Raw genomic sequence first — 70608 nt, 5'->3', positions numbered from 1 at the left:
GACTGGCTGGTGCATTACGGTTTTAACCAGGGTGACCCCAAGCTGATCGGTCGTTACCCCAAGTCTTTATTCACTGGCGGCTTGGCAGATCGAGCAACCCACATTAACATTGGCGGTGTAGTACAGGCCAGCAATACCGGTCTTGTTCCCATGGGTAGTGGCTACCTCCCAACAAATGATAGCATGGCCATGGCTGCGTCCTTCAGCAACATCGAGATCATTGATAGGAACGGGAAAGCATTGCTCTTGAACCATGACTTTCCAGGCTATTCAAGCAAACCGGATGTGTACTCTGTTAGTCCTGTGATCAATGGACAGTTCTTCTACGGTGGGCCCTATCGGACGACCACATGATTTAGAGTTTGCATAATAATGTTTTGAGATTGTGTTTTTTTTTTTGAACAGGAGAGGCCCCGAAGGACCTAGAGCTTTGTTGACATTTCAGCGGTGGCAGTACAAATTACATAAAGGGTCCTGAGAAAAAGAAAAATTACATATCGACCCAAGCACTTTGCACTAAGGACCTTAGAAAAGAAAAAAGAAACGCAATCCAGGCCAGCTCCAGATCCACCGCCGTCGAGGTCGCCGGAGTCAACCTCCATGCCACCGGGGACAAAACCACTTGGGGTCAGGAGGCGGGAGCTAACTCCGACGATGCTTTTGAGCCTCCATTTAGATGATTGGAGGTTGAGAAAGACCTGAGGACGAAGAACGGTCGTCGATGCCTCAGGAAGGAGGGGCCGCCCTACGGCCAACAAGAACGGCGACAGTGGCGCCGTGGTGAACCTCCCAGGGTGGAGGGGCCGCCTTTCGGCCGTGAAGAACGGCGACAATGGCACCGTGGTAGTCCTCCGGTGGAGGGGCTGCCTTCCAGCCATAAGATTCGGCGACAGCAGCGCCGAGTAGAGCCTCCAAGTAGAAGCCAACAAGCTTCCCTGCTGCGGATGAGGTAACCGGCGACGAGCAGGTGGGCAACCCTCTTCTCCCTCATCACCATGATGAGCAGAGAGGAGGAGACCACCGCAGCATCGGCAGAGACCAGATCCGCGAAAGACGGCTTTATTTACGGAGATCCTCATCTCCCTCCACCGCCACACCTCTGGCTCCAACCGCCGGAGCTCCATGAGGTCGAGGAAGAAGACGACGCGGCACCAGATCCAGCCGATGGGATCCATCACCACACTCCCGGCATACTCGCCAAACGCCACTAGGGACCAAAATCTAAACCTGCTACTACTACTATCTACTCCGGCGCCATCTCCTCTCCAACTCCGGCCGGCTAGCCCGGCGGAGAGGGAGGAGGAGCGGCCCGGTGAGGTTGAGGATAAGGCCAAGAACTGTAGCTAGGTGAGAGGAGGGGAGGGGGGAAATGAGCAGCGTTTTGAGATTGTGTTTGTTCAATATGAAGTTAGATAAAGCTAAGCAATCATTTCATTATCAATAACCATTACAACATTTGGTTTGTTATATGCCGTTGTTAAACTATGTTGGATGTTGTTTGTGCGTTGGCATGGTCCGTTAAGTTCTTATCTTGGCCTACGCATGTAAATACATGAATGATGGCCATAATGTATTTAAAAATATTAAAACTACACGTTGCCTGAAATGGATTTATATGCATGTAAATCAATAAGCCAACTTAGTATACTTAATTAACTAAGATGTACTCCATGACATCGTTAATTACATTCTTGTACAATATTGGGATGGTGTATTCATCTTCTTTCTCAAAAAAAAATTGACTTTATAAGAAAAAGGGATGTTGTATTAAACTTTGATTGCATTGTACTACTGATTTAGTATGTGAAAAAATTCTTGCTCATCTAACCATCCTGCACTAGAGTTTGGGAGTTCAGCTTTGCTAAAGAAAACTAACTTTTCAAATTATTAAAAATACTTCCTCCGGTCTAAAATAATTGTTAAAAATAAATGTATCTACACACGAAAACACGTTTGACAATTATTTTGAACATGAACAAGGAAATGAATCTAAGAGTACAGTCCCATTAGAACCATGACATAAGCTCTTGACTCACGTAGTATAGGCTATTGTCTATGTTTTTCTCTCCCCGAACAGAAACCACAGGCAGGTGGACCAGGCTTCAGCAGAGCATGTACAGTTGATAATCATCTTGTAGCAAAGATTGGGACGGCGGGGCACCGGAGACAGACGGAAGCACGAATCGCTGCACAAAGATCCAACCGTTGATCTAGGTACTATATGATATAGACAGCAAGTGAAACTCTTGACGTCGGCAGTATAGGCCGTTACATCAAGAGCACGCTCTGAAGCCGTGTCTACACGTTACAACAGCTGAACAGCACACCCACGCAGACTTTTCTTTTGCGTGATGCTTTTGCTGCGGAGACGATTTGAAACCCATTGGAGTTTATTTCCAACCCACACAGTAGAACTGCCCACCTCATTCTCCTCCCCCCTTCCCTATGTCACGCCCTCTTCCCCAAACCAATCGCGCCCCTCCAGAAAATCCCCCTCCGATTAGCCACCGCCGGCCGATGTCCTAGTGCCGAAGGGGTACTGTCCGACGAGTCGGTGTTGGGAGGAGGGAGAAGCCGGGTCGGAGGCACGAGCGAGGCCGATCGCGGTTGTTTTCTCGATCTGGATATTCTTCATGTCTTTTTTCCGATCTGGATTTTGCATCACCTTTTGACGGAATCAGTTTGCTGTTGAGTTTTGTTTATTACATGGTGTCTTCCGATCTACTAGATCCCATGATTTTCATCCAGATCCCATTTTATCAAGCGTTCATCTTGATGCACAACAGCTATGCGCTTGCGTACTGGAATTTCATGGACGACTACCTCTGTATCTTCTACTCTTTCTGATTTTTTTGACTTGGATGTGCAGACTAATCGTGTTCGTGATGTAGATCTAGATTGTATATTTTTCGTTGCACGGTTGTACTTGATACTCAAGATCCATGCTCTCCTCCTTGTGAAGTTTCTTCCCATCTTTTTTTCTCTATGATATTCTGTTGCACGGATGTTCTTGAGCAGGAAAAAAACACAGCCCATGCCTGCTCGGGGCAGCAGGCCACGTCGGCCGCATGGAGCGCAGAGTAAGCACTTACACGGCTGGCGGGGGCATGTGCAGCCTATTTAGCATTTGAGTTTGTTTCACCTCGTTATTTTTCCTTATCTAAAATTTCTTCAGATGGAACATGTCTTTGTTGATTTTTTCCTTCATGTCGTGCTCAGTGGAAAAATCCGAATGGAGTTTGTTTGTTTCACGTATTGTTTTGGAAAAAAAACTAGAATGGGAGTCTGATGTTGCTCCAGCTCCAACAATTTTGGATCCAAGCGTGATGTAATCCTTTTCTCTTACTCGAGTTAGGTTTGCTCTTTTGGTTACAAATATTTTTGGAGTCGGGGCTTGCGTCGATCTTCGGCTGCCATCCACCTTCGTAGAGTTTATCATTTTAGTTTACTGTCCTTTTCACATCTCGTTTTGTATGCTACTCTGTTGGTTCGGGATCTATGATTGTTATCTTTTTTTTGCAAATCATCTCTGATTTTTTTTTGTGTTGCTTGTGTTTTTCTCTTGGTTTTGCACAGTGAAATACCTAGTACCTACACGCGGCAGAACACAAATTTTTGCCGAGGGGAGCTACCAGGCATGGGGGAGATCGAAAAGGCGCTCGGGTCCAACACCACCGGTCGCGGCGTTGAGCGGCAGCAGGCGGGCGTTGGTGTGGCTCAGGTCTAGCACCAAAGGAGATGCGGGAAGCAGGACCAGTTTAGACTTTAAAAAATCTAGTTTGTTCATGACCTTGTACTAGCCAGTTAAATTCATTTGTCAATGATACTGAAGTGCTACACAATACTAATTCTTCTCCTATTTTTTCGGAACCATAAATTCGTAGTTTCGTGGTTTATCAATTTTTATTTTTTGGACAATTCTGTTGAGATACTTGCGGGCAGCAAAATCAGCTGACAATATTTTACTGTAGGAGACACTTCCTGGTACCGAAGCTGATGGTACCAGCAATGTAAAAATTTGCACAACCAAAACAATCACCGTCACGTGGATGCCACAGATGGCAGAAACACTAGCCAGAAAATGGTCTCATGAACCGAGCGAAAATATGTGTCTGGCATCACCTTGTCAATTTTTTTTGTGGCAACAAAAATGTAACTAAGATACTGAGAATCTACCGAACATCCAAACGATACAAGCAACAGAATGCCATGCACGTGAATAGTCTCAACAAAAACCGGGCAGAATTCAAGTCACGCCATCATTCAGGGTTTCTATGCATGATGTTTTTGTTCAGCTACGTTCAGCTCCACGAGTTTGCCTTGCCACTGTGTTCCAGTGCATACGCCCGGACGGAAACTAACATCGTTAGCTCAGCACAACCAACAAGGGAGCCAATCTACTAGTTTCAGCACACATGCTCCCTATATCCAATGGTGGCTGGCCTATGCACAGCTAGCCATGTGGGTATAAAATCCGCGTCGATATATAGTTGGATAGAATAATATTCTAAGCACCGAGTTGAACTTTTCTGAATACAGGATTGAACTTTCTGGATAACAGGGGTTGGAGCTACTGATTCTACATTGAATTTCTCAACCGTTTGTCGGATTTGTGAAAATGATATACCGTTGGATAGATAATAAAAAACCACAACTTTTTCATGTTTACACTTTTCTTAGATTCTTCACGATTGAAATTTAATTTTCAAAATACGAAACGTTTCTATGTGGCCATAAAACGAACTTTTAATCCGATTTTCGAACCACTTATCCAAATGGTGCAAATGATAGACCGTTGGATAGATATTGAAATTTCGCATCTTTTTCATGTTTTAAGTTTTTTCAAATTCTGCATGGATTAAATTTTAAAAAACAGAGTACTGAACTGCCCGGTAACATGCGGTTGCACTGCTCGTGATATGAGCTTGAACTGCCCGACGATGTTTTGGAGTGACGGAGCACCAAACGATTGTCCAGTAATTTCCAAATAAAAAATTTTAAAATCAAGTTTTTGGTGTTATTTGCGATATGATGACTTGATTTTGATGGGTAAAATCCCTTCATTTGTAGTGAAATGCAATAGGTAATTAAATTAGACTCATACTCTACGATATAAACCTTTTGGTGCCAACGATTGAGGTGGTCGGTGATCAAATGATGAGATTTGCACAATAAATTTCCGCCCCGCAAAAAACAGAGTATTGAATAGCCCGGTGACATGCGCTTGCACTTCTCGTGCTATAAGGTTGAACTGCCCGATGCTGTTTTGGAGCGACGGAGCACCAAATGATTTCCCCGCAATTCTCACTTGATAAATTCAAACAATGAGAATGATATATCATTGGAAATGTGCCAACAATGCGCATCTTAATTATATCTAACATTCGTCTCAAATCCGTACGGTTTAAAACTAATTTTAGAAGTTTTACAATCATGTTTTCGGTTTTCTTTGCAATATAATGACTTGAATTTGATGGGTTAAATCCCTTGATTTGCTGTGAAATGCAATAGGTAATTAAATTAGACTCATACTCTATGATATAAAGCTTTTGGTGCCAAAGATTGAGGTGTTCGGTGATCAAAACGATGAGATTTGTACAATAGATTTCCGCTCCGCAAAAAACAGAGTATTGAACTGCCCGGTGACATGCGCTTGCACTTCTCGTGCTATGAGGTTGAACTGCCCGACGCTGTTTTGGAGTGACGGAGCACCAAATGATTTCCCCGCAATTCTCACTTGATAAATTCAAACAATGAGAATGATATATCATTGGAAAGGTGTCAACAAGGCGCATCTTATTTGTATCTAACATTTGTCCCAAATCCGTACGGTTTAAAACTAATTTTAGAAGTTTTAAAATCATGTTTTTGGTGTTCTTTGCGATATGATGACTTGAATTTGATGGGTTAAATCCCTTGATTTGTTGTGAAATGCAATAGGTAATTAAATTAGACTCATACTCTACGATATAAAGCTGTTGGTGCCAACGATTGAGGTGGTCGGTGATCAAAACGATGAGATTTGCACAATAGATTTCCGCCCCGCAAAAAACAGAGTATTGAACTGCCCGGTGACATGCGCTTGCACTTCTCGTGCTATGAGGTTGAACTGCCCGACGCTGTTTTGAAGTGACGGGGCACCAAATGATTTCCCCGCAATTCTCACTTGATAAATTCAAACAATGAGAATGATATATAATTGGAAAGGTGTCAACAAGGCGCATCTTATTTGTATCTAACATTTGTCCCAAATCCGTACGGTTTAAAACTAATTTTAGAAGTTTTAAAATCATATTTTCGGTGTTCTTTGCGATATGATCAGTTGATTTTGATGGGTTAAATCCTTTGATTTGCTGTGAAATGCAATAGGTAATTAAATTAGACTCATTGTCGTTGTCTATTCGACGGTGCCTCGGAGGAGGGATCCTCACGAGGAGGAGAAGTAGTAGGGGCCATTGGGCGGAGAGTCCTCGGGACGGTGGTACGCGATTTACCCAGCTTCGGAACACCTGCTCGATGACAGGGCCTACTGCTGCTTGTCTGGAATTATCTGGGCGCTTTCGCGTTGTTACAATGAGTTGTGGTTGTGCCCCTTAGGGCCTCCAGGATCCGGCTTATAAAGACGTCCGGATCTAGGGTTTACACGGAGAGTCCTAGCCGGAATACAAGTTGCCTAACTACGGAATATCACATTGCCGTGCACGTCAAGGATCCGCCTTCCACCAATGTCATATTGGATCCGGATACTTCATGGGCCATCACGGATCCGGCCTCCTTCGTAGGTCGGTTAAGATCCGGCTCCTTGCTCCTGGGCTGGACTTCATCCTCTCTGATCTACAGCAACTGGGCCGCCCGATGGGCCACATGCCACATCACCATCCGTGGGCCACCCGGGCTTGCCGGATCTAGGCCACGCCGTTGATATACCCATAAAGTATACCCACAACAGTAGCCCCCGAAATTCTCCGAGATTCATCATTCCTCCGGCTTCATTCAACCCGGATCCGAAGAGAATATTGAAGAACTTCCAAAACTTTCTTGTTTCCGACTCCAATCAACCGGAAAACATTTGCCTTTCTGCGGTGGTATCTTGACAGATTTTTCACCTTTGTAGCGCTCCAACTTCCCTTTTTTCCGGCGCTAAATTTTCGGAGATGCGAATCTTCAGCCGGAAAACTCGGAGTTATTAAGTTCAGGTTACCACTGCCTCGATTTCACCGCATTACCCTAAGACACGTGGCGAACATCCAACGGTGTGACCGTTCCGTTTCCACCGTTAGATCCGACACACGAATCTCCGCGTAGGGCCTATAAATACCCCTCGCGTCCGGTAATTTTCCATTCCTTTCACCGCGCCACTGCTTCATCTTCTTCCTCCCGACTGCGCCGCCACTTGGATCCCATCTCCGGCGAGCTCCCCCGCGGGAAGCTTCTTCCGGCGCCACTCCAGCGTCCCATTCAACCCAAGCAGCACGCGGTTGATCAAGAAATCTCCTCCGCCGCCGATTTGTGGTCACCCAGGGCCACGCGCGTCAAGTCCGGCGACCTCAACTTCACCGTAACGACGAAGAACCACCGCGCCATTAACGGTAAGCCTCACCAGACTCGTAGAAGAAGAAGAATCAGCGTAGATTAGTTTAGTTCCGGCTACTCATATCATTTAAATACATGTATGCAGCCGGAAACATGTCCTGTAATTCACCTAAGTGTACTGGTAGCTCTCCGAATAGTCCAGAGCCAAGCTTACCGAAACCAATATGTCCGGAACCTTTAGCTTTCCTACCACCACATATTTCCGACACCAGACTGGCTCAACCTTTCTCCGCATCTTCCAGCAACGCGCTAGGCCGGATCCCAACCGCCCAAGAGATCTAAGAAGAACTCAAGGGCCAAGCAAGGATGGCAGCTAAAGTGCAAGAGATGGAGCAGAAGAAGGGTTCCAAAGCCCGGAATCGTGAAGGCGAGAAAGGACAATGGTGGCCATGTGAGGTCAAGGACTCGGATCTCAGGGAGCTCCAAGAGGAGGGCATGATCTCTCCTCACTGGAGTTTTATGAAGGACTCCGTCACCCCCAAGCCGGATCCAGACGAGCGTGTTCTCGCGAAGGCTTGGGTAGAGCGCGGTCTGTTGCTCCCCTGTTCGGAATTATTCCTTTCGGTCCTTACCACCTATGGCCTTCAGCCACATAACATCTGTCCCAACTCCTACCTCCTCCTTTCCAATTTCGTGACCCTTTGCGAAGGGCACCTCGGAATTCGCCCGGACATCCGTCTATGGCAATTCTTTTTCCGAGTGAAGAAGGAAACGAAGGATAAGGCGATGGTAAACTGCGGAAGCATGACTTTCATGCTCCGCCCCGGGAGGATGTATCCGCCTCATTCCTCTCACGAGTCCGTCCGGTACTGGAACGCCGGATGGTTCTACGTAAAAAACATCGAAGTTCTGAACGTTCACCAAGGGCTCCCCAAGTTCGTCAACGAGCCTCCGGAGGAACTAGACAGCTGGAGTTTTATTCCTGCGCTTGCGCAATATCCGGAACTGAATAAGGCAGCGCGGAGAATCTCCAAGTTAGTCCACGATGGGCTAACCGGAACGGATTTAACTCTCAGCTGGTTCTCTCGCCGAATCCAGCCCCTGAAGTACAACACATGACTAATTTGCGAGTACACCGGGTTGGATGATCAACTTCGAGTCACCCGCGACACGTTGCCAGCAGATTCTCTGAAAAGGAGGATCAAGACCCTTGTGAAGGTTACCCGGGGCCAGCCGGTCCCGGAGATTGTAATGGATATCAAGACGAACAACCAATGTACTCTGGTACGTACTTGCATCTCAATATTTTTAACTTCTCAAAACTGAAAATGCTTCTGACTTATCATTTTTACCTCTCCAGCTCGATACTTTGGCGGAGGAGGATTTCAGGAATGTACTCCGAGTACCTGCGAGCGCCGAAGGGGCGGAGGAGGATCCGGAGGACGACGGCGAAGAGGAGGAGCAAGCTCTCAAGAAAGCTGCTCCCCGACCCGCCAAGCGTCCCCGCGCCAAGGTTTCCGGCTCCGAAGCCGGTGCCAGCGGCGAGGCCTCTGCCAAGAAGGCCAAGACAAAGCCACCTCCGCTCGACTCAAAGAAGGCGGAGCGTGAGCGTCTCAAACTGCTTGCAAATGCAGGAAAAGGATCACGCCCCCTGATACCCGGAGCTTCGTAAGTATCCAAGATCATCTCTCAATTTTTGTGTAAATTTGTTACTTATGTTTTTTCCTTATGCTTGTTACAGGAGCTAGAAAATCCCAGCTTCACGGGCTAACACCCAGAAGCCTATTACCAAATATTTGACGACATCTCCGGTCGTGCCTCCGATCACCCCAACACCACCAAGCACCTCTACCCAAGTTCCACATCCATCTCCGCCTGAAGCCCAGCCTTCCACTGACCCAATCGCCCAAGCTCCGGAAATCATTCCTGTGAGCAGCGAAAAGGTTGGCGGAAGTTGTTCTGCTACGAAAAAGGCAGCTCCGGAAGGTCCTCAGGACAAGATCCCGGAAGGGGCCGAAGTAAACTCCCAAGATAAGGCTGAAGCTCCGGCTAATAATGCCGTAACCTTTCCGGCCAACTTCGGGGACCCATCAAATCTGTACTCCACTCCGAAGGCTTATTCGCAGAAGTTCTTCCACAAGCTAACTGAGGCGGAGAAGTGGGAACTGGAGCAGGATCTGCTGAACTCCATGACGAGCAATGCTTGGGGTAGGGCTGATGTTGAATCTTCCGAGATTCAACTTCACAAAAAGGAGATCGGCGATTTCTTCGACCAGCTGCTCGTCAAGCGCAAGGTAAACCAATATTCCCAGTAGCCCCCAAGTATCTAGGCGGAAACTAGCGACAGTTAGCACCTTGATACTTTGAGAAAACTAAACTGAAAACTTTGCCGTGGTAGCCCCCAAGCGTCATGGCGGAATCATTTCCGGCAATGATGCTTCAGAAGAATCTACACACAAAACTAAGTGCATTCGGAAACTTATCCATGCTCCAACTTTTACAGGAACAGCAGGCGCTGCATTATGAGCTGAACAAGAACATCTCCCTACAGCGTCGCGTCACCTTGAGCCAGGCGGATGAGATCCAAGCATGCAGAGACACAATTGCGGATCTGGAGAAGCAACTGGCGGAAGCCCAAGGTAGGTCTCCGACCAAGCTTGCCATTGTTCCAATTTTCCGACTTTGAATTGATTTTAACTTATCTGTTGTCAGGTGCATCTTCCTCCCTTGCCACTGCTTCCTCCGAGCTCGAGAACCTGCGCTCCTCTTACAAAGATCTAGAGACAAAGTTCTTGGAGGCGGATCAGAAGCGAGAAACTGCGGAGAAGCAGCAGAAGGAGAAAAATTCTGAATTCCTTAGAAAGGAAGGTGAGTTTGCGCTAAAGCGAAAGAATGACAGTGAAACAATACAGAAGCTGCAGAAAGAGGTCAATGGGCTCCGGAAATATATGGATACTGCGGAGAAAGCTTGGGACGTTCTCAACGCAGATGTCTTTGGTAAGTATCCGGAACTTTTCTGAGTCAAACTAATCCGCTAAACTCAAACTGATATGTGGCTCCGAACATTTTTGTGCAGAGCCCCTTGGTTATGATGAAGATCGGCGCAACCAGTTCCCTCGGGACGATCTTCTCCGACTTGCCGGAGACGATTGTAGAGATCTAATCTCTGCAAGCCGGAAAATCTGCCACAATCTGAATATCAAGGATAGCAGAACCTGCAATGTCCGGGAACTGATCAAAAGGATGGACCTTCTCCCGGAGCTGGTTGTTGACCTTCAGGCCTCATCTGCCAGGGGCGCCGCCCAAATGTCTCTGGCCATGTGCTTGGCGCGCTCTCCGGGTTTAGATATCGATCTTGCCACCACCGGAATTCCTCCGAATACAGATGTAGACGCACTACTAGATGCGTGCAGTGGTTACGATACCCGGATCGCGCGCCGCATCTGCCACGACGAATTCTTCGAGAAGGTGGTGCTTCCTGCTGATGAAGTCCTCGAGGCAGAATATGCCAAGGAACGAGCAGCGGAGACGCGACCCACCGGATCCGGCGACGAAGGCCAAATGACATGGACCAGCTCGAAGGATAAATCCAAGGATGGCGCCACTTCTCCGACTGAGGAAGCCGAGGATGAAGATGATGATGATGCTTCTTCTCCGACCAAGGAAACGGAAGATGAAGCAGCGCGAACTGAAGAAGGAACCAGCTCTTCTCCGGCTAAGGAGAAGTAGAAAACTTGATCCTGCGGAAAAACAAAGCATCATTTTGGCCCCATCGAGGGTTTGTAATATATAACTTAAATTCTTAAGTAGCTAGGAACGAAACGATTTGCATGGGCGGAAAACTTATCCTGCTATCCGTTTAACATATATATGCATGTTTCGTTTGTTGGAAAAGCAAGTGCTAGTTTCTAAGTTTTCCGGCTAGCTCACTTGACCTTCCACGAGCCGGAAGACCTTTAGCCGGAAATGCTCGCCTGCGGCAACGAAGCCTAAAGGCGATCCGTCAATAACAGCGGAAACAAGCCCCCAGCCGAGGTGCCGGAAGTCGCTACCAGGAATCCGCGAATTCGCAACAAAAAACTTGTCCACCAGAAAACTTAAGCTCACGTCCTAAAGGACGATTTTGAAAAAATCACAACTTTCATACACGCTTAGGCGGAAATATCCAGCTCTGCGGTTTTAGTCGAAAAACTTAACATGATCTAAAAATGAAACAACTAAAGGAGGTAAAAGACTCAAAGAGTGAACCATATGCTTTATTTCATTGATCATGTATAACTGTTACAAAGTATGTAAAAATTGCTAAGTGTGGAAAGGACGTAGCTGTGTTATATTCCAGGGGCGGTCTGTTTCATCGTAAATGTCACCCGGATCCTCCCGTTTACGTTTCCGGTGCCAATTGGCGGGTCTATCTTTCAACTCACGGAAATCAACGAGGTAATAAGATCCGTTATGCAGCACTTTGCTGATGACGAAGGGTCCTTCCCATGGAGATTGCAACTTAAGCTCTTTCACATGTCGAAGGCGGAGGACCAGGTCTCCTGTTGTAAACGAGCGATACCGAACTCGACGGCTGTGATAGCGTCGGAGTTTCTGCTGGTAAATGGTGGAACGCTGGTCAGCTAAGTTCCGAGCTTCTTCAATCAGGTCCACAGAAAGCTGTCTAGCCTTGTCAGCTGTATCTTCGTTGTAGGCGGAAATTCGCGGGGAGTCGTGGATGATGTCGGAGGGAAGCACAGCTTCAGATCCGTATACTAGAAAGAAAGGGGTAAACCCTGTTGATCTGTTAGGGGTAGTTCGCAAACTCCACAGAACAGAATCCAACTCCTCAGCCCAAGCTCCGGCTGCGCGTCGCAGCGGTTCCTCAAGGCGAGGTTTGACTCCGGCTAGTATGAGACCATTGGCTCGCTCGACCTGCCCATTAGACTGTGGATGTGCTACAGATGCTAGGTCCAGCCGGATCCCAAGGTCGTAACAATAATCCTTGAGCTCTCCTTGTGCGAAGTTCGTACCATTATCTGTGATTATGCTATGTGGGATGCCGTATCTCACTACGAGGCTGCAGACAAATTTTAGTGCTGTAGCACCATCGGCTTTTCTCACTGGCTTTGCCTCGATCCACTTACTGAACTTGTCAATAGTGACCAAGAGGTACTCAAAACCGCCAGGAGATGATTTTTTCAGCTTTCCAACCATATCAAGCCCCCAGACCGCGAACGGCCAAGTGATAGGGATGGTCTTGAGCTCCTGAGCCGGAGCATTTGGTTGGGTAGCGTAATATTGACAACCTCGGTAGGTTTTCACTAGTTTCTCAGCATCTTCTTTGGCTGTGAGCCAGTAAAATCCTTGCCAAAAAGTTTTTGCAACGAGGGATTTGGGAGCGGCATGATGCCCGCAATCACCAGCATGGATCTCTCTGAGGATTTCAATGCCATCTTGATGTGAGACGCATTTCAAAAATACCCCAGTTGCACTTCGCTTGTAGAGCTGTCCATCAACTATTGTGTAGGATTTTGCTCGTCTGATGATCTGTCGCGCGAGGACTTCGTCCTCCGGCAGCTTCTGATCAATGAGGTAATCCAGGAAAGGCTGCGTCCAGGCCGAAATGATAACCATTATTTCCTTAGCCGGAGACATTGCCACTTCTGGGTTTTCCGGGTTAGCGCCCTTCACCGAGGGTATCCGTAGGTGCTCAAGGAAAATTCCGGGAGGGATGGGTTTCCTGCCGGATCCGAGCTTGGATAGCATATCTGCCGCTGTGTTATCGTCTCTCCTGACGTACTTGACTTCATATCCGAGGAAACACTTAGCGATCTCATCAACTTCGTCTCTGTAAGCCGCCATGACGGAGTTTCTGGCGTTCCAGGTTCCGGCTACTTGTTGTGCCACCAGGTCGGAATCTCCGCAGCATATGATGTGCTTGACCCCAATTTCCTTAGCGATGCGCAGACCGTGTAGTAGAGCCTCGTATTCCGCCATATTGTTTGTAGCTTCGAAGTGAATCTGCAGAACGTACTGCAACTCTTCTCCGGTGGGGGACTTCAGTGTGACTCCGGCTCCTGAGCCTTGATGCTGCTTGGATCCGTCGAAGTGCATGACCCAGGTTTCGGGTTTCGGTTCAAGTTCAGCATCCGGAGCTTCTGTCCAATCCGCGACGAAATCCGCCAAAATCTGGGACTTGATCGCAGTCCTGGCTTTGTAATTAATGTCAAAGGCTGATAGTTCTATGCCCCATTTTGTTGTGCGTCCTGTTGCGTCAGCGTTGTTAAGAATGGTTGACAATGGAGCTTTGCTCACAACTGTCATTGGATGCTCTTGGAAGTAGTGCCTCAACTTCCGGCTACCTAGGAACACACCATAGGCTAGCTTCTGAAAGTGAGGGTAGCGTTGTTTGGATTCCGTCAGTACCTCGCTAATGTAATAGACTGGCCTCTGGACTCCATATTCATGACCTTCTTCCTGTCGCTCCACCACGATAACGAGACTGATGACCTTATTGGTAGCTGCCAGGTAGAGGAGCATAGGCTCTGACTCAGCCGGAGCTGCCAAAATAGGTGGGGAAGTAAGTAAATCCTTCAACCCCTGAAGTGCTGCATCTGCGGCGTCGTCCTAGACAAATTTGTCCGTTTTCTTCAGTAGTTTATAGAGAGGTAGTGCCTTCTCGCCAAGACGGCTAACAAACCTACTGATTGCTGCAACAGAACCAGTTAGTCGTTGCACATCTTTGAGACAAGTTGGCCTTTTGATGCACAGGATTGCCTTTTTTCCGGGTTTACTTCGATGCCTCTATGAGAGACTATGAAGCCAAGGTGTTTTCCGGCTGGCACGCCAAAGACGCACTTTAGCGGATTCAACATCATCTTGTACCGTCGGAGATTTTCAAAGGTTTCTGTGAGGTCGCTGATCAGGTCGGATCCTTTCCGGGTCATGATCGCTATGTCGTCGACGTAAGCGTGCACATTCCGTTGTCTATTCGACGGTACCTCGGAGGAGGGATCCTCACGAGGGGGAGAAGTAGTAGGGGCCATTGGGCGGAGAGTCCTCGGGACGGTGGTACGCGATTTACCCAGCTTCGGAACACCTGCTCGATGACAGGGCCTACTGCTGCTTGTCTGGAATTATCTGGGCGCTTTCGCATTGTTACAATGAGTTGTGGTTGTGCCCCTTAGGGCCTCCAGGATCCGGCTTATAAAGACGTCCGGATCTAGGGTTTACACGGAGAGTCCTAGCCGGAATGCAAGTTGCCTAACTACGGAATATCACATTGCCGTGCACGTCAAGGATCCGCCTTCCACCAATGTCGTATTGGATCCGGATACTTCATGGGCCATCACGGATCCGGCCTCCTTCGTAGGTCGGTTAAGATCCGGCTCCTTGCTCCTGGGCTGGATTACATCCTCTCTGATCTACAGCAACTGGGCCGCCCGATGGGCCACATGCCACATCACCATCCGTGGGCCACCCGGGCTTGCCGGATCTAGGCCACGCCGTTGATATACCCATAAAGTATACCCACAACACTCATACTCTATGATATAAAGCTTTTGGTGCCAAAGATTGAGGTATTCGGTAATCAAAACAATAGGATTTGCATAATAGATTTCCGCCCCGCAAAAAACAAAGCATTGAACTGCCCGGTGACATGAACTTGCACTACTCGTGCAATAAGATTGAACTGCCCGACGCGATTTTGAGCACCGACCTGAACTTTCCTGGAACAGGGTTGAACCACCCGGATAACAGGGTTGAACTTTCTGTTAGTGCTTACTCGAACTTCCCGTTTCTTCAGAGCTATTTATTATACTTCAAGTTTCTCAACCGTTTGTCACAATTGTGAAAATGATATACCGTTGGATAGGTAATGAAAAACCTCAACTTTTTCATGCTCACAATTTACGCAGGTTTTGCACGATTTTAAATTTAATTTTGAAAATACAGAACGTCCCTATATGGCTAGAAAACAAACTTTTACTCGAATTTTCGAACCCTTTATCCACATGGTGCAAATGATATACCTTTAGATAGATAATGAAATTTCGCAACTTTTTCATGTTTTGAGCAGTGTTTAATTTTTTTTGAAAATACCGAAATCCGGACGTACTAAAAAACGAGCGGACGGTAATTTCAATGATATTTTTCAACCATTTCTTGGAATGATCCTAATGATATGTCGTTGGAAAGCTATGGATTATACGCAAATTTTTCATGTTCTAAGTTTTTGCAAATTCTGCATGCATTTTAAAAAATTATGATAATACCAAATTTGGAATTATTCAAAACCAAGCGGATAGTGTTAGAACGATTTTTTTAAAAACCGTTAGTCGGAATGATGAAAATGATACGGCATTGAAAAGATAATAAAATTTTGAAACCTTTCATGTTTCAACTTTTTCAAATTATGCACGGGTTGATTTTCAAGAAACGGAGCATTGAACTGCCCGGTGACATGCGCTTGCACTTTTTGTGCAATGAGCTTGAACTTTCCGACGCGTTTTTTGCAAAATTATTGACCTGCGCGCTTTTCAAGGTTGAATTGGCTGCCCGTTGAGGTTGAACTGTCTGCCCTATGAAGGTCGAACTTCCTGCTCTTCAAATCTATCAAGGATACCGACATGATAATTTTTAAAATATTGAATTACTCTCCGCCCATTTTTGAGTGACAGGCACCAAATGATTATCCTGCAATTCCCAAATGATATATTCAAACAATGGGAATGATATACCATTGGAAAGGTGTCAACAAGGGCATCTTTTTAATCTAACATTTGTCCCAAATCCGTACAGTTTAAAAATAATTTTAGAAGTTTTGAAACCACGTTTTCGGTGTTCTTTGCGAGATGGTGACTTAAATTTGATGGGTTAAATCCCTTGATTTGTTGTGAAATGCAGTAGGTAATTAAATTAGACTCATACTCTATCATATAGAGCTCTAGGTGCCCACAATTGAGTTGGTCGGTGATAAAAACGACGAGATTTGCATAATAGATTTCCGCCCAACAAAAAATAGATCATTGAACTTCCTGGTGACATGAGCTTGCACTCCTCGTGCAATGAGCTAGAACTACCCGACGCAGTTTTACGGAATGTTGAAATGCCTACCTAAAAGGTTAACCTGCGCGCCTGTCGAGGTTGAACTGCCTACCTGATAAGGTTGACATGTGTGCCTGTCAAGGTTGAACTGCCTACCCATTAATGCTGAACTTCCTGCCCTGTTATTGTTGAACTGCCCGCCCTATCAATCTATCAAGGATACCAACGAGATAAATTTAAAATCGTCCGCCCATTTTCGAGTGACGGGCACCAAATGATTTTTCCGCAATTCCCAAATGAGATATTCAAACAATAGGAATGATATACCATTGGAAAGGTGTCAACAAGGCGCATTTTTTTGTATCTAACATTTGTCCCAAGTCCGTACGGTTTAAAACTAATTTTAGAAGTTTTAAAATCACGTTTTCGAGTGTTCTTTGCGAGATGATGACTTTAATTTGATGGGTTCAATCCCTTGATTTGTTGTGAAATGCAGTAGGTAATTAAATTAGACTCAAATTCTACCATATAAAGTTTTTGGTGCCAAAGATTGAGTTGGTCGGTGATCAAAACGATGAGATTTGCACAATAGATTTCCGCCCAGCAAAAAACAGAGCATTGAACTGTCCGGTGACATGAGCATGCACTGCTTGTGCAATGAGCTTGAACTGCCCGACGTGGTTTTACGAAATATTGAAATGCCTACCTGCAAGGTTGACCTGCGCGACTGTCAAGGTTGAACTGCCTACCTGTTAAGGTTGAACTTCCTACCATGTTATTGTTTATTGTTGAATTAATGTCCGCCTATTTTAGAGTGACGAGCGCCAAATGGTTTTCCCGTAGTTCCCAAATGAGATATTCAAACAATGAAAATGATATACCATTGGAAAATGAGTCTTGAACTTCAAAACATTAAATACGTGTAATTACATGGTGAGTTTTTCTATCTCGTTCTTAGACGCTCAAGCAACATGTGTTCACTGCCCGTCACTATATGTTTTTTTTCCAATGGGTTGTGTATTACGTGATGTCATTTTTGTGTATATTCCGAGACAATGCATGTGCACTTAAACAGGGAAAGTTGCATTGCTTGGAAAAGGAGATTGAACTGCCCGATTCCCTAAAAAAAAGATTGAACTCCTCAACAAGAAATGATTTTTCTTAGATTATAATTTTCACCTTTTATCACACTTTATGAAGTTATGTGTCCTTCCCGTAACTGTACATATGCACTTCTTATTCCACACTCCGTCCGTTGAGGAATAAACACAAACATCATGGGGCGTCACACTTCTTAGCTAGCTGGTTTACTCTGAGTTTTAAAAAAATCATCTGGGCGTATAGTTACAGGGAAAAAGATAGCAAAAAATTTCTTCACATAAAGGCATGACAAAGCTCACCCTGTTCTGCTGCTCCCCTTGATCTACGCTTGAAGCTTTGGACCAACGCCACTGGGAGCCTGCCCCTTGCAGATCGAAGAAAGCAAAAACATTTTTAATCTGTGAGCTAGAAAGCTGAGAAATTGCCGCGTGCAGAATCATGCACTGTCCGTGGAAACATGATTGCACTTCCTGATAGAGAAGAGAGAGATGGGAGAGACCGGGAGGAGCTCGGGTCCACAAACCATCACCATGTCATAACAATTAGTACTGCACCAGACCTTGTCCAAAACATGGTTTGTTGCCGCCGTTGAATACCTATCCTTCACAATCTAATCCATCAGTACTTGCTTACTGTAATGACCTAAAAACACATAGCGCAATGCATGGAATTTACTTCTCGGAAACGAAAACTGAACTTTGAAAATGCAGAGATGCATGTACCATATAGGACACAACAATCATGTATTCTGTAGCGGCAGGCCTGTACCTCACGGGCAAAATGCAGAAGACGAGCTTCTTCCTTGATATTTCCCGCATAGATCGGCTGTACCTTTACCACGGATGCAATTTTGCCATAGCTGAGCCTTAACGGATGTTCTTCAGATACTTACAGTGTACTGACGGTTTAATAAAACGCATAAACTTCCACACAGAAAAAACTAGAGACAGTGGTGCTACATTTTCGCCATATTTAGCGGTTGATGCTTCTGAAGAATGAGTGCAAATCTTCAGAATTGGAGATCAGAAGAGGGACTCGAAAAGGAACAAAGCCATGTCAGTTTCAAAAATCAAAATTCCCATGTAAGCGCGCAAACAGAGAGAGCGGCCATCAGGGGATTTTGAACTACTGAAGAAATAGGTTCTCACATGAGCAGACTGAAGTTTTAATTTTCTTTTCTATCTGCCTCACATCAACAACAGATACGTATTTTGCATTTATCAGCTAGAAATCAGCAAGAAATAGAGATCAAAGTAGAGCACTACAGTTTAGTTCATCTCAACACCTTGTTCACATCAGCAGAAGCAGTAGAGTAGCATCAACTAGCGGGCTGACATGGCGCTGCAGGCATGCTAGTTTTTGAGGGGCGGCACGGCAGCCATCAGCGGGCAGCAGCGCTCGCGGCCGGATGAGTCGGATGCGTCAGTTGAGTACACGAGAACAGGCAGCGGGCAGCAGCGCTCGCGGCCGGATGAGTCGGATGCGTCAGTTGAGTACACGAGAACAGGCAGTTGGATACACCGGAGCAGGCAGTTCAAGACACTATCCAAAACATGTTGCAGGGAGGCGGTCTTCTTGCTCGAGGGGTGCTGGACCTGCCGGGGATGGAGCTGGAAGGGGCGTGGAGGGTCGTAGGCAGTACAGGTCGGCGGTGGCGATGCAGAGTAGGTCGACGCACAGGGGACGATGCCGCAAGGAAAAAAAGGCGTGGGCGGCCCGAAATCCGGTGGCATTGTCTGGTGGGAGTGGCCGGCGACGCGATAGTAGGGGCCGGACATGCGCGGGTCGCAGGGACGAGGGGAAGAGGGGTGGCGGCGCGCCGGTCGAGGGCCAGCGGCGTGCGGGTCAGAGGCAGCCGCGCGCGGGGCAGAGGGTATCGGCGCGCGAGAACCCGGCCTTGGAGGGCACCAGTGGATCCCGCCGGCGGCAGGGGGTCACGGAGGCGCACCGCCGACGATTTGGAGCACGGCGCCGACGTCTGCTGGCAGAGCGGCGCGCGGGAGAAGGATCTGGCGGCGCGCTGGGGAAGGAGCCAGCGGCGAACGGGGGAAGGAGCCGGGGGCGCACGGGATAAGGGGCGGCGGCGCGCTGGGGAAGGAGCCGGCGGCGCACGGGACGGGGGCGCACGGTTGGGATAGAGATCAGGTGACATGCAGCCTTTGCATGTTACACGGTGACATGCGGCCTAAATCCAAATTTAAACATTGCGAAAAAATTTGAAAAAAATCATGCATGTTCACAGCACACATTAAGATAACCCCTAAAAATTTCAGATCAAAATTCGAAACATACATCAAGAAATAAAAAAGAGAAACTCAGATGTGAATAGTCTACAGAGAAACTCAGATTTGAATTCGGGAACTATTCATGACAGATTTCTCTTTTTTGTTTCTCGATGTGTGTTTCGAATTTTGATCTGAAATTTTTAGGGGTTATCTTAATGTGTGCTGTGAACATGCATGATTTTTTTCAAATTTTTTCGCAATGTTTAAATTTGGATTTAGGCCGCATGTCACCGTGTAACATGCAAAGCTGCATGTCACCTGATCTCTATCCGCACGGTTGGGTGGGCACATCGTGGGTTGTGCGGGCGGTAGGGGATAACTGGGTAGTTTTTTTTTCACGAGTTGTGTTCGGGCCGTTTGACCGGATCGAGCTTATAAGGGTTGGCGTGGTGCTCAAAATAATATTATATTATATATATATATATATATATATATATATCAAGGAGTGTGTAAGTGGAGATACTACTAACCTGTCAAAACACAGGGAATACCAATTGTGCAGTCTATGCGCTAAATATAAGGACTTCACTAAACCCCCAAACTGGCAGTAGAGAAAAATTTTGACAACATGGAGAAGTTTAAAACTGGAGCGTCGAGGCAACATGTAGAGCATCCATCCTCATGGCACGTTGGTTCCTGTAGCTATGGACCATGCTATGAATGAAGAGAGCGTGTTGAAAGAGCGACACTCCCTCCACGTACTCGTGGGAGAAAACGACCAGGTGCCGCAAAAGCAAGAAACGGGAGGGAATAATGCCATGTCTGTCACATAGTCACTGCAGTTGCAAAGTCAAAATGTATTTGAGAAACCGCAGTTGCCATCGGAGAGGAAGTGTGGTTTCGCGCGTCGCAAGAATGTGCAAATTTAGCACCGACCACGCGCCACGAACGGGCAAGGTAAATTTCGAGCCAGCTTCTTGGTCAAGAATGTGTACCGGCCGGGATGGCTTGAAGCAGAAAAGCCATGAGTGTTGCTTATCTTGTGACTTGCACTGCTCCTGCAGTGGGAGATATATGCTCCCGCTCTGCTCATCTCAGTTAAGGTAAAACCGTGTACTTCTACCGCATCTTGAAAGGGACAGCTTGTGCGCGCGTGGCGGCCAAGCCACTCAGATACGTGCTAGTAACTTTTATAGACCAGCAGGTATGTACGACGGAGCCGTACGTGTATATATGTACGGACACAGTATCTCACTTGGGGGTACATCTTCCAATGCAAAGATACTGTACGTCGCCGGAGTTGCGAGTCCGTTAGCTTTTCCGCCGCATTCGCTCCGTGGACCTGCCGGAAACCTCCTTAATTTCTTCGCATTGCCATCCCCGAATTCTCACTCGGAATCGCTTCCATCTTGGTTTGCCCATCTCTTTACCCATTTGTTCTTTATTATTGCGGAGGCTTTTTACGCTGGGGATAGACACATACCAACTGATCAAACGGTCCTGACTCATCACTACTTGTTGACCATAGCACTAGTATTTTTTCACCAGGTGTGTTCTCATCCCAACTACTCATCATCTTCAAGTCTGCAACGGGTTTTCCCGCAAAATTAGCGAGGATTACTGTTTGACCTTCAACAGTTTTACCTAACTGAGCCTCCACATTTTTAGTTCTATCTTGCACCTCATGTATATTAGTTTTTAGAACAACTACTTGTTTAGATAGTTAGCCTATTGTACGTAGTTCATGATTCTCTGTCATTTTAATAAAAATATTGTTTTGCTCAATTTAAGAGTGCGGAGCCTAACCCTGTTGCACACTCTTGAAGATCTTGTGAAAATGATCACTGTGAAGAATCCCGGCATAGAAGGTGGTAGCAAAGCAGCGTACCAAATCTTTATTAATCAAGTTGCTGAAAAGGTACGTGGGCTTCAGATGGAATACAAGAAATTGTCTGAAAAACTACCTGCTAAGTTGGATGATATTTTTGAGCCAATTATTAAGATAAAAATAGGGGCTAATGAGATTGTTGTACTTTGTGATCCTAGTGCGAGTGTCTCCGTTATTCTCAAAACTTCATCATTTGATAGGCTTAATCTTGGTTATTTAATGGTTACTGAACTAAAGTTACACTTAGCTGATTCCACCTTCAAACAAGCCGTGGGCATTAAAGATAATACAGGTGTTCAAATTAAAGATTGCCCTGCACTTGTTGATCTTGTCATAGGTTATATGCCTCGGGATCCTATTGCACTTATCATTCTTGTAGGCCATTCTTAAGAATTGTCAAAGCCTTGATTAATCTTCATGAAGGGAACGTGAGATTTGAGTTACCCTCGCATACACCTTTTATTGTTCACTTTCCTAAGAAGAATAACAAGGCTAACGGAGTAATGACCTTGAAAGCGAACTAGTTTGGGGTTGGAATCCCCATAACAAAGAAGAGTTGATCTTCATTTAGGTCGAGCTAAACGACCAAAAACAAAGCGATTCTTGGCAAGCAACCCATGATAAATATGAGTTCTTATATGTAAGTTTTAGTTTGTACTTATGTTAATAAAAGTGTTCAAAGTTCGAACAATGGAGAGGAGAAGAACATGGTAATATACTCGCAAATCATATTGATAAAATTCTTTGAAGATCATGTTGTCCTTTTTTTCTCTACCAACTAACTTGACAGGTCCTAAAGAAATTCTTAAGAAAACAAGTCATTTCAAGGCCGCAAAAGTTTTAACGATCACTGGTACGGGTGTGCCGACCGTACCACGTGACCGTACCACACTCCGCGAAGAGAACCAGAAATTTTCATTCATGACCAGAAGGTGTGGACGGCCGATCTCCTTCAAAAGCGAGGGTGGCCAAATTGTGGTGCAAGCCAACTTTGCAAAAGGGAGCCCGAAACCGCGGCCCATCTCCTCTTCAAATGTCGTTACTCTTTTAGGATTTGAGCTTAGTCTTGGCTTGGCTTGGCATCACCACCGTGGACCCTTCGGCATGGGGGAATTTGGCTTCGGTCAAGGAGTGGTGGCTAAACTTCATCTTCCAAAATGGAACTAGAGGGAAGTCATTTTCCTCCCGTATTTCGAAATGTTTCCTCCATGCAAACCGTTATTGTAACTAACATTAAGGGAGAGACGGCTCTTTGAAACGTGGCGGGTGCCAAACACTTGGGTTCAATCATGCCGCGAGAGTGATCCTTTTTTTTTGCCAAGCTTGGCTCGGTCTTGTAACAAAACTTCAAACCTCTTCTTGATGAATGAATAGGGCAAAGCTTAAAACAAAAATCCGCCGCCGAGCCAGACAAGAAAAATTGCAACAACTTCCTCATGGAAGAATCTGAGTTTTTGCCGGTGCGCAGTGGCGGAGGACGAAAAAATATTGAGGTAGGGCGAAATCAATAGCATAAAAATGCCGCAAAAATGATATATTTTTACTACATTTCTATGGTTTATTTGTGATAGGATCGAAACCTCATTCATATATAAATTGCATGCAACATTAATACCCATTAATTACTTGTTAGCTTGAACTTTGCATATAGTGATGATAAACCTCTGATGTGTATATGTGTAGGCGACAACACGGAGGTCTCAAGCTTCTTCGACGAGAGGTTGGCGCCGTGCTGCCAGAGTATGGATCCGAATGGGTACTGTGGTCAGCTGGGCCAGTCTGACACGGTCTTCCTCTGAACATCTTCTTTAGTTTTCTTTATGGCTACATTTGTGATTTTTTGTCAAAAAAGACCACCCTCCCCAATTCATTGACAAAAAGGATCACCTGTGAGTAGAATTGACAAAAAGGACCATCTCTTGTGTGGCGGCAGAGCCCCCAGGCGACACGTGTCGCCTGCCGCCACAGCCGGAGGCGGCAGGGTCTGCCGCCGTTGCCCGTGGTGTCCACATTATCCTGATCTATGAATAGTAGCCCGTTTTGAATTTTTTTTAAATATCTCAAAAAATTCGAAAAAAATACCTACATGTAGCTAACTCTATGTACTACAATCGTGCAAAAATTCACTGTAAAATACGTTGTATTTTGGGCTCAGCAAAAAAGACAAATTCAACAAATTTTATAGCTAATGTGCACTGTTCATCGATCAGGACACTATATCTACATGTAGCTAACGTGCCGAGAGTCTTTCCCTCCACTCATCCGAACGCAAGAGGGAGGCCGGATGGAATGTCGGAGGATGGAACGCTTAGCAACCTCCGGACGCGCGGCCGTCCGATCTGCATCGCTAGGCACCGAACGTGCACTGTTCATCGATCAGGACATTCTTACGCGCGGATGAGTGAAGGGAAAGACTCTCGGCAGAGAAAGTCTGAACGAGAAGAAGCCTCGCTTTCGTACGTGGGTCCCGCATGGATGCAGATCGGATGCGAGGTTGCTAGAAAAGAGTCAATTTTTTTGATACTAATATCTGGAATATATTAAGTAAGGAAAAACAGATAGAAGACAGCTGTCCCCAAACTTCAGAAAGAACCCTAGCCAAACTAAAATTACAGATGAGTCCTTGGGATCTTCTGGAACATCCAAGATCGGCCACCGCCTAAGCCAACACTTCGACCTCGCCGGAGAGCAAGAAGAAGCGTCGCCGACCGCAGCTGTGTTGCCGGAGAGATACTGTAGAGGAATGAACCTCGTTGAAGTCGCCGCAGTTTCCACCCGTCGCGGACGCCGGGATCTGAAGGAGATTGACCGCAAATCGGCGGGGGACACGCCCCGCATCTCGCCGACAGTCAGGCCAGACGTACTGGCCGGAGCCAGCAGCGAGGCCTGCAGCAGCTTGTACCGAAGAAGAGGAAGCAGCTGAAGATACGCCTCAGCAGCACGAGGCGCCTGGACTCCTGTACACGGACGACAAGGATCTGGAAGACCAGAACCATCGCCCCCGTCCTCCACAAACTTGCCAGCGCCGACGGAGCAACCGACGCGAGCACGAGGAAGCAGCCGGGAGGACCAAAACTCGCGAGATGGTGAAGTCCACCTCGCCAGGACCACACCCGCGAGACCAACGTCGTAAGCTCGCCAGCAGAGCCCCGAAGAGCGCCGCCGAGGTGAGGATCGAGCACCGGCACCATTACTCCAGAGCTTCGCTGCCGCCACCACCTCGCCAGCGCCGCCCGGGAACCCTAACCTACTATGTACACGCACGGACAGATCCGGAGCTCCCCTCCACCTCGCAGTGCCCACATGGCCACCGGAGGCGAAGGGGAGCGGCGAATCCACCGGCGAGACCGAGAACTTTGGAGTCTCTCCCTCGATTTACTGTAGCGAGGTGAGAGCTCTGGTGGGGAAAGTGGCCTCAGAAAAGGGGAAAGTCCATTCTAACGGATCTGATATCTACCGGATACGTATCCACCGTTCGCTTCTTCGTGATTCGTGCTACATTCCCTTTCTATATCTAGTGTATATCATTTCCATATAATATATCTACAAAATTTAAAAGAAATTTTGATAAATTTTCGTATTTTCTTTATATAAGACGTGAATATGTGATTCGTGATACTTTGAACAAAAAAAATAACTACAACAATTCAAATATGCGCGAAATATATGTATAATGTGGTTGAAATAACAAATTTGTTATTTATATCTAATAAATATTATAGATATATCATATCGTAGTAAAATTGACAAGAAATTGGAGACAAATTAGCACGAATCGCGAGGCAACTACCGATCGGATGATGACCGGTAGTTACCGGTGCCGTTAGAAAATCCTCTCCCCTCAGAAAAGAGTCAATTTTCTAGCGCGCGGACACCCTGTATATATAATTCAATTTGTGCCACGAGCACAAAGCGGAAAAGCACAACCCCAGCACCTCCCGCTAGCTCTGCTCGCACCTCGCAGTCGCAGTCGCTCAACTCCACCCCCGTCAAGCCCGGCCGGCGGCATGGCGAAGAAGGGCGGTGCGGGTGCGGCCGTCGTCGTGACGGCGACGGCGCTCTTCCTCCTGCAGCTGGTGGCCGTCGCCGTGGCCGCCGCCGCCAGCGTCCCACCTTTTCCCTCCGACCAAGGTCTGATCCTACCTCCCTCCTCCGTTAATTTCGCTACTGGTTGTCGCTGATTCCTAGTAGTACGTTCTCTGTGCAGCACCCCCGGCCGCACTCAACCTCAACTGCCCGCCATCTCCCTGCGCCTCCTGCCCCGCGTGCCCGGCGGAGACGCCCTGTGTCAACGGCCAGCGCCAGCAGCCGCCTCCGTTCCCGGCGGTCTCCGTGCCCGGCTTGCCAGCGTCAGGAACGTCGACAGCTGGCTGCCCGGCGTGCCCGGCTTGCCAGCCGCCGCCCCCGTGCCCCCGGGCGACAGATGACAGCAGCAGCAGCGGCGGCGGCAACAGCATCGTCATCATCGCCACCGTCGTATCCGCCGTCGCCGCCCTCCTGAGCGCCATCGCGGCGCTCATCACGGCCTTCCGGTGCCGTCGTCGCCACGACGACGACTCCACCGACGTCGAGTCATCGTCCCCGGCAACGGTGTCCCGCTCCTGCTCCTCGTCGTCGTCGTCGGCGTCGGCCTCATCGTCGGCCGCGTAGGCTGCTCGTCGTCGTCCGCCCGGTAGCATGGGCGGGCCCAGGATTTTTTAATGGGTATTCAAAATAAAAAAGAATTATCAAAAAATATAGAAATTAAGTGAACGGAAGAGAGTTTGAACTCAAGAATTGGTACTAAGCATTCGCTGCCTCTATCCAACTATACCAACACATCCGTGTATCAACAATAGACTTGGTTTTTATACATAGTAAAGCTGAGTTGATGGCTATATCATATAATATGAAAAGTTTTTCAAAACAATTGGGTATTCACCTGAATACCCATGAATACACATGGGCCCGCCCATGCCGTGTAGGCTGCTCATGCTCATGTGTACATAATCGCTACTCCCTCCGTCCCAGTTCACAGGGCTTACGCGTATCCTAGGTTGTAAATTTGACGATGATAATGCAACATATGATAATGCAACATATGTATTACAAAATATATATCATTAGAAAGTTTAGACATTCTACTTTCTAATGATATAATTTTTATATTATACAAATGATATTATGTTGGTCAAATTAACAACCTAGGGATACGCGCAAGCCCTATGATCTGGGATGGAGGGAGTAGTTGTCCTTGAGTTTCAGTTCATCTTGTTTCAGCCAGCCTAATAATGGATGCACAGTTTCAGTTGGCTTATTATTATTATTATTATTATATTATATTATTATTAAGGAGAAGAGTGTGTGCCTCTCTTCTTTCCCCCAACTTACTTTTCTGGAGTAGCTTCCTTTGGCCGCGCCGCCGCCGCCAAGACCTCGCCCCGGCCGCCGCCGTCGGAGGAAGCCGTCTCACGGCCGACGGCGACGGCGGGAGGTCTCCTCCCCCAACCAATCCAATCCAAACCCCACCCACACCTTGCTCACACAACTCCCCCACAGATCCCCATTCGAGTTCGTGACTCCATGGCCTCCGCCGTCCTCGCGCAGGTGGGCGCGTGTGCCTTGGCCGCCCTCCCGTCAACGAGTCGACGGCGCCGCCTCGCTGGCTTCGGCGCCGACGCGCGCCACTGACCTCCTGCACCGCCTCGTCCCCAGGGGAGACCGGCCGGCCTGCTTCCTGGCCCTCGCTAATTTACAGGAAAGTAAGGTCATGGTAATTTAACAACTGCTTTGGTGCTAATGCAGTACTATGCATCAATTCTTCTTCTTCTATAACTGGAAGAGGAGGATAATGGATAAACAGCTCTCTCATACAGTGAAATAATACAAGGTTTCTTGATGATGTAAGCACCTACATTGTCTGTTGAAGCTTGATATGATTATTTTTATTTCTCGAGGCATTGCATTGTTGTGTGTTTGATCCACTTGCTTCTTGTGCAGAATATAAGGAACATTTATTTCAGGCTGACATGTTTATGTTCTCTCCAAATGCAGAGATGAATAAGAAGCTGAGAAACATGTGCGGAATATAAGGAACATTTATTTCAGAATAAGAAGCTACTACTGCACATTTCCAAATGCAAAGATAAATTATGCATAGTTCAGAGTGACATGTTTATGTTCATATACAAAGAAACATCTTTTTTCACATCAGATTGGTTTGTATCATGATGTTATGTTTACTGTACAACTGTTTTTATGTACAGCCTTATTTCATTGTTAGAAAGAGAAAAGAGGTTTTCGCATCGCTACTGTCATGACAGTCCTGTTAAGCTGCAGCTAGATACTGTATTTTTTTTGTTCACGTTACATTTTTCTGTAAATATGATCACTAACTTTGTATCATCAACATGGAATGGAATAGCTGGTGCCGGTGGGTGCAGTGATGGCCAAGGCAGTTCCAGCAAGGATGGAGGAAATGTTGAGAAAGACGCGGCATCAGGTACACATATTTGGACATTTTTTGGCTAACTCCTTCCTGTTTATAATTTTACAAGGTATATCATTTTTCAGATTCTTTTTTCATATATGTATAGTAATTGCATTAGCTTTTTCTCCGTTGGAAAAAATAGCCGATTCCTTGCTGAATATACGTGATATTCATGTCCAATCCTTGATCTCTTGTCCATGACGAAGAGTGTGCGTACAAAGTCATAATCACGACTAAACTGGTCTTGAACAGTGAAGTAATATGCTCATGTGTAACTTCTGTTTCTCACGGTCATATGCTCCTTCTATTAAGAGTGAAATCAATCTCATGCAGCGGAACTTACCCTGAGGATTAGAATTGTTGGTAAGATTAAATTATTCACCTCGGTGTGATTAAACCATGCACATGCTTTTCTCTGTCTTCTCTTGTGCCTCCAGGCATCGGGGGGTGGTATTTGAGCTTCCACATCTATATATAGCTAGGTAGGCTATGAATATTTCATGTCTTAGTCTGAGAGTGATATACTGCTCCTTTTGCTCCAGACGATGAATGGCTGGTTGTTGACCGACTGTTGGCACGGTGCCGAGATGGCCAGTGTCGAGTACTTCAACCTCGTGGACCTCTGGGAGAAGTACCACAAGTCGAGCGTGTACGGTGGGAGCTGCGTTGCAGATCCATGGAGGACCAAAGTAATCCAATACTACATACTTGTCGGGCATACAACCATGCACCAATAAAGTCCTGACTCCACCTAGGTCCATTGCAAAATTTTTGACATCATGTTGATTTCTGGATGTAGACTGAACCAGCCAGTTTTCTGTTCCCTGTAGGTGTTTTGGTGAGGACTATAGCATGGACTTCTGGAGTGATGATGAGGACAAAGAGAAGATGTCAAGATCACATGTGTTCTTTGAGGTTGTCCTTATGGAAGGATCCCCACACATGCATAAGGTGAATTTCTATGTCATCTCTGCTAGTAGCTTATCCGGATTGTTTGCTTTCGCTAGGTAAATGAACTATCCCAGGGCTTTCTTGGATTGACATCGCTTAAGAGCGTTGACCTTTCATCCTCTAGTTGGATTTCAGTTGCCTGGTATGACTACATCTTACAGCCTTTACTTTTGTTCTTTACATGTAGGAGTTTCTTAACAGACACTCTCTCTGTTTAATATAAGCGTTGCAACTTTATCTAGATGCGGATGTATCTGCACGCTAAAATGCGTTTAGATACGTCCACATCTGGACAAAGTTGCGACACTTATTTTGGAACGGATGTACTAGTATCATTCTGGCATGGCTTTTTAAATATACTTCCAGGGAAAAAATCGTAGTAGAGAGTCTAAACCAAGCCAGCTCTTTGAGCTTGACACTGCTCTGCATATTCAGAAGTATATTAAACTCTCCTTATATTAACTATATTAGTGATGACACTATTGCTGATTCTGAACCACAGTAATCTGTTTTATGTGATTGATCCACATGTCACGCGTTGGAGACACCCAAGAAGGCATCAATGAACTCCATATTACTGTCATCTTAATACTATTGTCTACTGTTTCATTTCACTGTCATCAATGTACTACATATTACTGTTTCATTCAAGATAAAATGTAGTAACTTTTTGCTGGAATCTGTCAATGTTGAACTAAGCTAGAGTTACTTTATGCTGGAAAGACACTGATACTAACTTGGAGTATGTTTCTTTCATCATCTTGTTTACATATGTTAGCTGATGTTCTGCTGTCCCCTTTTTCTGCTCCGTCCCCACAACTTAAGTCACACAGATTGTTTTCATTGTCTTGTTTACATATGTAACACAGCGTTTTTTCCATACATCCCTTAGGCCCTTGGCCCCAGCGGTAACCCACAGCCTGGCCTCATCCTTGGTCTTGTCAAGCAAGCTTTGCACGGAGGGTTTCGCCCTATCGAAGACGCACTCATTTCTGTGCTTCCAGATCATCCAGGGGGTCAGCAGGGTGACGGTGGCGAGCCCCTTGCGCATCGGCTTCGGCAGGTCTCTGTGTGTCGATCCACCAGTCGGTGAGGCTAGCCTCGCCGCTCGGCACTTGACAAGGCAGTCTAAGCCAGGACAGGACCTCATGCCAAACTTGCCGGGAGAAGGGGCAGGTCATGGTGAGGTGGTGCATCGTCTCAGGTAGCTGGTCACAGAGCACGCACTTGGCATGGTGCTGTAGTCCCCGGCGTGCCCGGCGGTCAGCGGTCCAGCACCTGTCCTGTGCTGCAAGCCAATGGTGAAACTTGACGCGCGGCGGCGCCCAAGTCTTCCAAATTAGCTTGCAGCTCTGGGAAAGGAGCGAGCCATGGAACAGGGCCCTGTAACACGATTGCGCAGAGTAGACGCCGTTTGGAGACCACTTCCAGACGAGGCGATCGCTGTCGGTGGCGAGCTCTGTGTGGGCGATGGCTTGCCAGAGGCAGAGGTATTGGCCGACCTCATGCACGCCCAGCACACCGTGGATGTCTCTGGCCCAGCTGTTCGCCTCTAGCCCGGCTGCGACTGTCGTGGTCTTGCGTCGTCGCATGGGGACGCAATCGTACAGCTGCGGCGCAAGCTCGCTGACGGCGCGCCCCCCAATCCACCGGTCCTCCCAGAATAAGGCTGTCCGCCCGTTCCCGATGGCCATCGAAGTTGACGCGAAGAAGACCGCGCGCTCTGCTGCCGGGAAGTGCAGGTCGAGGCCGTGCCATGCACGCTGGTCGTCCGTGCGAGAGAGCCACTGCCAGCGCATGCGAAGGGCGAGGCCGGTTCGCTCCATGTCGGGCACGCCCAGGCCACCGTGCGAGGTTGGTCGGCAAACACGATCCCAGTTCACGTGGCAGCTGCCACCATTGGCTTCTTTGCCCCCCTCCCAGAGGAAGGCGCGCTGGATCCGCTGTAGTTGCTTGAGGATCTTCTTCGGCGGGTTCAACACCAACAGGAGAGGGATCGCGCTTAGCACAGCCTTGATGAATGCGAGCCTCCCGGCCTTGTTCATGAGCTTTTCCTTCCAGGTGGGCAGTGCAGCCGCCATCTTAGCGACGAGAGGCTGCAGCTGCGCGGCAGTGGGGCGGCGAATCGTGAGCGGAATCCCCAGGTAGGTGAGGGGTAGCTCAACGACGGGGCAGCCCAGCAGCGCAATCGCCGGCGCCATACTGTCCGTATCACAATTCAGGAGGGATGTAGAGCTCTTTCCAAAGTTGACCTGTAGCCCGGAGGCGTGGCCAAAAAGCTCCAGAATCCCCTTGATTGCGACCACGTCGCTCACCGTAGGGTGGCAGAATAAGATGACGTCGTCCGCATAGAGCGAGAACGCTGGGATCTGGCGGTGGGGATGGAGTGGTTGCAGGATTCCCGTGTCAATGGCGCGCTGAACCAGGCGTCCGAGGGCATCGACGGTGAGGACGAAGAGCTGGGGCGATAGAGGGTCGCCTTGCCGTAGCCCTCGCCGGTGCCAAATGGACGGTCCAGGGTCTCCGTTTATCAGCACTCTTGTGCTGGAAGAGGAGAGCAAGATGGCAAGCCAATCGATGAACAGGTCACTGAAGCCATACCCGCGCAGCACCTCGAACAGGAACGCCCAGGACACCGTGTCGAAGGCGCGCGCAAGGTCGAGCTTGAGCAGAATGCGCGGCGCGCGCAGCTGATGCAGCAGGCGCGCGGACTGCTTGACCAGCACGAAGTTATCGTGCAGGCTCCGCCCCGGAATGAACGCGTTCTGATTAGCGCTGATCAGCCGTCCGAGCTTAGGCGCCAACCGAAGCGAGAGCATCTTCGTGAACACCTTGGCGATCAGGTGAATCAGGCTGATGGGCCGGTAATCGCCGAGAGCTCGCGTCGGCGCGCTTCGGGAGCAAGGTCAACAGCGCTTGGTTGAGGCGGTGGAAACCGCGGCCACGAAGCTCGAAGAGTTCCTGGAAGACGTCGACGATGTCGTGCTTGACGATGCTCCAACACGCACGGAGGAATTCCGCGGTGAATCCGTCCGGGCCGGGGGCTTTGTGCGCCGGCAGCTGCTTCACCGTCTCCCAAATCTCATCCGCCGAGAAGGGCGCGACCAGGTCGTCCAGGCCGGCATCCGGCGCAATGAGGTGCTCCAGGTTGAGCGTGTGCTCGCGCATAGCAGCCGTGCCCAGCATGTCATCGAAGTGCGCGAACACAGCCTCCGCCATATCAGCCTGCCCCGTGAGCAGAGAGTCGCCATGTTGCAGCGCGCTGATCATGTTCTTCTGTCGTGAATCGCACCGGCGGTGGAAGAACGCTGTGTTCGCGTCCCCGTCTTTCAGCCAAGCAATTCTGGAGCGCTGCCGGGTGATGGTTCGCTCCAGCGAGGCAAATCCCAGGTACGCGACTTTGAGCTGCTTGTGTAGCCAGGACTCGTGCGGAGACAGCACCCTATCCTCTTGCGCCGCGTCGAATTTGAGAATCAGCTCCCGGGCGATCGCGAGCTTGAGCTTGACGCCACCCACGGACTTGGCGCTCCAACTCGTCAGAGCACGTGCGGTGGCTTGCAACCGCAGCGTTAGCCGACGGAACGGGTCAGGATCATGCACAGATGACCAAGCGGTCGCCACCGTCTCGTGGAATCCATCCAGCCGCATCCAGAACTCCTCGAACTGGAACCGGCGGCGCGCGAGTGGGAGCGGAGCGCAGTCGAGCAACAGCGGGCAGTGGTAGGAGACCACAGAGGCCATGCACCGGAGGTGGCAGTTGGCGTGGGAATCCTCCCAATCGGTGGTGCAGAAGAACCGGACCAGAAGCACCAACGTAGGCGGTGTTTGGCCGATCGACCACGTGTACCTGCGCCCATTTAGGTATAGCTCTTTGAGCGCAAGGTCGTTGAGAAGACGTCGGAATCTGGCCATCATCCGCCGGTTCAGGTTGTCGTTGCTCTTATCCTCGTCGCGGTATATGAGGTTGAAATCACCACATAGCAACCAAGGTCCGGGGCACTCCGCACGCACGTCGCGAAGCTCGCGCAAGAACGCAATTTTGTCGGCGTCGCTTTGCGGCCTGTAGACGATCGTGATCCACCAGGCAAGGGAGTCGCGAGTCGCGGCCACCCTCGCGGAGAGCGTGTACGTGGAGATCTCGGGGTTAGTGATTGTCACAACCTGGCTCTTCCAAGCGAGCAGGATCCCACCACGCGTGCCAAGGGCTGGCAAGTACACATACTCGTCGAATGCAGGTCCCAGTGTCTCAAGCACAACCGACGAGCAAATCAACTCCATCTTTGTTTCCTGGAAACATACAATCGTGGCACCAGAAGAGTCGATCAGCGTGCGAATAGCTAGGCGACGGACTCGCGCGTTCAACCCATGCACGTTCCAACAAATAATCCTAAGACCGTGCTCCATAAGCAAAGAGGTCGACAGGAGAGGTAGCGCAACGACGATAAACCCCAGCGGGGCTGCCCGACGACAGCACAGTGATCGCGGGCGCGTCGACGTTCTGTGGCAACTCACGGTCAACCAGCGCGGCGACGGCACCGAGGACAGAGAACGGGATCGGCACGGCGAAGAGGCCATCGTAAGCTTTGAGCTCAGCGGCGGTGATCTTCTGGTTGGCTCCGATGATCCCCAGGGTGCGGAGGAGCTGGACCTGGGCGCGTCGTTCCGCAGTGGGTGGCGCTGCGTTCTTAGCGCGAGCAGATGTCGCAGACCTGCCCCGGCGCGGCGAGAAGTTCAGCGGCGGCCTCCGTGAGCGTCGACCAGGGGTAGGGAGGGCGGCGGTGAGGTTTTTGGTGGCCTCAGCGAGAAATTCCCCCAAGGTCCAGGAGCGGGGTGTGGCACGGCCACGGCGGCGCAGCGTGATCGGCGGAGTTGCGAAACGAGATGGGTTGCGGGCCGTGGATGGCACTGCACTAGGTTGTGGCTGGCCGGGTGTTGGACTTGGCTCTCCGCGTGGTGCACTGGGGCATACATGGGCCGTGGGCCGCTGTAGAATCATCCTCGGGGGAGTAACCGTTGCATCTGTGTCTGCTACGTCGGTGGCGGGAAAACTCGTGCATGTTTGAGGTGCACAACCCTCATGCGTCAGCGGCGACTGGTCAGCAAAAGCAGCCAAGTGGGTGGCGGGCGCAGTGGTGGGGGTAGCGTCGCTAGGAGCCGGCAGGCGATCCATCCCAGGACCAACGTCGTCCTCTCCCAGCATGGAATCAGGCACTTCGCTGTCACAGAGCTCTACGGCCGTTGTGGCGCTCCGATCCCCATTCTCGATCGGGGAGGTTGCGGAGGGAAAGGCGTGGCCGCAGCTTTTGTCTCGGGCGCTAGGCGACGGGACTGTCCCTGATCCTCTCTCGTGGGCGGGGGACCAGACGTGGGTGTCGATTGGCCATTGGCCAACGCAGTGGAGGCAGATCCTGTCGGTGAGGGGACCGAGAGATCCACAGCTTGACCGGTCCCATCTATGCCCTGGCCACCACTTTGCCTCTCCCTTCCTTTTCCCTTTTTGGCTCTACGACGAGGGCGGCGTGGCCCACGCTGACCAGGCCATGGGTCCAGCGATCTCAGCTTGTCGGGACCCGGGCGGGAGCGGCGGCCGTGGCCGCGGCCTTGGCCCCAGCTGCCATCGACGGCGACCCCATCGGCGCGTAGGGTGTGGGAAGTGCCCGTCCAACCGGCGGAGTCGACCGCCACGCCATCGGCACGGCCATCCTGGGCGGAGCCAGAGCGGCGTCTCTTTCGTCCGCGGCCGCGGCGCCGCTGGCGACCATGACGCGTCGAGTCATTGCCGTGGTCGGCCCCGTCGCGGCCGCCATTAGCATCGTCATCGCCGGCCGTGGGATGGACAGGTGGTGTGGCGGTGTCTGCGTCGATGGGGTCGGCACGCCGGATGGTGATGGGGTACTTTAGCGTCCTCAGGGTCGGCGGGTCGGTGCGCTGCCTCGCAGGGATGAGCTCGACAATCTCCAGAACAGGATGGCGATGGATGCAACGCGGGTCGCTGGTGCGCGCCGTCAGTCGGAAGGTGGCGAGGTCGGCGCGCGAGCGTGTGCGGGGGTGGAGCTGCTCGATCCAACATCCATTCCCGAGGATATGCTCAGCCGTGGAGATGTGCCAGGCCTGGGCGGGGATGCCGCGGAGTTCAAGCTCGACGCGGTGATCCAACCTTCCCAGGTCGGCGTGGGCGAGCTTGCACCAGGGACGGAGCAGGAGGGAGAAGCTGGGGTCGCTGACGAAGTGCTCGCCGGACAGGCGGTCGGAGGCGGCCTTGGAGTGGAAGAGGATAAGGAAATCCTCGGGGCGGTGCAACATGACGGAGAACTCGCCGACGACCAGCTCGAAGGAGGCACAGAGCAGCGCTTCCACTTGGTCGACGGAGACCTCCGGCCTGGTGCCCGTGATGGTCGCCACGAACGCACGCTAGAGCATCCTCTCCGATTCCTCGATCTCGACCGAGCGGGAGATTATGACTCGAACCGGCTCGTCGGGGTCGGTGGAGGGCGCAGCGGCGGCGCCAGGGGGAGCATGTGTAGGCGACGCGTGTGTAGGCGGCGGCGGCGGGGGTGGGTTGCGTGCAGCTGGACGCGCGTCGGCCGTCCTGGGGACGCCGCCCTGGACCATCAGCCTTGCGCGAGCGCGGTCGTGGGCGCGCTGCTCCGGTGTGCGGCGCGAGTGCCGTGGCACGAAAGGAGGCACTGCGGCGGCGAATCTCGTTCGGGCGATCGCGCACGGAGTGGCCGGCCTCGAGGCAGCGGAGCAGAGCCCGCCTCTAGCTCCGGCGAGGGACTACGCTGCGCCGTCGGGCTCCAACGCGGCCAGGGCCGGGCGGCGGCGAGTGGTTCTTGCGCCGGGCTTTTCCCAACCATCGCATCTGGTCCACGCGGCGCGGTGTTGGAGGCGCGGTGAACTTCGTAGCGAGGTCCGGCGCGCGGCGGTGGTGGCGGCGGGGGTCCGGCGGGCCTCGGCCGTCGTGGCAGCCGCGGGCTGCGGCGGCGCCGTCGGGGTGGGGGTGTGGGCGCGCGGTGGGGAGCGAGCCACTTCGCTGTAGGAGCGGGAGGCGGAGCTCGAGGAGGCGCCATCGGATCCGTGCCAGCGGTTGCTGCGCCGGTGGTGGCGGTCGCCGTTGCTCCCGTCGGAGGAGGGCATGGCGCCGGCGGGGTTAGGAGGGTGGAGGGCAGGAGAGGTTACCGGTAGGGGCTCGTCGGCGGCGGCGGGGCTAGAGGTGGGAGGGTGGGGCTAGGAGCGGGCACATCTCTTCACCTCTGCCGGTTCGCCCGAAGATTCAAAGTTGTTTACATATGGAACACAGCGTTTTTCCATGCAAAAGCAAACCAAAGGCGTCAGTAAACTACTTTGGCAGCATTAGATGGTCCAGTTTACACAAAGCTTTTTGGGTTTGAACCCAGGTCCAATATTTCGCTATCACCTGACTTTTGGGAGGAAGGTGATAAGGTTACTCAGCCGGAAAACCAGATTTTAGAAAAAGAATTTTCTGAGGAAGAGATGAAAGATGCGGTCTTCGGTTCTTATGCAGCCGGAGAACCGGGCCCTGATGTCTTCTCTTTTTTGTTTTTCCAAAATTCTGGCATGTAGTTAAAGTTGATGTCATAGCTTTAGCCAGAGATTTCCATAGAGGCACCCTGGATGTAAAATGTCTAAATTTCCAGAGATTACTCTCCTATGCAGCTAGGTTAGTGCTTCTAAAAGCATGCCTTGCCAGCATGCCTATGTATTTGATGCCTGTTATTAAGTTCCCCAAATGGGCAATTAATGCAATTAATTCCCAAATGACCCATTTTTTTTTGGGACAACTTAGGTGATAGGCATAAATACCATCTAACTACTTGAGGGACGGTGTGGCAGAAAAAAGAGTTTGGGGGCCTTGGGGTCCATGACTTCAGAGAATTAAACCTTTGTTTGCTTGCTAGTTGGATTAAGAGGTATACTATGGCAGATAATAAGCTTTGGAAACAAACTGTGGATCATAAATACGACACTAATAAACCAAATATTCTATGGACTACTGCTAAAAATATCTCTCCTTTTTGGAAAGGAGTTGTTTGGGCAGTAGAAGCTGCAAGGATGGGTTATAGATGGAATATTAGTAACGTGAAGATGGTAAACTTCTAGGAGGATATTTGGTTTGGGCATTGTAGCTTGGCTACGCTTTTCTTGGATCTATTATATTGTCAATGAGAAAAATTGCACTATTGTGGAAGTATGGGATGGTAGAGATCTTAAGTTTACTTTTAGACGTACAGTTGACAAATCCCTTATGGGACAATGGTCTGATTTGCTTGAGATAGCTAGGAGCATTATTTTCACGGATGAGAATGATCAACCAATATGGATGTATAATCCATCAGGTGTTTACTCAGTTAAGAGCTTCTATGCGATTGTCAATGATCCTGGGATCAAACGAATCCACACGCCAGCGATATGGAACATTACTGTTCCTCCCTGAATTCACGTGTTCCTATGGTTGTTTAGTAAAAATAAGTTGTTAACCAGGGATAACTTAGCTAAACGACGTCCGGTCGATGACCTTACATGTGTATTCTGCTGTGAGCTCGTGAACCTGAAACTTCTCACCATTTGCTATGTTCTTGCTCTGTAGCAGTTTTCATTTGGGAACCAATATCTGATATAGTGAAAATACAAATTGGAGCTGACTTTTTATCTATTGCTAGATTATGGATTGCTCCTAATAACCATGGTCATATTAACATGATTTCTTCCGCCACCGTGTGGTGCCTTTGGACTTACCGTAATGACATGTGTTTTCAGGGCAGGATATGGACTTACGTGTGCTGCTTGCTGATCTTCAAGATCTAGCTGAAGTAGAGAAGGGCTAGAGATACATAGTTCAGAACAAAATGGAACCGGAAAGCTGGATATTTTCGTACAACTCAAATGTGTGTTTCTTTCCATTTTAGTGTCTTCACTTTTCTTTGCTTCCAGGACAGTTTTAGTTCATTACCAAATGAACACTGACTAATGTAGCCCTGTGCATTCCTGCATGCTGTGCTGGCAGTTTCATCTGCAAAACAGTGTTCTCATATGCCTTTAGATTTGGTGACTTCCCTGCTGCTGCTGCTGCTGCTGATATGATTATATGATTCAAATACTATATCAGCGGTTGCTTGGGTGGTCTTTTAAGTTGCAACTTGCGAAGTCCCTGTATCCGTGGGTTGTTCTTGTCTTGGTGATTATGATATTCTGTTTAATCATGCAAGGTGTAGATAGGCTTATTCTGTGTGATCATGTTTTATTGACTCGATACTGAACTAATTGTACTGTTGTTGTTGCTAATGTGGCAGAGGAGAAGCTGCTGTTGCTGGTGGAGTGTTGGGGCAGAGGAGATGCTGCTGATGCTGTCGGGGCAGAGCTGCAGAGGAGAAGCTGCTGATGCTGATGGGGCAGAGGAGATGCTGCTGCTGCTGATAGTGCAGAGGAGAAGCTACTGCTGTGGGGGCCAGGAGGCGAAGCCGGTGAGGTGCTGCTGCTGCAGATCGCCGGCGGCAAGGTGCTGGGCGGGCAGCAGCATGTGGGGCGGCGAGGCGATGGGAGAGGTGCTGGCCGAGGCGCCTAGACGAGGAGCACCTAGGAAGTCGGACGCGTGTGCACGGATGCAGACAACAGCGAGCGGCGGTCGGAGGCGGGGATGAAGTACAGTAGAACTGTAGAAGGCTACACGAAAAAGACAAAATCTAAGAAATTTTATAGTATTCAAATGGGCACTATTCACTATAAAATTTGCCAGAATTTGTCATTTTTGTGTAGCCTAGAATATGAAGCAGTTTGTATTGAGATTTTACACCATTGTAGTATACATCATTGACTCTCTCTAGAATTTTGTTTCAAATTTTTTGAAACTTAGAAATAGGAATTCTAAGTGTTTGCAAATAAAGAGCTATGTGTAGCTCGGCCTCCATTCCCCTATATCTATATGTAGTGGCCAATTGGGAGGAGAAAAATACATAATTAAATAAAGAAATCTCTCTCTAGTTTTTTCTCTCCGTCCGCACATGCACAGGGAGGGAGACAACCCTACCAAGTACGAGGGACTGCTGTTGGGATCCAGATCTACTTCCGCAACTTCGTTGGAACGGAGCCGGGAGCGTTGTTCAGCACTGTACGTGTGCAAAACTACAAGGTGCTAGACTTGCGGCACTCCACGTTGTACGAGAGGACTTCTACTCGACCTTGAGGTCAGCGTCGTATACGAATACATCATCAACATTCTAGCGGAACGTTTACCGCTCATGTTCCTGACGTACCATTGATAAATAGAGAGAATCACCAGAGGGTTGATAGCGGTCACGAAGGTGAGACTACATCTTATAGACAGTACTGAGGCTCATAAACTCATAAGCAAACTGAGGTTGAACACTCTAAAAAAGAACTGCAACAACCTTAATATCCTCATCACACCACTAAGTATAAGTGGCTAGATCATCACGATAGGCACCAAGGGCATCTGAGTGGGAAAATACATGCTGATCATAAGCCTCATCTGTAGCAGTCTTGGTTGCATCCTTAGTAGCCTGGGAAGCATCAGCAGCAAGGACCTATGCCATGGGAGGTGTAACAACCATAAGAGCAGCAGCCCGCAGTGGAAATGAGACCTTGCCAGTGAGAAAACCTCAGAGTCAAAGACCGCGCATATGAATACGCATGAAGCCGGCAAACGCAGCATAGTTCACTACTAGAAAAAAAAGGTTTGCAGTGGCGCACCTAAAAAGCACAGTAGTGGTGCGCCACTACTACCAATACCATTGCTAAGGGTTAGTACTGGCACACCATGTGGTGCGCCACTGGTAATCCCATTAACTAGTGGGGCCACTACGAACCAAAAAAAGGTGCACCGCTACTAACCCAAAAAGGTGCGCCACTAGTAAAATTTTGAAATTTAGAACTAGATCTAGCACCATATTTTTCGTGATTTTTTTACTTGTTCTTTTGCTTATTTTTGTTTTCCAATTTTTTTTCTCGTTCATCTAGCACCATTTTGATGCTCATTTTTAGTTTGGACTGTGGGAGAGGTTGGAGAAGAGAGGGAGGAGAGGAGAGGATGGAGAAGAGGACGTAGGGGCGCTAGAGTTTTTGGAGGAGAGGAGGCCGACCGGAGAAGAGGAAGGGGCACTGGAGTGGTTGGAGGAGGAGAGGATGGAGGAGAGGAGGAGGAGGAGGAGGAGGAGGAGGAGAGGAATCTATGGAGGAGGGAGGTGAATAAGAGGGTAGTGGGGGCCATCCGTTTTGAATTTCGATGGAGGGAAGGTTAGCAGTGGTGCACCTCTAGCATTAGTTGTTATACTTTTTTGAATTATTTTTGCCTGAAATCTAAAACCTGAAATAGTTCTATTTCCGTTTTGAATTTGAGGAATCTAAAAAAAATCAGATGTAAAATTTTGCGTAGATACATTTTGATATAATTTTTTTTCATCGGGGTCGTATGCAACCAGAAAAGCTGTTTTACCAAAACATGACGCCATTTTACATAATATATCAAAATTTATATTTTCTTAATCTATTATATCTATCTATTCTATTATATACTAAAATACTAAAAGTAAAATAAGGATGTTTTTCGAGCCATTAGGTTAATCCACATATGCTTAAAAAATATAAACCGATGATTTTAATCTTAACGCACAAGATTTAAAGATAAAAGGTGTTACGTATAATTATATACATGTACAAAAGTAAACCTATGTCATGGCTTATAACTACAAAATTATGTTTCCATATGTGTCTATATTATTCCTCTCAATAGAGTCCGTTTGAGAATAATAGTGCAGACCGGCACGGACGTGGACCGCGCCGCCTCCTAATCGATCGAGTCTGCATGGCAGCTTTCGTATATGAACCGAGGGGCAGCGGCCAATCGGGACATGCCCTGTACGTTCTTGGAACAGGTCTTCCCCATTTATGATTAGCACCACCACATCTCCTGCCGAAAGGAAACACAAACGATTCTGGGTAGGCGAGTCCGTTCCCCCAAAGAAAGACCAAATTTCTATACATGTTCATGTTTTTTTCTTTCTTTGAGACGTGGACTCATAAAGAGATGGAAAACGTGGGAGCGCAGTTTTGGCTCCCGAGTGCAGATGGACACGTTTTCTAGACCAATCAGGTTGTCTCGATATATGTGCATTGTCTCTTCTTTTAGTCAGACACGGAAGGCAGAGTAGTTCTACTGCAGCTTCATGTTATATGTGCTACATACATACGTATACGTGGGCCAGAGTTTGACGGCATACATGGTACAGGTTGGCCCAAAAATCTGGACCCGTGGTGCAGAAGCTCATCAGACCTGCGGCCGCCACCAAATCGTCGACTCTCGCCGCGTCGAGCATGCCATGACCAAAGCTGGCGAGCGCATCTCCTCGCGCTGTGCATCATGACTCATGAGCTCATGGCCCTCGGGCCTCCGGGGCTCTCCAGCAAAACAACGACCTTGTCATGGCTTCCCCGCCCCTGATAGCTAGTGCAAAGGCCAGAGCACCGCTCCACCGCGCCATGGTTTCCCCATCCCCTCCCCACCCCTACCTGCACCAACATCACCGCTTTCCCCCGCACGAGCTCCCCCACCTGCAGTACTATTCGATCGTCGAGCGACTCCTCGGTCGACATCGTTGCCAAAGGCCCTTGATTTAAGGGTCACTGTCGTCTTGGGCAAGCACCTGAAGTTGGTCAAGGACGATCGGCCCACAATCTGTACCGGCGTTGGCGAAAGTAACGTCTGGCGTGGGCCAGTGGTACTGTTCAATAATCCTGATACTCAGTCCAATACACAGCAGTATACGCGCAAGAGCTTCCACCTGGCACGGGCGGGTTGGTCTGGGATGCGGGAGTAGATAGACTCGGGAGCCAAAGTGCATTTCCGTGAAAAACGTACACCATTTAGATAACCGAGTCCGTTTGAAAACAAAAGAGCCATCCAGCTACCTAGTTGAGTCCGTTTACAAAAAAAAAAAAAACGTCTAGCCAAATCGGTTTGAAAAAGAATGTAAAACAAACAGGCGATTTTTTAAAAAATAATACATTTTTTGATCAAATTTACAAATAATACACGATTTTAAAAATTTACTAATCTGTGACTCGGTCGGTCGATCGGCCGACTGTTAACCGACCAGATATATGTGTGAGCCAGCCAGGGCAAAAAGCACACTTATGAGGACCGACCGAGTCACAGATCTATAATTTTTTTAAACACATATTAATTGTAAAATTGCTATAAAAATATGTATTATTTTAAAAAAATCGCAAACAGACAGTCAGTTTAAAATACTAGACCACCTTAGTTAATCCGCAGAAAAAACCTTAGAATATCGGTTTTTTATTTCTTGCTGCTCTGACCATTTTAACACACTCAGTTTCTAAATCAACATTATCACTACACCATGGACCAAACATAAGGGCAGCTCTGCTGCCGGGAGAAGTCGCCTAAGAGGGCAATGTAATTGCCGGCAAAGATTTTTGCCCGGAAGTTCGGCATGCCCGCTATAACCCTGCCGGCAAAGATACCGGCAGTTCGGCATGCCCGCTATAACTCTTTGCCGGCAGGTTCATCTATGCCGGCAGTTAGATTGCCCTCTTATCGGAACAATTCCCGACAGGTCATACATTCACCCGGCAGGTCTGTAACCTGCCGGACAAGTTGTCCCGGCAGGTTGGACATCTCCCGGCAGTCTAATTGCCATTGAATAATCAAGTTGTCCCGGTAGTGGGCCTGCCCTTAGATCTGATTCCTGGCAGTCTAACTGCCTTGGCATGCTAGAACTGGTTCAACCTCAAACCCCTAGCTCCCCTGTTTGGCAGTATGTCAACTCAAACACACAATTCAATCAAACTTTGACAAACATTATAATAATATATCTTGCAGAAGTGAAACATGATCAAAAATTCACATTCTTCATAAAGCATGGTCAATCCATAGGTCGAATACTTCATCAGGTGCACAAAACCATAAATAGTTCGCCCATCGACAACAAAGTGAACAACAACAGTGCATAGGTTTGTTTCTAAGACAATGACAGTGCATATGTTTGTTCCTAAGACAACGAATAGTGCATAAATAAGTCCAAGACAGTGGTTGGGCATGCATCTAGTCCATGGAAATCCAATAGTTATTTCTTGCCCTGATGATCAACCTCTTCTGCTGTTAATTAACCTGAACAAAACAAAGTGAGAGATGAGAGTTAATAACAATCTTTAATTAAGCACATGAAAGTTATTCGAAGACAACATGAAGACAAAAGAAAATTGAGGGCACAGAGTGCAAGGTATTTTTGTTGATCACTGTCAGACCTACATTTCCACTACAGCAGTTTTCCTTTATGAACTAACCGATGAAGTTTCAGTGTGAGCTTTGATTATAGTCCTATACCATCTGACAAAACTGGAGCTTGCTACCGAACGGCAGGTTCGGGTAGCTACCTTTAAACAAAAAAAAACTGGAGCTTGCTCCACGGCAAAACTGAAAGCCTTTCAATATTACTAGAAGATAACTAGACCAAATCCAGGAAAAAAACATGGTAATCGCTGAGCACCAGCAACACTAGAAGGCATGTAACACCAGCAGCAACACTACCTGCTACCAGTGGCGAACCCAAAAAAATTACCGAAGCCTAGGCACGCTATAAGGCAACTAGCTTTTTCTAGGATAAATGCATGTCGTTTTGGCACCAGACCATATTAGACCACGTAAGATTTATTTCCATGCAGGTGCGAAACAAAGATAGATGTCCCAAAGGATGTATCGCCATCGTTCTACGTGCAAAACAAAGATAGATGTCCCAAAGGATGTATCGCCATCGTTCTACGCAGCAGCCTATTCCTAGAGCACAAAATTTACCATGTTTTTTGTGAGGCTAGACCATATGAACGAAAATATGAAACAAATGAGTACAAGAACAATCTTCATTTGACAACCAGAGCAATACTTGATAAACCATTTTTTAGCGACAATTGAATGAAGTAATTAAGCACTTCAAGTTCATTTCAATTGTAGATTTGTAGAGATGAAATTCATCTAAATTGAGCAAATGCATTACGAATAGAAATTGGGAACCAGAGTAGCAAACAACACACATACAGCTGCCAAGCAAGCTTGTTTGGATGATCTGGACTGTACCTAGCATTCCCAGGTTCCCATCTTACCTTGTGTATTCAGCACGACTGAAATACTACTGACTGAAATACTACTGACTGATATTAATACAACACAATAACTTCAATTACGTAAAGAAAAATTCGTTTAATTAAGCCAGTCCATATTCAAAACCTAGAGATATTAATGTTACGGTTCAGAACCTGATAACTAAAATGATGTAGATCGAATGGAGTTAAGTTGCAAACTATAGAGCATATGGCCATGTTGTAACATTGATATATAGACATGTATATAATCGTAACAGGCACCATGGTCTACTCAGACGGATCAATGCAGCGCTAACTCCCTCTGGCAATGTTTTTCTAACTGTTAATGGAAACAATTGCTGCAAGAGAACATGGCAGTCATGGCTCTTCAGCCCAACAATCTTTTTCTCCTTTACATGGACATTCTTTCTTATGTCGGATGCATAACCATGCGGGAACATGGCTCCTTTCAGAACTTGACAAAATAACCTCTTCAACTCAGGGCTCATGGAGTATGAGGCAGGAGGCAAGTCAAATGTATCTTTTCCTACTGGAACAGGATGAAGATCCGTCCGTATATTGAACAACTCCAGGTCTCGACGAGAGTTAGTATTATCTTTTGTTTTCCCGTTGGAGGCATAGTATCATCAAAGTAAATTTTCTCCTCCGTGCTTGGGGGACTAAAAATATCATGCTCATCAAAATCAGCTTCCCCAAGCTTAGACTTTTCCATAACATTAGCAATAATGGTGTTCAAAGAATTCATACTAATAACATAGCCTAAGAGACCCACACGGTGCACACACCCTCACCTTTACACACGTGGGACAAGGAGTCTCCGGAGATCACATAAGTAAAATCCACTTGAATAGCATAACGACATCTAGATTACAAAGCTCATGATCGCATAAAGATCACACCATGGGAGAGAGAGATAAACCACATAGCTACCGGTAGACCCTCAGCCTCGGGGGAGAACTACTCACTCCTCATCGTGGGAGTTAGCAACGGCGATGGAGATGGCGGTGGAGTCGATGGAGATGGCTCCGGGGGCAATTCCCCGTCCCGGCAGGGTGCCGGAACAGAGACTTTCTGTCCCCCGGATCTTGTCTGCGACGGCGGCAGAGCTACGGAACTTTTCGTGGACGGAGGCTGGCATTTTCAGGGTTTTCCCGAGATCGTGAATATATAGGCGGAGGAGATAGGTCGGTGGGGTGCCCGAGGGCCCCACACCATGCCTAGGCGCGGGCCAGGCCATGCCGCGCCTCTGGGTGGTCTGGGCACCCTGGTGCCCCCCTTCGTCTCTCCTTCGGACTTCGTCTCCGTTACGGTAAAATAGGCACTTTGGCTTTTGTTTCGTCCAATTCCGAGAATATGTCCTGTACAGCTTTTCTGAGACAAAAAATAGCAGAAAACAGGGAACTGGCACTGTGGCATCTTGTCAATAGGTTAGTGCCGGAAAATGTATAAAAGTGCAACGAAGTATAAGAAAAACATAGTAGAATTGGTGTAAAACAAGCATGGAGCATCAAAAATTATAGATACGTTTGAGACGTATCACGTACCACTGCAACAGAAGCGGGTGAGAACTGGGGCCAACCGTAACCGAAGCGAGAGCAGAAGGGGGCTTGGCAAAGACGGTTACCTGAGCAGCGTCGAGCCCTGCCTCAGGGAACTGTGTCGCTAGGCGACGGGCAAGGACCCTGTCCCAGAGCTCGGTGGGCGGGGCTGAGGGACCAATGGGCAGGGGGGAGCTCGAGTCCGCGGGGAGCCCGTCCAAGGTGGCGAGGGCAGCGGCACGCGCAAGGTCAGCTTGGCGACGCGCCACTATCCTCCCCTAGAGGTTGAGGACGGCGGAGGAAGGGGCTTGCTGCGTGGGGGCGGAGGAGAGATGCCACGGATGGAATCGTCGTCGATGTCGCTCATGCGCGACTGGCGTCGACCACCAGCGAGGGCTTGGTTGGCGCCAGCGCTCAGGTGGTTGTCAAAGTGGACGCAGCCCGGAGCGCGCCCGTCCTCCTCGCAACCCCAGGCGTGGACGAGGTGGATGTCAACGACCGCCGAGCTTGCGCCGAGAGCGCCGCGGACAAGGAGGGCCGCCGGCACGTCAGAGGCGTTCTCGAGCTTCAGCACCAACCTCATCACCGAGAAATCGCGCTTGTCCAAGCAGAGCGGGTCAATACAGCAGACGCTCCCAATGGAGAGGAAAGCCGTACGAATCCCGCCCTCGTCCCAGTGTTCGAGCGGGAACCCAGTGGCCGAGATGTGTGCGAAGGAGGAGTACCTCCAGGCGAAGCGGTTGCAACCATCCTCGGGGCGCTCCAGCTTGATCAGGTGCCCCTCGAGCTCGAGCGGAAAGCGCGCCATGACCTCCTCCCGCATCTCCGGCGAGCCAAAGATGACGAAGAGAGTGCCGTAATCACTAGGAGTGAGCCTCACCAAAGGGTTCCCACCGCGTTCTTGCGGTGACCGAAACGGCCGCACGCCTTACACCGAAGCGGGTCCCGACAGCCGTCGACGAAGTGCTCCGGCGAGAGACACCGGAAGCAGAGATCTTTTCCTTTGACTAGAGAAAAGAGGAGGTGTCTAGGGCTGGGTGGGCTGCGGTGGGGAGGAGGGGAGGAGAGCAGAGCGTCCTTATAGGTGCGAGTGGATGCTGGCACAGAGCCCAGACTGCAGGTGGAGGCGACGGACCGGTCCGCGGAGGGAGTCTCCGGCGAGATCGCGGCGCTCCCATGCTTTTTGATCGGCGTGTGGGCTGAAAACGAGGGCACGCCTGGGCCGAAGGGGGGGTGGGGGAAAACGAGGGTGGCCAGGACATGACATCACGGGGGAAGGAGGCATCCTCTCCGAACCCGGCCCGAACTGGCAAAAGCCCAGCCTGGCCCAAACCTTACCTAAATCACAAAAACTGCAAGCCCAAGCCCAGCCCAGCCCGATGTTCGGGCTCAAAATTCAGGCCCGAGCCTGGCCCGAAGTGCAAAGCCCGACCCAGCCCAGCCCAGGATTTTCGGGCCGGGTCGTCTGGGCCGGGCTGCCCATGCCCAGCTGTAGGTGTAATCCAGAACTGAGCAACCTCGCAGCTCCTCTTAAAAAAAAAAAAAAAACTCCTCCCGTCCCCGCCCCCGTAAAGCAGCTCCTCCGTCCCCGCACCCGTAAAGAAGATCTTCCGTCCCCCTCCCCCCCCGTTAAAAGCTATGGGGGTTGCGGCTACGGCTATCCCAACGCCCGAATCAGCCAAGCCTCTGCGACAAAGAAAAACCGCTCGAGGATGCCACCAAAGATATAAGTATATAACTCCTCCCTATTCGAGTATTCGTCCCACCGTATAATCCCGTATATAAGCTCCTCCCGCGCAGCTACTCCATCGTCCATCCTCGCCAAGCAGAGCAGAGCAAAGCAAAGCAGCGCACAGCAGAGCTAGCAGAGGTCGATCGAGAGGAGCCTGCACGGACAGCGCCGGCATGGCCAAGAAGATGACCCCTGATGCCGTCGCCGTCGTGGCGGCGGTCCTGTTCCTGCTCGTGGCCGTCCGCGTCGCCGGCGTCACTTTTCCCCTCGACTCCGACGCGGGTAATGAGTTGCATTCCCCGTTCTTCCTCCCCGGTTTCGTTCATAGTTCGTGTTTGCTTTGTGGCTGAATGGTAGTACATTCTGTGCAGCTGCAGCAGGAGCACCCCCGGCCGCCCTCCTCGACTGCCCGCCCTCTCCCTGCGCCCCCTGTCGCCCGTGCGCGCCGGAGCCGCCGTGTGTCAACGGCGAGCGGCAGCCTCCGGTCAGTGATCGGGCGGTCTCCGTGTCGGTTCGCTGCCCGGCGTGCCCGGCCTGCCCGCCGTTCAACCCGTGCCCTCCGGCGACAACAGACGGCGGCAGCAGCAGCATCAGCAACATCGTCATCATCGCCAGCGTCGTCTCCGCCGTCGCCGCCCTACTGACCGCCATCACGGCGCTCATCACCGCCCTCCGCCGCCGTCATCGCCGCCACGACGACTCCAGCGACGTGGAGTCTTCGTCGGCGGCGACGGTGTCCCGCTCCTCATCGTCGTCGGCCCTCATCCTCGTCCGCCTCCTCTTCGTCTGCCTAGGCTGCTCATGCTCGTCGGCCTCCTCGTCGTCCGCCACCTCTTCGTCCGCCTAGGCTGCTCATGCTCGTCGGCCTCCTCCTCGTCCGCCTAGGCTGCTCATATGTAAATAGCTGCTAGTATTAGTACAGCACTAGCAATCTCTACTTGTCCTTGAGTTTCAGTTTATCTTGTGTGAGCAGTTTCAGTTGGCTTTTTTATTATTACTATTAAGGAGAAGAGTGTGTGCGCAATGCGCTTTGACTTTGTCTCTCTTCTTTCCCACAAATGACCCAGGCCCAGGAAAACCCTAGCCGCCGCCGCCAAGACCTCGCCCCGGCTGCCGCCGCCGGAGGAAGCCGTCTCACGGCCGACGGCGCCGCCGTGCTGCAGCGGCCTCGCTGGCTTCGGCGCCGACGCGCGCCACTGACCTCCTGCACCGCCTCGTCCCCAGGGGAGACCGGCCTGCTTCCTGGCCCTCGCGCTGCTGAGGGGCTCATGCCCCGCCTCGACCCCGTGGAGGAGCGGCACGGCCCCCTGGCCTGGACCTCGCGCCGCGGCTTCACTGACCCGACCTCGACCTCGACCTCAACCGCCTGTTGACGGCGCCGCCGTTCTGACACTCAGTTTGTCATCTAGTATTTCTTCTTTAATTCAAAATTGAGCTTGCTGCATACTCAGTTTGTCATCTATTTCTTCTTTGGTCTTCCTCATCTTTCTTGCATAGAAATTGCACAACATGAAATGCATGTTCCTGCAGGCCATGAAATGCTATATTTCTTCTTGTGCAGAATATAAGAAACATTTATTTCAGGCTGACATGTTTATGTTCTCTCCAAATGCAGAGATGAATAAGAAGCTCAGAAACATGAGCGGAATATAAGGAACATTTATTTCAGAATAAGAAGCTACTACTGCACATTTCCAAATGCAAAGATAAATTATGCATAGTTCAGAGTGACATGTTTATGTTCATCATATACAAAGAAACATCTTTTTTCACATCAGATTGGTTTGTATCATAATGTTATGTTTACTGTACAACTGTTCTTATGTACAGCCTTATTTCATTGTTAGAAAGAGAAAAGAGGTTTTCGCATCGCTACTGTCATGACAGTCCTGTTAAGCTGCAGCTAGATACTGTATTTTTTCTTTATTCACGTTACATTTTTTCTGTAAATATGATCACTAACTTTGTATCATCTGTGTTGTCACTTTCAGGTAGACGACATCAACATGGAATGGAATAGCTGGTGCCGGTGGGTGCAATGATGGCCAAGGCAGTTCCAGCAAGGATGGAGGAAATGTTGAGAAAGACGCGGCATCAGGTACACATATTTGGAGAAAATAGCCGATTCCTTGCTGAATATACGTGATATTCATGTCCAACCCTTGATCTCTTGTCCATGAAGAAGAGTGTGTGTACAAAGTCATAATCACGACTATACTGGTCTTGAACAGTGAAGTAATATGCTCATGTGTAACTTCTGTTTCTCACGGTCATATGCTCCTTCTGTTAAGAGTGAAATCAATCTTATGCAGCGGAACTTACCCTGAGGATTAGAATTGTTGGTAAGATTAAATTATTCACCTCGGCGTGATTAAACCATGCACATGCTTTTCTCTGTCTTCTCTTGTGCCTCCAGGCATCAGGGGGGGTATTTGAGCTTCCACATCTATATAAGCGCTTCCAGTCCCAGATCTCTCCCTCCGCCTCAAGCTCCTCGCCTCCGAGGAGCTCCGCCTCAAGCTCCTCGCCTCCGAGGACCTCCACCTCAAGCTCCTCGCCTCCTTGGACCTCCGCCGCCGCCTCCAGGACCCCGTCTTCGCCGTTGACGTGCGCAGAAGGAGTCCCCTCCCTTTTTTCTCCTCTTGCACACTCGTTATTCGACAGAATGACTACAATATATTTTGTGTCTGTCTGAACTTCCGGATCACTCGGGGATGGCTTCTGTGACACAAAATCTCTTGTTTGGTTGGTAGTCGTGTGTGTTATTGGTCAGTCACGCACCCATGCTAGAGTTTGCGTGGTACTGGGATAGCTCATAGCTGCACAACCTTCTCATTTTCTTCTGTCCCTCCTTGTGACCTCAACAGATGGGATATACTGGTGTGTGTGCTTGTGCTGTCCTGTATAATTTTTCCTTGTTCCATTTGAGAGCTTATTTGCTAGCACTAGTACTATCGAACTTTACTTTATTCCCCCCCCCCCCCCCCCCGCCTGCCAATTGAGAATTGTCTGTGCCGGTGACGGCTGTTGACATAAATTTCTACCTTTGGATTGTCAATTCTGCTTCCTGCTCAACTGCTCTAGTATTAATAGATGCTCTTTAGATTCATAGTAGCTAGGTAGGCTATGAATATTTCATGTCTTAGTCTGAGAGTGATATACTGCTCCTTTTGCTTCAGACGATGAATGGCTGGTTGTTGACCGACTGTTGGCACCGTGCCGAGATGGCCAGTGTCGAGTACTTCAACCTCGTGGACCTCTGGGAGAAGTACCACAAGTGGAGTGTGTACGGCGGGAGCTGCGTTGCAGATCCACGGTGGGCCAAAGTAATCCAATAGTAGATACTTGTCGGGCATACAGCCATGCACCAATAAAGTCCTGACTCCACCTAGGTCCATTGCAAAATTTTGACATCATGTTGATTTCTGGATGTAGACTGAACCAGCCAGTTTTCTGTTCCCTGTAGGTGTTTTGGTGAGGACTATAGCATGGACTTCTGGAGTGATGATGAGGACAAAGAGAAGATGTCAAGATCACATGTGTTCTTTGAGGTTCTCCTTATGGAAGGATCCCCACACATGCATAAGGTGAATTTCTATGTCATCTCTGCTAGTAGCTTATCCGGATTGTTTGCTTTCGCTAGGTAAATGAACTATCCCAGGGCTTTCTTGGATTGACATCGCTTAAGAGCGTTGACCTTTCATCCTCTAGTTGGATTTCAGTTGCCTGGCATGACTAAATCTTACAGCCTTTACTTTTGTTCTTTACATGTAGGAGTTTCTTAACAGACACTCTCTCCGTTTTAATATAAGCGTCGCAACTTTATCTAGATGCGGATGTATCTGCACGCTAAAATACGTTTAGATACGTCCACATCTGGACAAAGTTGCGACACTTATTTTGGAACGGATGTACTAGTATCATTCTGGCATGGCTTTTTAAATATACTTCCAGGGAAAAAATCGTAGTAGAGGGTCTAAACCTAAATTGCACGGATACGGATACGGGTATCCGTATCTCGCCGATACGGATACGGAAATACGGCATTTTGAAAATGTGCAGATACGAGGATACGTTTTACTATTTTTTTCAAAACTAAAAATAAATGTATGTAACATATGGGAGCTACAGAATAGCAGAATGGCAGTTAAAATATTACATAGATAGCAATGTAGCATAGCATGTAGGTAGCTTGATAGGCTAATAGCAACTTAGCAAGTGGCAGAACAGATTTAGAAAATAGTAAAACACGACACGAAATAAACATTTAGTCGTCTTCCTCATCTTCCATATTGACCACACCAGCATCCACCTCTCCAAACGAGATACCCTCCAACTCTGGCTCATCAATTGACAAGCCTGCAAGGCTGCAATCGAACTACAATCATGAGAGGATCAAGGAGAAACCGAGAAAGGAGACTGCTAATTGCTACTCTTTGTCCTTTGGAGAGGAGGAATCGAGCCGGAGAAGTGGAGAGGAGGAATCGAGCTGCCGCCGCCGCTGGCTCGCCGCCGGAGATGGCCGGATCTCCGCCGGCTAGGTCGCCACTCGCCGGCGGCGGCCGCTTGCTCGCTTGGAGATGGCCGGATCTCCGCCGGCCAGGTCGCCAGCTCGCCGGCGGCGGCTGCTTGCCTGCTGCTGGAGATGGCCGGATCTCCGCCGGCTAGGTCGCCAGCTCGCCGGCGGCGGCTGCTGGATGTAGATCGAGGAGGACCGGAGCAGGCTGCTGTGTCGGGAGAGGAGAGGAGGCGGCTGTGTCGGGGGAGAAGGAGGAACTGGGAAGGGAACGGGGGTCATGGACGGGGTAGAGTTTTTGGTTTTGGACTTTTGGGCTGGGCCGTATCAAAACCGTGTCCAAAACGTATCAGAACATGTATCCGAATTAAAAACAATTGTTTTAATTGCTTTAATTTACCGATACGGTCAAAACCGTAGGGATACGGTATCCGGACCGAATCCGTATCGGATACTGTATCTGACACGGACACGCCACTAGTGCACCGTATCCGTGCTGCGGAGGTCTAAACCAAGCCAGCTCTTTGAGCTTGACACTGCTCTGCATATTCAGAAGTATATTAAACTCTCCTTATATTAACTATATTAGTGATGACACTATTGCTGTTTCTGAACCACAGTAATCTGTTTTATGTGATTGAGCCACATGTCACGCGTTGGAGACCTATGGTTCATACAAACTCCGAGCTATCGTAGCAAGCTGTATATGTTAGGTTTCGCGCATACTCCAGGCTATCTTAAGCAGTAGAATAGCCCCTTAGAACCTTTGCACTAGCACGGTCCATCCCATTCTCCAAGGCAAGTTTCTGAATTCTCCAGGGGCTTATTCTTAGATAACTGTGAGCGCTACTGCTCTTAAATGAAGTTCCTCAATTAACTTAGCGTGCTGCTATGAAAACAGTTTGGCTTTCTTGTGACTCATTGATCAAATAATCTCCTTTTCGAAGTGTGCATGTGTCCACAGAAATAGAAACTGTTTGTGCAGAATATACTCCATTTTGGTAACTAAAATGCACTTCATTTGTATGACCTTGACTTAGTAAAGTTGTGAGGGCAATGTGTTCAATTAAGAGGAGCACTTATTAGAAGCAACAGTTGATGCTAATTTCGCTCATAATTAGAAGGAATAGTTGATGCTAATTTTGCTCCTGGAGCCCTTTGTGAAACTCGCAAGCCAGCGCAATCTAGTAGGCCTTTCTCCCACAGTTCTACCGCAAGTCACATCCATATTCTTCCCATGAACAGCGACTGATTTTCATCAAGTATTCCATCTTCTTTCTCAGCTGGAAATACCCTATGTTTCAGTTTATCCCATGCAGTGTTTACCTTGTTGACTTACCCAAGAAGGCATCAATGAACTCCATATTACTGTCATCTTAATACTATTGTCTACTGTTTCATTTCACTGTCATCAATGCACTACATATTACTGTTTCATTCAAGATAAAATGTAGTAACTTTTTGCTGGAATCTGTCAATGTTGGACTAAGCTAGAGTTACTTTATGCTGGAAAGACACTGATACTAACTTGGAGTATGTTTCTTTCATCATCTTGTTTACATATGTTAGCTGATGTTCTGCTGTCCCCTTTTTCTGCTCCATCCACAACTTAAGTCCCACAGATTGTTTTCATTGTCTTGTTTACATATGTAACACAGCGTTTTTCCATGCAAAAGCAAATCAAAGGCGTCAGTAAACTACTTTGGCAGCATTAGATGGTCCAGTTTACACAAAGCTTTTTGGGTTTGAACCCAGGTCCAATATTTCGCCATCACCTGACTTTTGGGACGAAGGTGATAAGGTTACTCAGCCAGAAAACCAGATTTTAGAAAAAGAATTTTCTGAGGAAGAGATAAAAGATGCGGTCTTCGGTTCTTATGCAGCCGGAGAACCGGGCCCTGATGTCTTCTCTTTTTTGTTTTTCCAAAAATTCTGGCATGTAGTTAAAGATGATGTCATAGCTTTAGCCAGAGATTTCCATAGAGGCATCCTGGATGTAAAATGTCTAAATTTCCAGAGATTACTCTCCTATGCAGCTAGGTTAGTGCTTCTAAAAGCATGCCTATGTATTTGATGTCTGTTATTAAGTTCCCCAAATGGGTAATTAATGCAATTAATTCCCAAATGACCCATTTTTTTTGGGACAACTTAGGTGATAGGCATAAATACCATCTAACTACTGAGGGACGGTGTGGCAGAAAAAAGAGTTTGGGGGCCTTGGGGTCCATGACTTCAGAGAATTAAACCTTTGTTTGCTTGCTAGTTGGATTAAGAGGTATACTATGGCAGATAATAAGCTTTGGAAACAAACTGTGGATCATAAATACGACACTAATAAACCAAATATTCTATGGACTACTGCTAAAAATATCTCTCCTTTTTGGAAAGGAGTGGTTTGGGCAGTAGAAGCTGGAAGGATGGGTTATAGATGGAATATTGGTAACGTGAAGATGGTAAACTTCTAGGAGGATATTTGGTTTGGGCATTGTAGCTTGGCTACGCTTTTCTTGGATCTATTATATTGTCAATGAGAAAAATTGCACTATTGCGGAAGTATGGGATGGTAGAGATCTTAAGTTTACTTTTAGACGTACAGTTGACGAATCCCTTATGTGACAATGGTCTGATTTGCTTGAGATAGCTAGGAGCATTACTTTCACGGATGAGAATGATCAACCAATATGGATGTATAATCCATCAGGTGTTTACTCAGTTAAGAGCTTCTATGCGATTGTCAATGATCCTGGGATCAAACGAATCCACACGCCAGCGATATGGAACATTACTGTTCCTCCCTGAATTCACGTGTTCCTATGGTTGTTTAGTAAAAATAAGTTGTCAACCAGGGATAACTTAGCTAAACGACGTCCGATCGATGACCTTACATGTGTATTCTGCTGTGAGCTCGTGAACCTGAAACTTCTCACCATTGCTATGTTCTTGCTCTGTAGCAGTTTTCATTTGGGAAGCAATATCTGATATAGTGAAAATACAAATTGGAGCTGACTTTTTATCTATTGCTAGATTATGGATTGCTCCTAATAACCATGGTCATATTAACATGATTTCTTCCGCCACCTTGTGGTGCCTTTGGACTTACCGTAATGACATGTGTTTTCAGGGCAGGATATGGAAAACCATGAGGGAGGCATGGGACAGATTGATCTCGACCATACATCGGTGGGCAATTCTATGCAAGACTGCTCTGGAAGTCACCTTGCAGCAATACATCCGGGATATGGAGCACAAGCGGGAGGAACTCCTTCAGATAGCCAGGCACTAATTCCCTCAGGAGGCGAGTGGATGATGGCCGAGCTACAACGCCAACTGCTCCTAACTAACTGGTTCTTCCCTCCAGTCGCCTTCTCCAACCCAGTCCAAGCCGGCAGCGGGTCCAAGTGTAAGGCGACCTAATGAAGAGAAAGAAACTTGACCATCGCCACCGTCGTATCCGCCGTCGCCGCCCTCCTGAGCGCCATCGTGGCGCTCATCATGGCCTTCCGGTGCCGTCGTCGCCACGACGACGACTCCACCGACGTCGAGTCCTCCTCCGCCACGGTGTCCCGGTGCAGCTCCTGCTCGTCCGCCTAAGCATCTACTGTAAAGGGAACCCATGGTACCCAAGGACGCTAAATAGCTACAATTAACTTAGGCGGACACTCGTTGGGTTCCCTTTTGTCCTTTATGGTTCCCTTGTCTTGTCCAGTTGGGTTCAGTTTCTCTTGTCACTCGTGTAATCGATGCTGCAAACAGTTGGGTTAAGGCTGGTGCCAACGCAGGCGAGAGAGGAGGCGCTACCGCCCGAGGCGGGGCGAGAGCCAGGCGAGAGAGGGGCGAGAGGGCAGCGCGGGGCGGTGGCGCGGGCGCCCGGCGCTATCGCCCGCTACCGCCCGCGCTGGGGGCGAGAGCGAGGCGATAGGCGGGCGAGAGGCGGGGCGGCGCGCTGGCAGCACGGGGCGAGAGGGCGGGCGAGAGAGCGGGCGTAACGGCTAGCTGACGTGGCGCGATCTGATTCGTCCACGTCAGCTAGCCGTTGGGTAGCCGTTGCTGGTTCAAAAAATTCGAAAAAAATGCCAAAAAACCCCAAAATTTCATCCCCACCCCCTATAAATATCCCCCATATGGTTTCACTCACTCCACACCCATTTCATCTCATTCATCTCCTTCACTCTCTCAAATCTTCTCCACCATGTCCGGTTGGACTCCAGATATGACCTCGTTCACGGATCTCTTGCAGCCCGACGGGTCACCAGTAAACCTAGATGATGTCTCTCCGACACATCGTCGCTCCAATGTCGGTTCTTCGCCGCTTCCCCGAGTTTTATACTCCTCCGGCGCACCACCTCCGGGGCCATATGGGCCATACGCTCCACCTCCGGCGCCATATGGTTCATACCCTCCGCCTCCGTATCCATACCCCCCACCTCCACATGCTCCATTTACAGGTAGCGGGAGTGAGACTGTACCTCCTTACCCATATGGTTCATACGCTCCACCTCCGTATCCATACGCGCCATATGGTCCGTACCCCCCACCACCTCCTGAAGCCAGTGCTCGAAGCTCCGAGTCTAATGCCGCGGAAACAATCGTACCACCGCGTCCAAAGAGGCTTGACTGGACAACTGCGGACGAGGAAAAACTGGTACTTTACTTACCCATCACATATTTATTTCGGGGTTGGTTCTTGCTTGGATTTTTCACTAACAATATGTATTTCGGGTAGGTTAACGCTTGGATTTTTAACTCCAAAGACTCTGTCGCCGGTAATTGCAAGACCGGCAATAGTTTTTGGGGTCAGATAGCTGCAACCTTCAACTCTACCTCGGATCCTGCCCGTCGTCGGACCTCGAAGCAACTGAAGGATCATTGGAACGCCTACAACAAGGAGGTGTCCCTGTTCAATGCATACCACATCCAAGAAGAAGCGTTACGTCAGAGTGGAACAGACGATGCAATGGTCATGAAGGCGGCAATGGAGAGGTACGTGAATGACAAAAGAGTGACTCAGCCGTTCAGACGGCACCACTGGTGGGAAGCTGTTCGCAATGAAGCGAAGTGGAAAGGACAACATGGTCCTGGTAGTGGAACCGATTCCACTTCCAAGAGAAGCCGTCTGGGAGTTTCTGGTGAGTACAGCTCTAGCGACGCGACGACGGAGGAGGAGCGTCCAACGGGCCGCGATAGGGCCAAGGCCGCGGCACGTAAGGATAGGAGGAGGGGGAAGGAATCCTCATCAAGCAGTGAGGTAGGAAGTAAATCCTTCGCGATGAAGAACATGTGGAATGGTTTAGTGAAGGCTAAGCTACTCAAGCAATGGAACAAAATGAAAGACCGATCGACCGCCGACATGAACGAAGCAGAAAAGCGCAAACATGCGAAGGCCATCCAGATGGTGGAAAATGAGCTTGGTCTGGAAGATGATGCCGACGAGGAGGAGGAAGAGGATTAGAATTTATTTTTTATTTATTATGTAATTTTTAAAATTTATTATGCAATTTTATTAATTATTATGTAATCGGTAACATTTTGAGTTGAATAAAATAATTTTCTTGCATTATTTTGAATGTCTACAAAAAATCGAGTGAAATAACTTAATCTGAAAAAGAAATGGTGATGTGGAGGAGAGAGAAGTGAGAGCTGACACTATAGCCCGTGCATTGGCACCGTGGGGTGAGAGTGGGGTGAGAGTGGGGAAAAAAGCTGACGTGGCAGGCTAGAGTGGTGTGGTGCATTGGCACCAGCCTAAGTACAGTATTGAGATTACTTGGCTTTATTATTATTATTAGGGAGTGTGTGCCCAGCCTCTTCTCTTTCCCTCATTCCCCCAATTTCTCTTGTCCAGCATCTCCTTCCACTTCCCCTGATCCTGATCTTATAGGGTTTCTCGCGGCGGCGCGGAAGTTGTAGATCCCGGCGGTCCAAATCACAGTTCCCCACCCAAATCTCGTTCCCAAATTGGGAGAGCCGCCCATCCGCCTCCGCCGCCACGCTCCTCAACTTCCACCCCACACGCCTCCACTAATCTCTACTAGTCGTCCTCCTCAAATCAGGCCAAGTCTCAGCGCCTCCACCGCAACTCCCTCCTTGCAGCTTCAAATTCCCTTTGATTCCAGCAACCCCAATCTCTCATCTTGCGTGTCCACAACAAGCATGTAACGTCAGTGATTGCCCCCCACCCCATACAAAGGCTTGAGCTTTACTATCTCCCAGGGCTGCTATTCATCAACAAGGAATTCGGTGAGTACGTGCTCATCTTTTGTATCCAGAAAAGCCGGGGAGAATAGGATATCTGCTTGGAGTATCGTGGTGATTTTGGATCATTGATGAGCCAGCACTCCTGGAATGGGCAGCAACAACACATTCCTCGTTCAGCTGCATTCTCGTTTGCATGCCAGTGGCTAGGTGCCCATCAGGTGTTGGATGAAAGGTTAGCACCAGGCTACAACCATCAGATGTTTGACAGAACATCACGGGTGTTTGATACGGTGTCAAACCACACCTACGCTCCACAAGATCATCCTAGAGTTTTGCTCATACTTCAACCCTGCTATCACTCTTCTCCTTATTTTCCCACCATACTATCCACCACACCCACACCAAAATTGCTTTACACAAACTCTCTTTATCCACATTCTGCATCCACCAACGCTCTTACAACCACACCGTCATCAGAAGCACATGCACACAAGGAAGCTACCGTCAGCGAGCACATGCCCCCCGTGTGGTCCTCGACATCAAGCGACGATTGGATGAGCATCAAGCTCAATCACAGCGTTCGTTTGATTCACTGCAAGGCGAGCTCTCCAAACTGCGGGACAGGTTATCTTCTCTGACCACTTCCATGCTACCCTTGCCAATGTCAAGTACCACCACTACCTTGATACCACCTGTGTGTTTTACACCATCATCCGGAAGCATGACGACGGTTGCATCTGCACCTTCAGTGTCCTCTAGTACGGCCACTGCTTCTGTCGCCCAAGAGATGTTCGGTGAAATGCCCCAGTCGTATGGTTTCCATAATCTCAATCGCCAAAGCCTTTTCCTAGCAGATGGAACCGAGTATACTTACTTTACTCTGCCGGCAGATTATCCCTTGGAGCAGGCTACTCCACCAGGGTCACCTTCAGCAGGGGAGAATGTTGGTGTCACAGATCGGTTGTCCATAGGAGCACAAGCAGCATGTCTGGCTCCAGTTCTTTCCTCCAAAGCCAACAACACTCCTGGTTCTGTGTCGCTGCTTGTTCCCAACCTGCAGCCGAATGTGCAAGATGCTCCCCATGTGTTCAAGGAAATGCATGTATATAATATATATGAAGAACAAGATTGTGCTTGCCTGAACATTACCTCAGATGTGCGGGATTTCAATCTTGAGCTGCTGCAGCATGATGATGAGAGGGCATGCAATTGTCCAGTCCTAAAGGCCTCCGAATCATTTGCCACAAGTTCCAGCCAGCTCAATACTGAGCATAGTAGGAGAGACCTGAGACTCCTATGGGATCCAGGAGCTTCAGCATTTCTAGTGACCCCTCAGTGAACTTAGCTTTCCACTGATATATTAGCATCTGAAAAAATGAATCTTGCTACTTGTTTTGTTGGAGGTGGTTGCATATCTAAACTGGAAATTAGCTTGCTATGATAGAACTGCTAGCATCCAGTATATGAGAAGGTGAGATGTCTTTTGTGGCCATACAAGCCTATACACCAGGTCCTATTGTTGGTACAATTTTTCATTTTATTTTGCAGAATGATTGGTTTGTCGTATTTTAGAGGAAAGTAAGGTCATGGTAATTTAACAACTGCTTTGGTGCTAATGCAGTGCTATGCACCAATTCTTCTATAATTGGAAGAGGATAATGACAAACAAGTCTCTCATACAATGAAATAATACAAGGTTTCTTGATGATGTAAGCACCTCCATTGTTTGTTGAAGCTTGATGTGATTTTATTTTATTTCTCAAGGCATTGGTGTGTGTTTGATCCACTTGTTCTTGTGCAGAATATAAGAAACATTTATTTCAGACTGACATGTTCAGAGGGACATGTTTATGTTCTCTCCAAATGCAAAGATGAATAAGAAGCTAAGAAACATGTGCAGACATGTGCGGAATATAGAAATATTTATTTCAGAATAACAAGCTACTGCTCATTTCCAAATGCAAAGATAAATTATGCATAGTTCAGAGTGACATGTTTATGTTCATATACAAAGAAACATCTGATTCACATCTGATTGGTTTGTATCATAATGTTATGTTTACTGTAGAACTTTTTTTATGTACGGCCTTATTTGATTGTTAGAAAGAGAAAAGAGGTTTTCGCATCGCTACTGTCATGACAGTCCTGTTAAGCTGCAGCTAGATCTTTTTTTTGTTCAAGCATTTTTCTGTAAATATGATCACTAACTTTGTATCATCAACATGGAATGGAATAGCTGGTGCCGGTGGGTGCAGTGATGGCCAAGGCAGTTCCAGCAAGGATGGAGGAAATGTTGAGAAAGAGGCGGCATCAGGTACACATATTTGGATTTGGTAGAGGCATCTTTTGGCTAATTCCTTCCTGTTTATAATTTTATGAGGTATATCATTTTTCAGATTCTTTTTTCATATATGTATAGTAATTGCATTAGCTTTTTCTCCGTTGGAAAAATAGCCGATTCCTTGCTGAATATACTAGGTGATATTCATGTCCAACCCTTGATCTCTTGTCCATGAAGAAGAGTGTGTGTGTACAAAGTCATAATCACGACTAAACTGGTCTTGAACACTAAAGTAATATGCTCATGTGTAACTTCTGTTTCTCACGGTCATATGCTCCTTCTGTTAAGAGTGAAATCAATCTTATGCAGCGGAACTTACCCTGAGGATTAGAATTGTTGGTAAGATTAAATTATTCACCTCGGCGTGATTAAACCATGCACATGCTTTTCTCTGTCTTCTCTTGTGCCTCCAGGCATCGGGGGGTGGTATTTGAGCTTCCACATCTATATATGCGCTTCCAGTCCCAGATCTCTCCCTCCGCCTCAAGCTCCTTGCCTCCGAGGACCTCCACCTCAAGCTCCTCGCCTCCTTGGACCTCCGCCGCCGCCTCCAGGACCCCGTCTTCACCGTTGACGTGCGCAGAAGGAGTCCCCTCCCTTTTTTCTCCTCGTGCACACTCGTTATTCGACAGAATGACTGCAATATATTTTGTGTCTGTCTGAACTTCCGGATCACTCAGGGATGGCTTCTGTTACACAAAATCTCTTGTTTGGTTGATAGTCGTGTGTGTTATTGGTCAGTCACGCACCCATGCTAGAGTTTGCGTGGTACTGGGATAGCTCATAGCTGCACAACCTTCTCATTTTCTTCCGTCCCTCCTTGTGACCTCAACAGATGGGATATACTGGTGTGTGTTCTTGTGCTGTCCTGTATAATTTTTCCTTGTTCCATTTGAGAGCTTATTTGCTAGCACTAGTACTATCGAACTTTACTTTATTTTTCCCCCCTGCCTAATTGAGAATTGTCTGTGCTGGTGACGGCTGTTGACATAAATTTGTACCTTTGGATTGTCAATTCTGCTTCCTGCTCAACTGCTCTAGTATTAATAGATGCTCTTTAGATTCATAGTAGCTAGGTAGGCTATGAATATTTCATGTCTTAGTCTGAGAGTGATATACTGCTCCTTTTGCTCCAGACGATGAATGGCTGGTTGTTGACCGACTGTTGGCACCGTGCCGAGATGGCCAGTGTCGAGTACTTCAACCTCGTGTACCTTACATGTGTATTCTGCTGTGAGCTCGTGAACCTGAAACTTCTCACCATTTGCTATGTTCTTGCTCTGTAGCAGTTTTCATTTGGGAAGCAATATCTGATATAGTGAAAATACAAATTGGAGCTGACATTTTATCTATTGCTAGATTATGGATTGCTCCTAATAACCATGGTCATATTAACATGATTTCTTCCGCCACCGTGTGGTGCCTTTGGACTTACCGTAATGACATGTGTTTTCAGGGCAGGATATGGAAAACCATGAGGGATGCATGGGACAGATTGATCTCGACCATACATCAGTGGGCAATTCTATGCAAGACTGCTCTGGAAGTCACCTTGCAGCAATACATCTGGGATATGGAGCACAAGCGGGAGGAACTCCTTCAGATAGCCTGGCACTAGTTCCCTCAGGAGGCGAGTGGACAATGGCTGAGCTGCAACGCCAACTGCTCCTAACTAACTGGTTCTCCCCTCCAGTCGCCTTCCCCAACCCAGTCCAAGCCGGCAGCGGGTCCAAGTGTAAGGCGACCTAGTGAAGAGAAAGAAACTTGGCCTCGGCTGAGCTTTATAGTCCATGTTTTGGTTTGTTGTTCCTGGCTTATTAAGGCAGTAAACTTGGTTTGAGAAAAGAGAGGTAGCGGGCTTTGTCCCCTGGACTGTAATAAGCGTTGGTAGTTTTCAGCTGGTACAGCTTATTGTCTGCCCAGCCAATTTTCGTTTTGTTCTACTTTCTGCAAAAAAAGACTTTTGTTACTTCTGTTGATTTCATATTAATAGAAACGGGGGGAAACCCTTATTATTCTAAATGGATTGTTCTCCTTTGCAGTTGATGACAAAATATCTGTGCAAGACATGCGGCAGTCTCAAGACAGAACGGAGTTGTTTCATATGGCCCTATCCGCACGAGCTTTATGAGGAATTCCTTGTTATTTCTTCCTGGCTTGATGGATTGAGTTGAACACATCTAAGAGGGATGAATGGAAATGTGTGTGGCAGAATGGAGAGTATTTCACTTCCAAGTATTATGCTTTAGTTCACGAGCCATTGGTTGTATGTCTGAGTACAAGAGATCTATTGAAGGGGAGCTGGAAAGTAACTGATGATAACCACTGTGAGTTGTGTCCTGGTAGAGATTATGATGATCGTCAACATCTGTTCTTTGAGTGTAATTTTAACCAAAGAATTTAGAACTACCGTCAGATTAAGTGCGAACCAGGAGATGATGTATTACAAGTGGCTCGAAATGCTAGGAGAAGCTTTAGCAAACTTTTTTCCCGTTGAAGTGGCTTTTATAGCTTGATATATGAGAGACTGGCTCTTACTAGGATAACCAGGAAAGGCAGTAACTACTCTTGGATTTTTAATCATGATTCGCCACCTATATTAGCTGCTGAAGTGCTGGGAGATCGAGCGGACAGCGATTGAGGAGATGCTGGCGATCGAGGAACAGCGGGAGGAGATGCCGGCGATTGATGGAGCAGTCTGGATGAGATGGCTGCTGGCGTGCTGGTTTAGCGACTGGAAGCATGCCCATTGCTCCGGCAGCTGGTTTAGCGAGGTTGCTGCTCAGGCAGGTGCTGGCGTGCTGGTTTAGCTGCAGGCGAGGACGGCTGCAGACCGGATCGGGATGCGGACGGGAGATTGTGGACGACTCGAGCTACAATCGATTTGGAATTAGAGAGTTTCTTGTAAGAATTTGAATTGTAGAGGGTGTCTTTGTAAAATTGATTTAGCTGAATCGTTACAGGTGCTTGCGACAAGCTTTTCGGAATGGCGGGAATCATTTTGGGTCGCTTTTGTTAAGGCCTTTCACGGTCACGTTCGGCTACGTTACCGAAAAATTTGGGTTTCCTATTTTGCCCCCGTTCGGACACGGTGTCGTCTCTCTCACCTCAGGTCGCATTCTTCAACTCTCCTCCAACGCCCGCGTGACCGCCGTCCTCCGTTGCCTGCGCCAGCGAGGTCGATCGAGTTCAAGATGCGATTTTTTCTCCGGCGGCCGGATCTGCAGCAGCGGTGCTCGATCTGTCAAGCCAAGGGCAGGGCCGAGCTCAAATCGTGGCGTTGTCCGGCGGGTACTACCAAGAATGTGCGGCAGTGGAATCCGCGGGGAACTGCTGCCCGGATGTCTTCGTGTTCCTTGGCTCCCGTGGTGGCAAGGAGGCCGCCGCGTACTGGCGCGTCGACGTCAACGAGGTCGAGGGCGCCAGGGTCGGTGAGTCGGGGGATGGGTCGGCGTTCGTGGACTTGAGGACCCTCATGGTGGTTGCCGACTGGAGGGAGAAGGACACCATGGGGTGGTGGGGGAGCTCGCCATCGCTGGCCACGTATGTGCCTTTTTTCTCTTGCTTGTTGACGAGTAAAATCCCCACTTATTTAGAGATACCTGTGCGATCCAGTATCTAGCAAATTAAGCTTGATGTGATTTCTGATTTCTGAAAATGCTCGCATTATATTCTTATAAGCCGTCAGTCAAGATTTGTACCCCGAACATGGAGTTGCCTTGCTGGTTTTATAGAGGTGCCTTCTACTCCATTGTTCATATCTCTCGTGCATATTGCTATGTGCTTAGCCACGCTTAGAGTACTTTGCAAAATACCGCACTGCTAGTAACTTAATTTGGCTGTGAAAACCCTGAATTTGATCTCAACTACGTACAAGGAGAAAAATATGCCCCATCAATACACTGGCACTGTATTGTGCCAAGCATGTTAATTCTAAAGTTCAGGTTTGGCCTGTTTGACATCCAGTAATATACTTTTTTACTCTATAAAAAAAATAAACCTCTAAAAAAATCGGTTAAAATTTCAATTAACTCTCTTTTACTCCGTTTAGGTTCCAAATGGTATTGTTTAGGGCATGTACAATGGTTGATAAGACTGTCTTATCATAGCGCCGCCACGTAATTTAGATATAACAACAAAACATGATGTACAATGGATTATTTTTTAGTCTTATCTCTAGTAATCAGATATCCTAAATTTGTTGTGAGAGAGATTGTGCTAAGAGATCATCTCTTAATTAAGAGAAGGCAAACCCTTTTTCAACATTCTCTTTCCTCCACTTCAGCATTTATCCTACGTGGCACTGCTAAGATATCACCATTGTACATGCCCTTAGGTTTCAGTTAACTCTTGTTTTTCAGAGACAAGTTTAGCTTTTGGGAAAAGAAATCCAGTCACTAGTAAAAATTATTTCCCTTTTTTCCATGAGAAAAACAGAGGTTGGAGATGATGCTTCATGGTGGGTTGCTGTATGCATGTCATGCCACACAGTTGAATTTTCCACCGGAGCCATTTGGATTTTAGGGAAAACATGATTAATTGAGGAACTTAAGTAACAAAAATTAAATTTAACTTTGGTCAAATGCGTACTAAAGATATTGGTATGTTCAGGAGCTCAAATCTGGGATATTCGTGGAATGCTTAACCTCAGGATTTCGAGGTGATCTGGAGGTTGTTTCCTCTTCAGTGCCATAATATTGTACTGTATGTTAGACTACTGAAAAATATAAGTTTGAAGTGCCAATAACATAACTCCCCGGATTCACTGGCATTGTTACATTACCACTCGTCAACAATTCTTAAACATTCTAGTTTTAAAACTTGGTTCCAGTTTTTACTTGTTTGTAATCTGAATCTTCAGAGGTGTACAATGGTTACAGGTTTGAAATTCGACCGCTAAAAACTTTATTTGCCTTCTCATGTTCACGTGCATAAGATGCTGAGTTCTTCAATGCGCTGCTTGCTGATCTTCAAGATCTAGCTGAAGTAGAGAAGGGCTAGAGATACATAGTTCAGAACAAAATGGAACCGGAAAGCTGGATATTTCCGTACAACTCAAATGTGTGTTTCTTTCCATTTTATTGTCTTCACTTTTTTTTGCTTCCAGAACAGTTTTAGTTCATTACCAAATGAACACTGACTAATGTAGCCCTGTGCATTCATGCATGCTTTGCTGACAGTTTCATCTGCAAAACACTGTTCTCATATGCCATTAGATTTGGTGACTTCCCTGCTGCTGCTGCTGATGCTGATATCATTATATGATTCAAATACTATCAGCGGTTGCTTGGGTGGTCTTTTAAGTTGCAACTTGCGAAGTTCCTGTATCCGTGGGTTGTTCTTGTCTTGGTGATTATGATATTCTGTGTAACATGCAAGGTGTAGATAGGCTTATTTCTGTGTAATCATGTTTTATTGACTCGATACTGAACTAATTGTACTGTTGTTGTTGCTAATGTGGTAGAGGAGAAGCTGATGATGCTGATAGTGATAGGGCAGAGGAGATGCTGCTGCTGCTGCTGCTGCTGCTGATAGGGCAGAGGAGAAGCTACTGCTGTGGCGGCGAGGAGGCGAAGCCGGTGAGGTGCTGCTGCTGCAGATCGCCGGCGGCAAGGTGCTGGGCGAGCAGGAGCATGTGGGGCGGCGAGGCGATGGGAGAGGTGCTGGCCGAGGCGCCTAGGTGAGGTGCACCTAGAAAGTCGGAGGCGTCTGCATGGATGCAGACAACAGCGAGCGGCGGTCGGAGGCGGGGATGAAGTAGAACTGTAGAAAGGCGGCGTTGATTCTGGGAGTGGCCGCTCGATTCGGCCGGCTAGGAAGGAGAGGGAGACGAGCTGGGAGGGGATCGGGGAGGTGCACCTGGGCGGCGACGCGGGGAAGAAGGAAGAAACGACTTTGGATCGATCGATGGGGCTATAAAAGTACTTTCGGAATATTTTGAGGACTGCCGGAATTTCGTTGCCGGCCTTAGAGCATGTCTAACAGACCCCTTAAAAGGGCCAAACCCGTATAATAACCGCCGGAATACGGATTTCGGCTCTACCCGGCCGTCTAGCAGGCCCCGTAAAAACGGCCCCCGCTCCGATTTTTGCTGGTTTCGATTACGGGGCGGGCCTTCGCTCCCTACTTGTGCGGGGTGGGAGCGGGGATAGAGGGCCAAACCAGTATCCTCCCCTCCACTGCGCGCGAAGGGTTTCGCTGAAGCCAACCGCCGTCGCCGCCGCCCGATCTCCTCCACCCCGCCCTTCCCGGCAACGAGACGGCCGGATCCCGCTGCCATGGATCCTCCACAAGGGCCGCCTACCGCCGGCGGTGCACCTCCTTCGGCCGCGGTGGTTGATGTCCTCGTCGGAGGTCCGCCGAACGCCGGCGCCGTGTCGGCCATGATCTGTGCCACCATCCCGTCGAAGAGGAAGAGGATTCCGAAGCAATTCTTCGAAGCACCTACGGCGGCCGCAGCTCCGCCGGCCGAAGCCTTGTCGGCTGCCAAGAAAGGGGGCAGGATGAAGACCAAGGCGGTCGGGCCGAGGGGCGCCGCGCCGGCCAAGGTGAGGACAAAGGCAATCAGCCGCATCGGCCTCGCGCCTCCACCGCCCTCCAAGGCCACGGCCCCTCCTCCCTCCGTTCCGTCCGATGCGCCGCCGCCACCCACCATGGACGTAGACAAGGTGTTCGATGTTGAGTCCACAACATCGTACCTCGACATGCTCAATGAATCCGCGGTGAATCTGGACGCCGGCATCGCTGCGTTCGATGGGGAGTGCAACGTCGAAGAGTTTGATGACGACGAGGATGAGGGTGACGACGAGGAGGAGGTGGTTGAGGTTGATCCGGCTGCCGCCGGTTCTTCATCGACGCCGAAGCCACGCACGGCGAACTACAGCGAGATCGAAGACGCCAGAATATTCTGTTTTACGGGGTGGGGATACGGGGTCTGCTAGCTCGGACGAGTTTTCGGCCGGCGAAAAGTGAATACAGGGCCCTCTACTCGCGTTTTAAGGGGCGAAAAAATACGGGGCATGTTAGACATGCTCTTACAAAGGTGAAGGCATGAATGCCTTGTGTCACACTTGTAACAAATTACAACAAAATGCCACTGCAAGATTTTTTTTTTCTTCCGATAACAGAAACCAAAACTGGTCAGCACGGTCCTAGGTCCTCTCAGTTCCTTCTGGTACCTGAAAGTCTCTCTGCATGAGGCTATCTAGAACAGATTTCCCTTTATTGCTTGTTGTTACTACTTCAACAAACTTGCTAATTCTATGAACAAGGAAAATTTTGTTGTTGCGTCGGGCTTCACGGGCATATCAGTTGGAGATATATCGGGACGGGAATGGAGCGGCTTGCCTGCTCCGCGGCTCTTCTCTGATTCGTGCTCCGCGCTGAAAGCACCAACTATCAAATGATCTCATTTGCTTCCTCCGGATGCATGCTCTTTTCTTGGTTTCCTCCAGAGGCATGTTATTTTCTTGGCTTCTTAGCAGACACGGGGGAGAAAGCAAAAGGCCGGAAGGACCTTGCAGTCCACAGTCTGGTCGATCTGCTCCTGGTCCGAGTTCAACCAGGAAAAGAAAAGAGAGAGTCGACCGTTACGCCTCACATTTTTATTCCTTTTCTTTGCAAGGAAAAGAACATGCGGGAGAGGAAAATTAGACAGACCGTTCGATCGGCATGCGGGAGAGGAAAATAAGAAGGACCGTTTGATACGATCGACTCAACTCCTCACTAATCGGATGCCGCTGGAAGCCGATGAAGTCACATACCGCCAGCCACTATCGCACCACCTTCGATCGCAACAACGACATGGATGACTTGATGCCGCTAGCACCAGCCATGATCATGCATGACTTTACGCCTCCTGATGAGACGCCCTGCATACCGCCGGCTAGGCATGACTTTATACTTCCGCATAAGATGTCGTGCTTAGCACATGCTCAGACGAATCGAACTCAATCTAAAAGTGGAGGGCGCCTCTCATGCCGTTGATGGCCTCGAAGCTTAGCGGTCTCAGAAGAGGGTGTCCCATACCTTTATAGTCCCCCCTCGCCCCCTATACACTAGTAGAAAACAGGCCTTTGGTCCAAAGCCCCTGGGAGCTTTAGTCCCGGTTAAAAAACGAGCCGGGACTAATGGGGGCATTGGTCCCGGTTCGTTCGGCGCGGGGCGACGCCACCCTCTAGTCCCGGTTCGTTTGAGGCCTTTGGTCCCGGTTTGTATTACAAACCGGGACTAAAGGTCTTGCGTTAGGCCACGCCACGGCCCGTGCACTTTTAGTCCCGGTTTGGCTTACCAACCGGGACTAAAGGCCCATCTCTATATATATATATCCTTCCCCTGCTCAAGTGTGAGCCACACTTATCATTTTCCACTTCTTAGCACAAGAGAGGTGTATGTTGCTTTGCTCTGTTCTTATGCACAAGAGGTGTTCGATGAAATGCCTAAGAGCTTTTGCCACTTGAGTTCACACAAAACAAGCCACACTTAAAGCTTGCTCCTGTCTTTTTCCTTCTCCATCGAGGTTAACAACTTTATCCTTTTATCTGTCATTGATGAAATGCATGTGTATATATACATCGCTTCACTAATTATGATGTTCTGTAATGGTTTTTGATAAGCTTAATTATATCATGCAGATGAATCGGCAATGGATGTACATTGACCGACGCCTTCACGAGTTCACTTCGGGCCTGAATTTTTTTATTGATGTGGCTGAGGAAAACAAACGGGGTGGTTTTATATATTGTCCATGTGTTAACTGTCAGAATATCATAAATTACTCTTCCTCGAGGACCATTCACACCCACCTGCTGCGGTCCGGTTTCATGCCCCACTACAATTGTTGGACCAAGCACGGAGAAAGAGGGGTTATGATGGAAGACAATGAAGAAGAAGAGGATGATGACAACTATCCCATGTTCGCTGAATACGGTGATACCGCAAAGGGGAATTATTTTCCATCAGAAGGCAATGAAGACAATAAAGCAGAAGATCAAGAGGCATCAGATGAGCCTGCTGATGATCTTGGTCGAGCCATTGCTGATGCAAGGAGAGACTGTGAAACTGAAAAGGAAAGGTTGAACTTCGACCAGATGTTAGAGGATCATAACAAATTGTTGTACCCAACTTGCGAAGATGACCAGAAAAAGCTAGGTAGCACACTGGAATTGTTGCAATGGAAGGCAGAGAACGGTGTGACTGACTCGGGGTTTGAAAAGTTGCTGAAAATAATTAAGAAACAGCTTCCAAGGGGCAACGAATTGCCCGCCAGTACGTACGAAGCGAAGAAGGTTGTCTGCCCTCTAGGATTAGACGTGCAGAAGATACATGCATGCATTAATGACTGCATCCTCTACCGCAGTGAGTACGAGAATTTAGATGCATGCCCGGTGTGCACTGCATTGCGGTATAAGATCCGACGAGATGACCCGGATGATGTTGAGGGCGAGCGCCCCAGGAAGAGGGTTCCTGCAAAGGTTATGTGGTATGCTCCTATAATACCACGGCTGAAACGTTTGTTCAGAAAAAAAGAGCACGCCAGGTTGTTGCGATGGCACAAAGAAGACCGGGTCGCAGTGGAGAAAAATCGATAGAAATTACCCGTACTTTGCAGAGGATGCAAGGAACTTAAGGTTTGGTCTAAGTACAGATGGCATGAATCCTTTTGGAGAGCAGAGCTGCAGTCATAGCACCTGGCCTGTGACTCTATGTATCTATAACCTTCCTTCTTGGTTGTGCATGAAGCGGAAGTTCATTATGATGCCAGTGCTCATCCAAGGCCCGAAGCAACCCAGCAAGACATTGATGTGTACCTGAAGGCATTAGTTGAAGAACTTCTACAGCTGTGGGTCATAACAGGTGTACGTGTGTGGGACGAGCACAAACAGGAGGAATTTGACCTACGAGCACTGCTTTTCGTAACCATCAACGATTGGC

The 70608-nt window shown here is 48.5% G+C and overlaps 3 protein-coding genes and 1 long non-coding RNA gene across 18 annotated transcripts in view; all 4 read left to right on the top strand.

Moving 5' to 3' along the window:
- Nucleotides 1-354, top strand: part of LOC139835913 (uncharacterized) — a 2698-nt gene extending 2344 nt beyond the window's left edge. Inside the window, exon 5 of the mRNA XM_071825813.1 lies at nucleotides 1-354. This exon is cut by the window's left edge and continues 15 nt beyond it. Coding sequence (XP_071681914.1) covers nucleotides 1-354 — 354 coding nt within the window.
- A 1910-nt stretch (nucleotides 355-2264) lies between these two features.
- On the top strand, nucleotides 2265-3918 carry LOC127337160 (uncharacterized). The gene is made up of 2 exons (XR_007873666.2): nucleotides 2265-3080; nucleotides 3577-3918. It is a non-coding gene; the product is annotated as an uncharacterized lncRNA (long non-coding RNA).
- Nucleotides 3919-27122: 23204 nt separating this feature from the next.
- Nucleotides 27123-39162, top strand: LOC139836201 (uncharacterized). Of its 6 annotated transcripts, none has more exons than XR_011752871.1 (7): nucleotides 27123-27659; nucleotides 27811-28258; nucleotides 28789-28935; nucleotides 29077-29161; nucleotides 29254-29339; nucleotides 37976-38103; nucleotides 38509-39162. XR_011752871.1 is itself a non-coding variant. In XM_071826835.1 (7 exons), the coding sequence occupies exons 1-4, from the start codon at nucleotides 27527-27529 to the stop codon at nucleotides 29086-29088; spliced, it is 240 nt and encodes a 79-aa protein (XP_071682936.1). In that variant the 5' UTR covers nucleotides 27124-27526; the 3' UTR covers nucleotides 29089-29161; nucleotides 29254-29339; nucleotides 37976-38103; nucleotides 38509-39162. The 6 variants fall into 6 exon arrangements, 2 of the variants coding, with proteins under 2 accessions (XP_071682936.1, XP_071682935.1); XM_071826835.1 differs by having other exon boundaries at nucleotides 27124-27529; nucleotides 28181-28258; XR_011752870.1 differs by having other exon boundaries at nucleotides 27123-28258; nucleotides 28789-29001.
- A 9473-nt stretch (nucleotides 39163-48635) lies between these two features.
- On the top strand, nucleotides 48636-63646 carry LOC127337159 (uncharacterized). Of its 10 annotated transcripts, none has more exons than XR_011752877.1 (5): nucleotides 48636-49721; nucleotides 50803-50949; nucleotides 51090-51210; nucleotides 62132-62576; nucleotides 62718-63646. XR_011752877.1 is itself a non-coding variant. In XM_071826838.1 (5 exons), the coding sequence occupies exons 2-5, from the start codon at nucleotides 49662-49664 to the stop codon at nucleotides 55420-55422; spliced, it is 480 nt and encodes a 159-aa protein (XP_071682939.1). In that variant the 5' UTR covers nucleotides 48637-49019; nucleotides 49644-49661; the 3' UTR covers nucleotides 55423-55838. The 10 variants fall into 10 exon arrangements, 7 of the variants coding, with proteins under 7 accessions (XP_071682940.1, XP_071682937.1, XP_071682939.1 ...); XM_071826838.1 differs by lacking the exons at nucleotides 62132-62576; nucleotides 62718-63646 and adding an exon at nucleotides 55261-55838 and having other exon boundaries at nucleotides 48637-49019; nucleotides 49644-49721; nucleotides 50803-50939; XM_071826837.1 differs by lacking the exons at nucleotides 62132-62576; nucleotides 62718-63646 and adding an exon at nucleotides 55261-55838 and having other exon boundaries at nucleotides 48637-49019; nucleotides 49615-49721; nucleotides 50803-50939.
- The last annotated feature ends 6962 nt before the right edge of the window (nucleotides 63647-70608 follow it).

The sequence above is a fragment of the Lolium perenne genome, chromosome 2, assembly GCF_019359855.2.
Source record: "Lolium perenne isolate Kyuss_39 chromosome 2, Kyuss_2.0, whole genome shotgun sequence".
In the NCBI taxonomy this organism is placed as follows: Eukaryota; Viridiplantae; Streptophyta; class Magnoliopsida; order Poales; family Poaceae; genus Lolium; species Lolium perenne.
Note: the sequence above shows the minus strand (reverse complement) of the source record. Positions and strands in the feature narration are given on the sequence as shown.

Excerpts from the sequence above, each read along its gene's own strand:
- LOC139836201 (XM_071826834.1), top strand. The coding sequence starts at position 28,015 with ATGTACAGCCTTATTTCATTGTTAGAAAGAGAAAAGAGGTTTTCGCAT. Across the intron at positions 28,259-28,788 it reads TGAGAAAGACGCGGCATCAG|ACGATGAATGGCTGGTTGTT; the intron begins GTACACATATTT and ends CTTTTGCTCCAG. Across the intron at positions 29,340-37,975 it reads AGTTGGATTTCAGTTGCCTG|GGCAGGATATGGACTTACGT; the intron begins GTATGACTACAT and ends ATGTGTTTTCAG.
- LOC127337159 (XM_071826836.1), top strand. The coding sequence starts at position 49,662 with ATGATGGCCAAGGCAGTTCCAGCAAGGATGGAGGAAATGTTGAGAAAG. Across the intron at positions 49,722-50,802 it reads TGAGAAAGACGCGGCATCAG|ACGATGAATGGCTGGTTGTT; the intron begins GTACACATATTT and ends CTTTTGCTTCAG. Across the intron at positions 51,211-62,131 it reads GATCCCCACACATGCATAAG|GGCAGGATATGGAAAACCAT; the intron begins GTGAATTTCTAT and ends ATGTGTTTTCAG.